Raw genomic sequence first — 72,089 nt, 5'->3', positions numbered from 1 at the left:
GAGCACTGTCAACACAGAGCTGTGCGTTACATTATAATAATAATAATTGCTTACACTTATATAGCGCTTTTCTGGATACTCCACTCAAAGCGCTTTACAGGTAATGGGGACTCCCCTCCACCACCACCAGTGTGCAGCCCCACCTGGATGATGCGACGGCAGCCAAAGTGCTCCAGAACTCTCCCAACACACCGGCTATCAGTGGGGAGGAGAGCAGTGTAATGAAGCCAATTCATAGATTTGCTTCAATACAATTCATTAAATTCATAAGGTATACAATATCAAAAGGTATACAATATACAGATGCATAATGCATTAATTCAGGGAAAATTTATAAAAAAAGATTTATTAATAAAAAAAACACAACAGAATAAATCTTCACTAAACTGTACACCAAAATGCTTTCACACTGTAAGACATCCATAACAAAATATATTCACTGTCAACAAGCCAATATTTAACAATTAATTTTAACAATTAATGAGCAGAAGACATTACACTCTTCCACCATTTACTGTTAATGGAGCATAATTAACAATCTACTAATTAAACTCTTCAAGGGTAGGTCAAACCACTACTAGGCTGAATAAAAGAATAAGAACAAGCTGAACAAAGTAAAGTTTTTTTTGTTCGTTATCAACATGAAGCCCCAAACAATTGTTTGTCTTCCTTCTTCTGTTTACTACACGGTAGACGGGCTTATCTGTCCTCGGGCCTTCCCCTGCTTCACAATTTTAACTACACCTGTCATTTGCGGTCTAGTCATTTTACCTTTCTTTGCTTGTAGGGACTGCTAACTCGGCCGGTCTGTCAGAAAAGTGAGGTGAGGATGGAGAGGAAGTGAGGCAGGGCAGGGGTGGAAGAGGGGGGTTAGCGGAGGGGGAAATGAAGCCAGTGGCAATTCCATCTCCTGTAAGAGACGCGCAAGACGGAGACACAAGGCGGCCTGAATTCACAAGCCTAGTGTTCGGAGAGTGTGGCCACCCATAGCTGGTCTGGAGAACTCCGGACGCAAGCAGTGCCAGTAGTTTCTGGTCCGAGTTACTGCTGTGCATGTGTTACACTGCTGGAGGTGCTTTCTTTGAAACTAACAGGTACATTCAATAAAACTCAGAGATCCTCCATAACTAACGCCGCAATAACAAGGTGGGCTGTGCACCAAAAATCCCTTCTGATGATCTCATAGACCTTTGGCTCTATTTTTATTCAAAGACATTGAGATCAAAGGGTACTCAGAAATGGCTGAAGGTATGTAGACGGACACATGCTGTAGCTGAATGGATAGATGAGGGATCTCTAATCAACAAAACAAAAAAGTGGAACTTTAAAAATGTGCTGGGCTTTGCCGTGCTTTGCCAACCTCGGCACAACGGTTAGCAGGGATCAAATGTTATCGTAAACAGCTCTAAAACAAAAACCTTGCAAGAGGCCCATTTTTAAAGCTTTACAAACAGGGCCCAGTGTAGGATTTTGAAAATAACTGAGGAGGCATTTTTTTTAAAACGCTTGCTTTTCCCTTGAGGTGGGCACTTTGCCACTGTATGTGCTATCCTCAGCATCCTGTTTAAAGAGAGAAATCTCTTAATTATTCCATAATACAACCAACAATAGACTTTTAATTAATCAGGGGAGAAATGACTGTAGATAGACTGATAGATATAGTGTACACACATATATCCAGTGCTGTATATGAAATGCACTGCCCTCAGCTGGTGCTCCACCCTACACACCACTTACACCCTGAGTCCCCTAATGATAAAGAAAGGGACAAATAAAGAGCCGAAATGCAGGCAGCCCCTCTTACTTGAGAATAATATCTCAGTGTTTCTTTATTATTTCATTAAGTGTAAATCCTGTCAGTTGGCTCGCATCCCCAGCCGAGCCTAGCCCCTTTTGCTTCGGAGTCGGCAGGTTAAATTACAATTTAATTACAAGGCCTTAGCTGCATAAGCTGCCTGGGAGCACTCTCCCCCCAGTATAATTTGAAAAGATGGCGTCTCCCCTCATCTGCCTCTGCCTGTTCTGCAGGCCGAGGGCCCCTGGAGGCCCTCCTCAATATCCCAACTAATTATCTCTCTCAAATCAGCCACGTATTAAAGAGAAATATCAGTAATTAAGTTTGAAGAAAAGAAAAATTAAATCTTACAGTGAAATCTATCTATAGCCTTAGTCAAGAGGGGCCTAAAGCCAACCACTGCACCATTTCCAGAATTTTGCTTGCTTAGGCTAGGTAACTCTTATTTTTATTATTTATTGTTGTAGGAAAATCTAAAACATTATATGAATGCCCATTTCTGGCTTCTAATAAAGAACGACTCTCTTGTATTCCTAGAGAGGTGCACTGCAGGATGAACTATAGCAGTAGCTGATATCTGTCTGCATGGGGAGATGGAGAGATTCAGCCAGGGGCTTGAATATTTGCTAGAAAGAAAGAAACTTTAAACAGAATGATAAAATGTTAAGCTATCATTTCTAGATCCTCGCCTCTCCTTACTCCTGTGTGTCCATTTCATGCAATGTTGCTCCTGCCCACAAATTTTATTGGCAACATTTGCCAACAGCTTCCCCTAACGCTCAACCCTGTGAGCGAGGCTTAGAAGCACATTTAAGAAACAAGAATCTTTCTAATTGTACAAAACCAGAAAGAAACATAGTTTCTCTGGTTCTTGTGTGCTAATGTGTGGACAAAACAGTTATCCTTCATTCTCAAAAAGGTTTCCATTATCATTCCACTCAGTATTAAATAACTAACCCTTAATTATTAATATTATTCCTACTCCATTAACATACATTATAGAATTCCACAAGCTTTACATTTATTGTGTAACAGAATTTGGTATTGATTATTTTTTTGTTAAAGCAGGAAGAAAAGATCATTTTTGCGCATGCAGTTTTTTGTGGAAAAACAAAATCCGGAATATGTAAAGAAACGCTTTTTATTACATCTTTCCCCCGACATTATGAAAGACGAGTATGTCTAGTCTTGTAAATCACGTAAGTGTAAGCCAGTACTGGGTTAGTTTGCCTTAAGGACAGCTCATAAGTCATATGAGCCAATCTGGGCAAAACACCAATGAGAATAGGAATGTCTAATATTAAAAAAGGACTGGGCACTAAAGCAAGGACCTTAACAAATTAAGATGTCAGTTTGTGACCTCCTATTAACTACACACACAAGTGTGTTCATAACACTTCTCTCCTGACAGATTTTATCAATTTCTTTAGGACAGGTAACCTGAGACCAATAGTAGCTGCATTTAAGTAGGCCAGAATCATGAAGTGTTAGGCTGTGTTTATAGCAAAGGTGTGTTCAGTTCAATACAATACACTAGATCACAGCCTAATGTGCTGAGCCACTGTGCCAGAGGGTAATGTAAAATGGAGTGCACTATTCTGTCCACTCAGTACAGATGATGTCTATTCCCAGCACAACGATATCAAAGTGACTTGCCTCTAATAAAGGGGGCTGGTCCCTTTAGGAAGCTGTGAGCTACTGGGAGGACAAAGGTTCTTGTCTCAGGTTCCAACACTGTTATACCATCGCCGGAGAAGATGAGGAGAAAAGAAAAAAAGCACAGGAAGGAAAAGGCAGAGCAAAATACTTTGGGTTTTCGACTGCAAGATTCACTACCATAGCTACCTGAAAAACACCACTGCTGAGGAAGACTTTGAGAGATACAGCCACCACAGTGGTGAATTCTGGAGCAATTGCCTTGCAGCTACAGTGCTAAATGATGATGACAAACATTTCCAAAGCAGCAAACCTGATGCCACTGAAAACAACTGGGGAACACTAAGCACGGCACAAATGTATCAATTTACAAGATTATCATGGAGGATTTTTAATGTATTTAGTTACAGATTAAATGAAGTAATTATCATCGTAAACGTAATTATCACTGACCCCGTGAGATCACATTGTTGTGCTTTCTAGTCTGTACATCTTTATATCCCCAAAAATGAATAATTTACCTTTTTGGTATTAGTAAAAGTAAGTGGTGATTTACCAACAGTTTCGAGAATTGTATATACGATTCATTCTAATATTTGACACCCTATTCTCACCTAATAAATGTACAATTTTAACTTCACATATAACCTTTAGCAATGTTCTGATTTCTGATTAGGTACAGCGTGTAAGATAATGGTTCACACTGCACACTGTGGATTATTAGCACTTGTAACCTTAATAAATTACACAGGTGGAGAATATGTGAAGAGATTCATGAGAAAATACACAATCAATGGTAAAGAACAACATGAGAAATCATTTCCTTTATGCCTACATAACTGGTTAACCATGGAATACATATGTCCTAATATGATTTCTTAATTAAACAGCACTACGTACAAAAAAGAACACTCACTGGATCTCTGTGAAATTCAGCTTTACAAAATCACTGATCTAAGTACTCATTTGCTATTCATATCCTCTTCATAACGTAACTGTCCTGCATTAACACACCCATGTCAGTGTGGCTATGGCGGCTGAAAACCCTTCTTCGCATGAAAGGGGGCCTTTAAACACTTAGATTTTTCTTTTTGAGACAAAGATAAGTAAATACACAAGAGATAATGAAACATGGGGAAAATGAGCATTGCTGCTCTGCACTGTTCAATCTCTGGGACAATTGCAGCATTTTGAGTAAAATTGCTTTCAGGCTCTGTGGCCCTCCCCTCTAATCCACGTACACACAGACAGGGTCTTCTCTGTCCATGTAGACCCCCCACTCAGAGAGACCCTAGTGGGGCAAATTAGACCAGGGGGGTGCCTTTTGTTTCGCCAGTCTAGGGGAAAAAAAAATCCAAATTATTTCTCAAGCTGGAGCAATTTGACATGCTGTGATAACTGCTCCGCTAGAAACTTCTTTGACAGCTTTGAAAGAGAAGATTTTCTCCTTTTTTTAGAAAAAAATACCTCCCTCTTTTTTAAAACCCTCTCCTCTTACAAAAGACCTACAAACTCATTAAGCTGTTTAATTATGCCTCTTTCTTTCTCCTTCTCTGTCTATCTCTGATCTCTGTCAAAACAAGAGGGATAAAAAGACTAAAAGACTGCCCCCATTCAGAGTAGTTAGCGCTTTCATTATAACTCTCTCCCCGTTTTTTTCACACTCTTCACTCAGTCTCTATCTCTCATCTTCCTTTCCCTTTTTTCCTCAAAATCACTCCCTTTCGCTCGTTCACCTCCCATTATCCACTATACTGTAGCACAAACCCCATGGAATTTTGCTTCAGTGCAGTAAAGACATTTCACTTGGTCTCACAACTTACTTCCTGACAGTTCTTAATCAGCACTGCATTCTGTTTCCACAGAAATCAAAATACATTTCTGCAAGATCAAACATTACCATCATAATGATAAATTACACACATTGATAAGCTTGCCGTAATTGTCCTAGCTTGCCAGTGGGTTGTGGAGATTCTCCTTTCTTAGAATTTACTGCGGTAAGTAAAGTATTCCAACATACTGTATGCAAAAGTGACTTTAATTATTCACTTCTACTTTTACATGAAATAAGATTTGTACGTACTTGAGTATGGATGATGTTCAGAACATATTGATTGTGCAAAATACTGCAAATTTATCCATACACTTAGATGTGTAGAGTTAGGATAAAAACCATTAGAAGTTCTACAAGTATGAACGCTTTTAAAACTTGCTTTGAAGACCTATCTTTTTTAAAGCATTTAATGTATAATTTAGTTGGACTCTTGGTTTTATTTAGTCAGTTTAATCTGATTTACTCCTGGTATGCATGTCATTGCATACAATGTTTTACAGTGCTTTTAAGTTTTTGAAAAGTGCTTATAAATAATGTTTTATCATCATATTCACCTTCTTATCAGCACATTATTTCTGCTTTCATTGAAAGTCCTCCTTGTTCTGTGTGTACCTTTAAATCCAATATGATACTATCTTATTTAATTTATATGAACAAAAATATTCAAATATACTGAACTATGTTTCATGTTACAGTCTTATACTCCTACTATATGTAGGACAAAAAATAAAGGATCCATTTTTAGATATAAAACCGGAATTTGCTTTTCTTATAAATATGTAAGATGACAGATATGAAAGTTCAAATGTTTTTTTGTTGTTTGCATGTATGTAAATACATGTACAGTATGTAAATCACGATATGGATTCCATTTTCACTTTGATCCACAACAATGAAAGGATTAACATTGCTTGATTTAGGTCACTGTTTACTGAACACAATTTAATTTACACTATTTGATTGTTTTATCTGAACTACTGAAAACATGGGAAAAAATATTCTTGCTTGTCTTGAAAAGTGCATGCATGTCATTGACACTTTTTTTCAGAGCTGAAACATCATGTGTTTGTTTTTTATTTTCAAATACAGCATTCTAACTTCATCTTTAAGACTTGCCATTAATATTTTTTCATGATCTTTCAAGGATCTCAGTGCTTTCTAATTTTGAAAACTGGATTTTAAAAGCTATGTATTTGACTCAAAACTCTTGAAACTATTTTGAAAGGGGAAATATTTTGCCTTTGTTTCTTAATCAGTGCTCAATAGGAGTCGCAAGATCCTGTGACTGGAACACTAGCTTAAAAAAATAATACAATGAAAATCTATACAATATTTCAGCAGTAGCATGCTTTAATTCCACCATTCAAAATATTAAAAAAATGCACATACTGTACAAAGCACACTGTAAGTTACATTTCCTATAATACATTACTTATAATGCCTGGTATGTAGTTATTTAGAACAGCCTTCTGGCTTCTTTTTCTCTCGTATCTAAAAAAAAAAATGAAACGTCTGTGATTTATTGATTTTAACAACAATGATGCAGTAATAATAATTACAATAGCTACAATAATAATTTTTATTATTGAGCTGAGGAATCTCTTTGTCCCCCTCACCCCACCTCCCACTCTCGTCGTCTCTCTAGCCAGCAGCGATGCAGCCTGAGCTCAGCGAGCCGCATACAGGATATTAGCTCTTCTCCCGGCAAATTTGCTTTTTACATCTATTTCTTTCTTTTTTTCCCTTGTTCAAGAAAGGCTTGTTATTGAGCTTAGTGTCCACAAATGCCATTGATCCGGGCAGTGACTCAATCCATACTCTCGCGCTTTGACACCCTCTCAGCGTGTAAGCAATACTAATCCCTCTCAACCTACAGCCCCATTGATTTTATAGATTTCCCCCAAAGTTGCGATAATGATATATCATTGTTAAATTTGGTAGAACAAACTGCTTTGCCGATCTGTCAATGCGAGCATGGAAACCAATTCACAGACGGCTCCGGCTGCCTCTGCCGCTGTTTTCTTCTCTCCCCCTCCCTCCCTGTCTTTTCTGCTCCCTTCTCGGAAGGATGCACAGAGAATTAAGGAGAGGAATCAGGTTTTCCATGGGAGACCGCAGGCAGACAGCAGCAGGAATGGGCAGCCCCCTCCCTGGTACCTGCCTGACCCATCAGGTTAATGTCACACACACAAAATTACTGACATACGGCTATTAAACTTACGAATTCATAACAGTACCAGTGGCATTAATTAGCTCTGGGAATTAGGACAAAAGAATCTTGTCTTCATAATACAACTGGAAGGCAGCGGGGCCTAGGTGTTGCAAATTAGGTATAAGGGAGTTTAGCACACCATAACTCAGGTCATAGAGCTACAGAGCTGGGGCAGGCCGGAGCAGTTCGGGAGTGTTTGAGTGAAGAGACTGTGAAGTGCTTTGATCTGAGGGAAGTCTGGTCAGAAGATCTGAAGGAATCGAAATTGTGTCCCATTTAAGGGGTCCAGAAAGCAACGTACAGTACCTTTGGAGGTGAAATGGATGGAAGTACTGGGTGTAAATTATTTATTCAGAGAAAAATCCGTCAAACCCAGAAAATGCATAAAACAGCGTATACATATTTTTGTGATTTTTTTTTTAAAGAAAAAAAAGTGATTTTCACCTTGGCTGTGAATGTGTGTTGAGGGGTTGGGGCAGAGAGCTGGAAATTAGTCTAAATGCCTCTTGGACACAGAGAGGATGGGGGGGTGGCAGTGGGGAGGCTGAGGGGCAGGCGGGATAATCAGAAAAATATAGAAAAACAGGTGGATGAATGATGGCTGTGATAGCTAATTTACTTTTAATTCACCTTCAATTCCCCCTGTGAGCCTTCATGCAGCCACACAGCCACTTGGTTCAAATGGCCTAGATTTCCACGTGCAATGAGATTCCAGGTGTGTGCACACGGGGAAGTGTGTGTGTGGAAGGGCTTTGGAATTGTGGAGTTCGGAGTGTAATAATAGATAAGGAGCAGAAGCAAGGCACTGTAATCTCACAGGTAGAGCTAAGGGACAGGTAGGCAATGATGTATATTGGTTGGGCTTGGGGGATTAAAAGGCAGTTTAGTTTTACAGAAAGAGCTCAGAGACGGGGAGTCAGTGCAGTCTAATCTCTGAGTGAAAGGAAGGCAGTTTAGTCAAGAGGTTAGCAGTGAAGTACTTGGAGGCTGCCTGGTTTCACAGCTGAAACAAAGGCTGCAGAAAAGAAGACAGAATTTGAACTTGGAGCTAATAAAGTTGAACCTGTGTGCCCCAAACATAAGCACTAAGGGAGAGAAGATTGAACAGCTAGTTAAAGCTACATGTATGGGGGCTGAGTCATAGTTTTTCAACTCTATTTAAGGAATATTCAATGCCTTTTTTTAAGAGTGGTGATTAAAACAAAGAAAAATGAGCAACAAACATCTCCAGCTTCAATTATGCACCCAGGACTCTAATTCAAAAGTAAAAAAACAAACAAACAAATGGAGATCGCAGTGGAAAGTTCAGATTTCTCTTTAAAAGGAAAGCATCAATAACAGGCTAGGGTTCTGTAAAATAACACCCCATTAAAAGGAGAATTTGATGACAGTTGCTCTTTAAACAAGAATAATAGTAGTGAACATGTACTCAGGACGCAGAGCTGAAAGATGAATCGGGGAACAGCAAACAGTACTTCTCCCCTGGTGTGCACAGATCCCACAGGACACCTGCCATTCACCGTGTGTCAAACAAGCTAGATTAAAGAATAGCTGGTAAACAAGGGGGAGAGCCCTCTGTATCGGAGTATAACAATGACGCAGGTCCGAAGACAAGTAAAGAGGCCGTGCAGGCTGAGTGAAGGTATTTACAGCTTATTGACTGATTCATCAGTGTGACTGCGTCAGGGAAAAACATCTTCATCCTATCAAGACACTCTTCTCCATTTACTCAAAACAGGGGTGTGGAAGGCAGTTGCCTTTTTCACAATATCTGGAACCACAGGGTGAACAACATTAAGCCAGCATGGCACAAAAGCTTGTTGAGGTGTCGAGAGGCATTCATTTCTGCCACACCTTGCAGTTCCAGAGGCTGTGGTCCTGTGTGTCGGTCAGCTGACATGAAATGAGTTTGTCAGTTTCAGCCTAAGCTCCCAGAGGACATTAGAGCCACAGAAAAATATGAGCAAAATAAAGGAAATCATCACATTTTTTTTCTTACAGTTCAACACAACTGGCAATCTTGCTTGAGGAAAGGCCAGGACAAAATGTCAGAGGTCAGGAATGAGATGCATTTCCGAAGCATTTAAATGCACTTTGCTGACCATCCTCAATACTAAAACAAGTCATGTGTGCACAATCTACACATAAATGAATAAAGCACAGAAAAGGCTATATTTTTATCCTTGGTCTTGATAGCAAACTTAGTTTTCAAAATGATCCATAATGCAGAAATACTCCAATATACCATGTGGCCTGTGACACAGGCACATAGTGATTTGGCATGCATCAGGAAGTGGAGCTGGCCAAGCGGATATCTTTTGGCCACTTCTGGGAGTTGGTTCTGCACCACCAGGGGCATGTGAGGGGAGCAATTTTCATGTCACCTGTTATCTCCTTAATGTGCAGTTTTCCGTTTATTAATAACACCCTTGCTGTTGCTTTTTCTTACCCATTTCCCTCGCATGCAAGCTCCCTTCTTAAAAGGCACAGAATGGCAATCCAGCAGTGATTCTTCAAGGATTTGACTTGCAAAAAGCACCTCATATATTGTTTATGAAAAAGGCCGCCCCCCCCCCCCGCATGTTAGTTTATTTACTTATTTTTAGACTTATGCACTAGTTAGAGAGACGCGCACTTGTCTGTGTACATCTGCAAAGATGAAGACAGATTGCGTCCTTATCTGTCATTTCTCATAAGCGGAGTCAACACACTTCCATTCAGGTTAAATATTCCTGGGTGACATTTTCAATTGAGTCAACATATTTTTTTAGGAAAGAAAGAAAAAAAAAGGATAATAAAAATGCAGCGTGTGTATAATCGTAATGATAAAACAAAAAATTAGAAAAGAATCTGTCACTGGCATGTCACTTCTTTCCACTCTGCAGAAACTTCCTTTTGTGTGATCCTGTTTTAAAAAAAGGAAAATTACTCCTCGTAATTGGCATGCTGATCAAAGACAGGGGATGGCAGGAGAACAATAAAATCTTTAATTTAACAGAATTCATTATGAGCTGCTGTTGTAATGCCTGAAAATATTAACATAAGTAGCAGAAGAAAGAAACTGAATCAATTGATTTACTGTTGAATGGTTTTGTTGGTTGTTTCTCTGATGCCATGTGCAGTTTAAGGGGGGTTGGGGAGTTCAATAACGTACCTGAGCACAGTTCATCCTAATCACGACCTTGACAGATAAACATGACTTTCGGCAAGAACAATGAATATGTACGCATGTCAGCTTCCTTCCAGGCTGCTGTCTATAAAGGGCGCAGAGACAGCTTTGCTGTAGACAAGTATTTGGGGACTCTGTGTTTTTCATCTTAGGTGTTTCCAAACACAAACTTTTTGATAATGCCTTCTGTGTTCTCATAAGGCCATGGATATATTCCAGTGAACTTGTCAGGTGTGGTATTAAAAATTGATACAGTTTAGATCTGCTGAGTAAGTAGATGGAAACTTGTTTTTATATATATACTGTGACAAAGTGGCAGTCCTGCTTGATACAAAAAACTCCACCTGTCTTGGGAGTTTAGAGACTAATCTTGCTAAAAGAGCACATCTGCTGACATATTAGGCCAGTCACGAATCAGAGAATTTGCTGGTTTGAGTCCCATCCACACCAAGGGGCTGATTTTAGCTTGAGGCCAATAGGCACACAGGGGCCTCTGGAATCCCACAAGCACAAGGAGAGAGAATATTGTCAGGAACTGTCGTGCCTCAGACTTTCATAGCAAGTCTCACTGGACATTCCGTACGTGTCTTTGTGTGCTAATTTCACCTGTGTTAAAAATACACAAATCAGGTTAAAGAAGCAGTCTGCTGTTTTACAATTAATTGACTTACAGAAATGACAGCATAATTTATCATGTGCACACTACATACACAGCTGTAATGGACATATATTCTACAAATGTTAATGCACATTGATCATTATATTTATTTGAAATGAAATAAACAAACACATACACAGATAAACGTTAATTGGCTACATAATTCCTCCCCCACATCCACTGGCAGGCTAGACGGCAGGGGCCAGTTTTTTCATAGACCTCTGAAACTTATGTTGACAAATACATTACTGGATATCAATTAGGCTGATTCTGTGCAAGAGTCCAGAATGCTGACATTAATAAGGAGATGGGGAGAGAGACCCTTAAACCAATTACACTGGTCAGGAAGCTGAAGTGACAGAATAAATCCTACCACTGTTTCTGTTCTCCCACATTCCCCACCCTTACCTCTCCTCGACCTCTCTCCCTTCCTCTGTCACTACAGGTCCAGTGCTATCTGCCAAACTTCAGAGCCTCGGCAATTTGCTGTCCAGCCCTAAGAGCTCAAATGTGATGATTAAATTGCATTTTCCTTTCGAAATCTGCTTATTCATTTCCAGACTCCGACAGGGCTCTCCCAATTGAAATCATAAGACTGCTCTGCACCTGAGTATCTGCAGCTTATATACAGTAGTATGATGTGTTAAAAGAAAGCATGTCACAGTTTCATTGCTAGGAAATCATCAGGCTTTTAAAAAAAAGACTATGGGGCATTTTCAGCAAACTCTTACCACTGCCTTAAGTTACCACCACATTTTAAGTGAAAAAACATTACGGATAAGTCGACAGTGGTCCAGGATGCTAATTAAAAGCCACATTAATATACTGATTTTTTTTTAAATTTTATTTTGTGACATTGGGAATATCTTCCTCCTTTTAAGGTGAAGTCACAAAGATGTAAAGCTTTTACAAATACACATCTATGAAAGCCTCATCAGTATCTTGATTCAGAAAAAGAGATGGCATAATAATACAGTACCAACTACCATACTTGAGTCAATCACACACGGCTTCCTACATTCACCTTCAACGAGCCCTGAATGCTGAAAATACAATAGTATAAAAATACTGTGTACTGTGTCACTGATTGGTTCTCAGAGAACGTGGCATGTGAGCAGTCTAGTTTTATAGCTACACTAATATATGAAGTGAGTACTGCAGTTGAGCAAGGCAGAGACACAACTCACTGTCAAAGACGAGGGTCACGGGGTCAGGGTCAGAGAGATACATTCAGGATAAGCTGCAAATTACATGTGGCTACCTCTTCTGCAAAATCAGTATTGGCAGGATCTCCTCACACTGCTATGGCTGTTCTAACTGTACTGGGCTTTGTGTGTGTGGTGAGTTTTTTTTTCACAAAAAGCACAAGGTGTCACGATCGTCATCCCTCCTCTTAAGGGCACTCTGACCCTTTCGTATTTTAGCTGATTATGTGCACCTGCCCCCCGTTTAGTCTGCCACATCGTAACTATTCCTGGCTCAGCACTGGGAGATGGACGCCCGGAAGCCCACCTGCCAGCAGGTCCAGGAGAGACCCGATGGCATCGGCTTCATCATGGCATCCTGACCATCTGAGTCTGGGGCTTGGCGCGCCTGGCCTCGTTACCCTGGTTTTATCCCCTGTTCCTGTTCCGGATCCCGTTCCGGATTTTAACCTTGTTTGTCTCGTCTCGGATGGATCTCCCGGTTCCTGGACCCTGGACTGCGCCCCGGATTCCTCCTTGGACTGTTTGGACTCGTTTGCCTTCGCTATGCCCCCCGAGCACCGGATCACCGCCGTCACGCCCCACTGTCTGTCAACCCGTCCTAATCCTCTACGTCTCTTCCCTGTTGTCCTTCTCCAATTACACCGTCTGCACAGGGTCCTGAACTACACAGGTCCTCTTCAAATCTTCACCAGGTCAAGAACAAAGAAGCTCTCCGATTCTTCCTTATTTAAATCCATGGAGTGAATTTCTCATACTATTTGTAGTCAGCTTAAATATAGATATTTTATAAATACATTATGAGACACAAAGACTTTAGAAGGGTGTAGTGTGTAGAAGTTTCCCCTCTTGCCTCTTGATAAATAGGCATAATAACCAAACAACAGACGTGAAGCAAGATAAAAACTTTGTGCACTTAATAGCTGTTAAACACATTTTTGATCACAAGATGTAATGAACCGCCAATGTCAAGTACAACGAAGATAGCCAGCGGGTCCAGAGGGCTGTTACAGAGGCTGTGTACGCTTGGCCCCAGGTCACAGGCCAGAGGTCAGCCGGCCCCCTGTGTACTGTGCTGATTTGAGCCTCAAGAGATCAAGCCAGCCCCACTGCACTGCAGCCCTGCCTTGCGGCTACAACTAACACCCACAGTGGGAGACACTGTATTCAAAAGGTACAACCAGAATGGGAGCCAATTATCACTTTTGACTAACCACACCTGATAGCCAGTCTGTAGTTTTCAGGCTCAACATACTCACACAGATCCCTTCTTTCTCCTGACTGCATCCACACCAAACACAGAGCAGAGTCCGACAGGCAGAATTAACCCTCCTTGTCATGATAACAACTTTGCCGCACCTACTGTAGGATTTTGAATGCAAGCCTTTGAAGTAAGAGAGACGTTCCTTGATGATTTAAATAAGGTTTGCTGATGGATAAAAAAGGAAGTTTAGGAATAAAAAACCCTTTATGCTCCTGTCACATTTGTCTGTTTTAATTGCACAGAAAATCACTCTAAGGCCATTCTTGGAGGATTCCTGTACACAACCAGCCTTATCTGTACTTCCATGTGATGAAATATGGTAAATCAGAGCACCTGTCATCTGGACAGATGACAATAACAGAGCTGAACCTGGCGGTTTCAATTTGGCATCAAACTTTCTCAGATGAGGACATTTCTTCAATAAATAGTCCAAGGCGAGGACAGCTGTGTCACATGGAAAACTATACAGTTAGTTTAGTTAGCAATGTTGTTCTTTCAAACCGAATCTTCAAAATGCCTGAGTGATCTCTAGAGCCATAAGATCTGTCCTGCACTTTAGTTATCATTAGCAGAGTTCAGGCCCATTAAAGACTAATGTTAAATTTCAATTTAGAACAATATGGGCCACTGAAAATTGCTATCTGGGATGAAATGGAGAGCAACAATTGGTTCTTCTTTCATAGTTCTGAAACACGCGTGGCAGGAAGGCCTCTACTACAAACAATCTGTCTATCTGGTAGGGCTTGAGTTGCTGAGACCGGCGAACACATTGTTCTGAATGTAAATAAATGAAATTTAGATAGTCAATATTCCACCAGCAAAACAGATGAAAGGTCAAAATTGTAACTTCTCAGTAAATAAGCTTTTTGCAGGAGCATTACAATAGCTGTATCAAGCTTTCAAAGGCCTCAGTAGCACACTCATACTCAATTTTGCAGTTGCTACAGTACTTCCTCACTTCAGTCAAGTATGTTTTCCATTTTTTTATTCTTTGTGGAGGGACTGTCACACCCTGTGTTTTAAATATTAGACCATTTTAGTCTCTCTGAGCTACAAAGATGCCTCTCTTCAGCCCGCAGGCTGGAGTGGAGTATAGGGAAGATGAGAGGATCGTGGGAAAGATAAATCACTAAGTGCCTCACCTTGGGTCACGAATCACACAGGAGGCCACCGGCAATCTCTATTTGAAGCACTACCTTAGCACCTTCAGGGCTCTGATCTCTGGCCCTGCTATAAATCAGAATTGCACTTTTCTCTCTCGCTTTTCTCTCGTCCCTTCTGTCTCACTTGCTGGGTGACACCATTCCATCAGACTGGTAGGAAAGAAAAAAAATGTACACATTTATTTTTGCAACTTCAAATGAAAGCATATGCTATGTTTGATTGTAAATCCTTGCACAGGTCAGTAAATCAAGAACCATATTTCCTTGGGACACGCCTTAGAAACTCACTCTACAAAGAAGTGGATACCTGCAATGTAAGAGGGTGTGGATTTCAGCTGGGATGAAAGTAGTAGGAAGAGCATCTCAATGTGTTAGACTCAGCAGTGAGTGGCAGTGAAATTCAGGTCTGTGATTTGAGAAAAGTACTGATCTGAAGTGGGACAGTTCTTCAATGGAGTTGATCTCTGTGACTGTGATGCTAGTCTGCATTTCAGAATGAGATATAAAACTTTTTGGTGGTTGGGAGACATACAGAGAGGAAGTTTTATGTTGCTTTTTTCATAGAGAAAAAATGTGTTTAAATTTCCAAGCTTAATTAAGTATTCTACACTGGCTGGATAAAAGAAGTGAACCTTTTTGGTCTTGAACAGAGAAGATTACAAGGAGGTGACTCAGTCAACCCAATGTTTGTCTTCTGAATTAACAGTGAAACACAAACCAGAAGACACAAGTGGAAATCACAGGAAATCACATTTAACACTGAGAGTAGTATGCAGTCTTTTGCAAAAAGAGTTGTGGGAGGCTGCAACAAGATACCCAGACATGTTGTCAAAGATCATTCCCTGGTGTCTTACAAGAAATGCCTTTTGGAGATTTTCAGGTTAATTTCCAGCAACCAAATTAACTAGGTGGACCAAACATCCTTTTCACGTCAGAAACCTTTCTAGCAGCTCTCCTGCTTCAGGTGTGGCTACATTGTGACAAAGAGTGGGGTTAACTGTGTGATTTTGAGGAAGCACTGAATTGCCTGAAGGGTTAAAAATGATTTCTCTGTACAGCATGTTCAGCAAAACCCCAGCTCGAACATTAAATGTATCTGCTGCTGATAAGACCAGGGGCCTGCAGACACAAAGAATGCTTGTTTTAAGAATCCTAAAGAATTATTTTTGTGTAGAAGGCCAATTGTAACTACTTGGTTTTAGAAAACACTGATATGGCTCAATTACTTAGACATCTCCTAGTTAAAGTAGAAGTTTGCTTAACCAATAGAAATGAATTGTATTCCTTATCAAGTAAGTGTATAAAAGGTCAGCTGTAACTTTTCTTGTTAGAACCATCTTTCTAATTGCAAGGAGGGTGCTTCTCTTTGGCCAAATATACAATAAACTCCTCTTCTGCTCAACACAAAGGACTCCAGCGGATTTCTCCACTACAGGCCGTGTCAAAGGTAAAATGCCTGAATGTCGTCATCCACAATCAGAATCACATTGCTTTGAGAAAAGAATTGTTTGAATGGAGAAATTGGAAATACGGGGTCCATAACCTCAAGTCTTAATAACTGTTCAATTTCAGTTTAAACTTCGTAATTCCACTATGAAAAAAAGGATCATGCTACTTGATTTTCCAGACATTAGACCGTGATAACCTTGATTTTAGTAAGACTGTCTACAAAGAGGAAGATGTTGGATTTGAGCTGTTCAGTAGTCAGGAATGTCTGCAATCATGGCTTACATATTCCACTAAAAAATAAGGCATTTTAATCCCAGGATACTACTCTGGGTCTGGGACACCCTAAGTGCATTTTTGAATAAGTATAGTATTTCATATCTGTATCCTAGAGTTAAACATCAACATCGAACTGACACACACCGAGTGGGTTGTTAGTTTTTTCCTAGATGATTTTCATGATGTTGCAAATTCCACAATGCCATCTAACCACTAGAAATATTATTATACACATAATGACAATCATTTCACAAAATTATGGAACACGGAGGCAATTACCAAATTATTCCAAACTGTCATGAAAACGACACGTAATTATTTCAAAATTAGTCTTCAATAGCACTAGAGTCATAATTTCCTCTTAAAACATTCTCCAATTCGAAACCACTAAATTTATTTTCCTTTTACTCCATCTTTAATTCAGCCTGGGTAATTCTACACATCTGTAAAAAATTACATTTGTCTGAACCACTTAATTAAACCTCCATGTGTCTTCATTGTTATTTTACAGGAAATCAAGACCTTAAAACTAGGCAGCAAAGAGTAATATGTCTAGGTTTATGGCAAGGATGTCACACTTAAATAGCACAAACACCAAATAACATCATTTAAAGAAACAGACAATTTGAAAGCAAGGATATCAGTAAGCAAAAACAGATTTTTAGTTGCACATGAAGAGCATTCAGGTAGTGCAATAAAAGTACAAGTTCAAAATGCAACACAAGACTGAAAGAGCTTGTCACAAAAAAATCACAATGACTGTGTCATGCTTCAAAAGTCTGTTAAACATTACAAAAATTAATTTATTTACCTCAACAGGAGTAAATACGCCTTCTCTTTGGTAGACCAAGTAGATGTTAATTCCGGGGAAGACTCTTTTTATTTTTTTTAACCATAGTGTTTTTAATAATTACATTTGACAGCGAAGCTTCAACAGAAAAAAACACTACATTATGCCTTAAAAACTAAAAATTCCTTCCCCAAAAATTTTATACCTTGGTTAAACTCACCACATTTATTAAATTCAACAATTTAACAATGTACCCTTATGTATACAAACAGTAAGTGTTCTGCAAATCTTATTGCTGTCTTACCATTCAATTATTCTTAGCATACAAAACCAACCTTATTCTCTTTAATTGTAGTCCTGTTAGAAAGAAGCCAAGCAATCAATCTACGAAAGACATCAGCTTAGTATTTTTGCGCTACTTAAACTTTGAAAATGACATTTACGGGTTTTGTATTTGTTACACCTATTCATATCTTCCAATAATGTATTTTTTTGTTTAGGAAGCTTGTTTTGAAATAGAAAACAAGGCTTTCGCATGCACATGTACATGCCTATAACTTCATCTATTACATGCCCGCATGAAGTATGTCACCACCTTGATTAATATTTTTTTTAGTTTGGAAAAATTGCTTTTGCTAGAAAATTGCTTATCAATCGCTTAATATTATTAATGGCTTATACTTGAACGACTGAGAGATATTGTTGTTCGGCAATGCAAGTGGTTTTAATATTTTAATGATCAGTTTGTATTTTTTTAGAGACTAATAAGATTCTAATACTCCACAGCAGTAGTGCAATTGTAAATTGTCAAAAACACATTGTTCTTCAGGCTGAGGATGAGGGAACGTAGCACATCATACTTGTAATGCCACTCAAACCTATGGTGGCTGCACTCTCAGCTACCCACACGCCTGGAAGAACTATCTGGCAGATGTACAGTACACCATCACTGCCGGGCAATGCCATGAACACTAGTTATTAATCCTTTCTCCTTCCAATAGCCTTTGCAATTGTGAAGGAAGACAAGGAAACTGAAGTGTTGATTCCCTCCGATTTATTTTCTTTCCCCGTTTTTCCTGCAAAGATTTTGCTTACGCTCATTCTATATTACAAAGCACTGCCCAGCCCTGCCTCATGTGTTCAGTGATGTGGAAGCCAACGTGTACTGTGTGCCTTTGTAATACACCATAGTACCACACTTTGGCAAACCCAGCACAGTCCCGCACTCCCCCACCATGTTAGTGGAATGTAAATTCTAATTGTTGGCTTATAGACGCCAGTCTGGAGACGACTACGTAACAAGGGGGAGGCTACAGGTGAAACACAGCTCCTCGGAATGTTTGCTTCTCTGTCACACTGAAAGGGCACGTGAGCGTGTCTGTGCAAGAAGCACAGAGCAACCAGGAGGCAGGGAAGGAAGGGCGAGAGAGACGCTGCCGAAGCCTACTCAGAAATGAACAGCCTATTAAGATTTGAAAAGCTGTCATCGCCATCTGAAAAGGACCTACGTCAGCCACTCAGACTGCATTTTAACAGTCTGTCTGTAAAAAAAAAAGGAAAAATATATAAAAAATCTCTAATAATACTGTCGAATTCTAATGTGAGAGAGAGAGAAAGAAAGAAAGGGAGGGAGAGGGAGAGTAAAGACAATTTTACTTCTTCTATTAACCTGACGCGATTACAATGGCTTGATGGGTTGCCTTATTTCATGGAATATTAAGTTCAAATTCTGCTTACAGCGAGGACAATAAACAGCTTCTGTAAACCCACTGCGCGGCCAATGCTACAGCCGGCACAGTACCTGCTTACTGCTACTTGACCTCCAGTATTGCAAACCAGAAAAATAATCAACCACGTCATGCATCATTCCTTTAATTCTCTGACAGTATATTCCGGCTCTCAGTCTTTCCTTTTTGACATTCTATCACATTGAAAACTGTCGAAAGCATGAAAGGCAAGAGGAAAGCAAGTCCAAAAGCAGAGGATTTCTAATCACAGAGGGATGCATTCAGTAATTTTGACTGCTTCTGGTTAAATTTACTGGACTTAGAACAAGAACTGAATACAATTATGCATCGCAAAACAAAAATGGAGTTTTAGTAAAACATCACAAATGATTCTCAGCGTTCTTATTGGATCCTACTTAAAATGCAAAAAAAGCCTTCACATCAAGAAAGCTATGTTTATGTTGATCTAATTTGACAACACTCCGCCAAAAGAAAACACAATTCTGAATTTTCACACACAAACGCAGTTCTGTGGCCATTTCCTCTTCGGTGAAGCTCCTCTCTGTAGTAAATACCTTCTTAGGACAAGTGTATTTATGTGTGCACTGTACATACCTTTCAGTGCACGTAGCAATTGATTTTCTACTCATAAGGTCACTTTTTATGGAACATTGATCACAAAATTTACTGAAAACAGTTGTTACTACTTTACTGCTGCTCACCCAAACAAGATCACATGGGCCAATGACAGATGTAATGTGAGGCGGCATTTGCTTTATTTTTTCAATACAGTTCGGAAACACGAGGCAGCAATGCGTCTTCCTTCATCACCATTCCAGATTAAATTCTCCTTTAGGCCTTGCCAAACAATGTCAATAAAATTCAAATAAATTGTGCTGTGCTGCCACATCACAATATATGGGACAGAAGGCAGTGCAACAAAATGTGCACTCTAAAACTCAACCTTCATACAAATCTATCACAAAACTCGCATTGTTTCATTGATGGAGTTTGATGTTATAAAACTAGCAACACAGCCAGTTTTCTGTAGCGTTAAACCATTTCGTAATATAGTGTGGAACTTTAATGAATAGGACAGTACTGAAATTTGCAGCATGCATTTTTAAGAAAGGTAATGATTTCCTCATTATACTGTCTAAATATTTTTTGATTAATTTTTGAACATTTACTTGTTTAAATGAAACTAATATGCAATAAACCTCAAATCTCCAAATCCCATTGAATAGGGAAATCACAGACACCCTTTTTTTGTCCATTACTGAATAATTTGCATTTGAGGTGTTAGCAGAAATACAGTATATAAATGGTGAATATTTGCAGGGAAACAAGGAAAATAAAAGCCGCACAGCATTTTTAATAATTGTGCTCGGTCGTGTTGCTGTGAAGTTGCTCTGTGGAGAATGCTGCCTCCATTTGGTCACATCTGTAAAGCTGTTGATCTCTTTCAGAGAAATTATTCATTCATATATGTCTAAGCCGATGGGGTCACAAACCTCTACCGACAGTAATAACAGAAATCAAACATTAAACCTCATAGGAATTAACAATTAATAACTGGTAGTAATGCAAGACTGACTTACTGGTACCTAGCTAATATGCTATTATATAATAAATCAAAATATTTTGTTGAATTATTAAGTGGTGTGTTTTTTCCACACAAGAACTACCTCTCAGACAGTTGTTATTACAGCTATGATATAACCAGTCCTAGCATTGTATGCATCAGAATCAAATTCTTGCAATTCTTTTCTAAAAATACATTTAAATCAGAAAACACAGTAATATCTAACTGCTGTGTATCGTCCAATCTATCTCCTGTCAAGATACACCGCAGACAGAGGAAGTTAGGAAGTTATTTTTTTGTGACTTCTCACCAATACTGCATACCAATAAGGAATTTAAAGGATGACGGTTACTGTGCAGCTTTTTGTCATTTATCCTAAGCGGCACAAGGTTTTGTAATAAACAGAAGAGAAAAAATCAAAACCAGCAGTTCTTCAAAATTCATTGATGGCAGGCAAAGAATTAACAAGATGGAGCTAAATTAGTTACAGAGCAACATCTTTCACTTTTTCCCTTGCTTGTTTTTAGTTGGGGCGACTACAGAAATTGCCATTTGGAGGAAAAGAATCAAGCTCACTAGCCAAGAGGTGCAATAGAAAAGACCAGATGGAGACAGACACCTGGCAGTGTCTCAATGCCTTGTGTGGTGTGCCAAGGAAAGACCTGCTTTCAGCACCTGAAGCATTCAGCACTTATTTAAAACAACTCTTCCCGTCTATTGGAAAAGGTGGAATCTTGATGCCTCATCGAGTTGACTGAGTCAATCTATCATTTGAAAACACTGTATCAGAAGAAAATTGCCTGGGCGTTTTAACATAGGGAAAAAAAAAGTCAGCAAGCACCTTCTAGTCCACCTTGCTTGTGAGGAAGTATACAAAACCTGTTGTTTTTTCCAGCCAGTCATTCACAAAAATAAATGGTAGTTATCACATCAGCATTATTACAAATAACACTTTGTGGACGTTTTGATGACATAGAGAAGACACGTTAATCTCACACTAAATAATTACAAAAGAATGAATTGGTGCATTTCATTTTATATTTTCTTCAGGAAACCTAGTTTATTTTGGGGTCATGACACACACAGACAAAAAAAATAGTTTTGGAATAACAAAGTCTCTATAATATTCTATATAAGACATTTAAGTCTTTAAAATCTGCGACATCTCATTTTGTAATTAGTAGTTCCATGTTCAAAGTTTAAAAGATATTACGCTTTCTTATACATCCAGAAACTGTCAAAAATTATGAAAACAGTGAAGACTGTCTCCCTAGAAGCAAATGGGTTTTTTTACCATAGTTCCATCTGGGATAGAGGTTCAGGTTTTTTTTTTAATTTCCCCTCTGTAAACCACACATGGAAATTTTGTGATACTGAATTTTAAAGAGCACAGAACAAATAAAAAGGTTGCACCTCACGCAAGAAGGAGAACAAAAAGAAGGGAGCATATCTGCTGTTTTTACTCTGAGGTACAGTTGAGGGGCAAAACAGCCTAATTGTTGGTTTTACAGAATCATGTCATTGGCCTCCAGCAACATCCTGTCCCTGAAATCTCCCTGTGAACATCTTTGTCTCCCTGATATTAGTATTAACAGTTTGGTTTTCATTTCTCCAAGCAAGATGCGGGTTGCTCGTTGGTGTAAAGACCGTGACAAACCAGACGTGTAATTTCTGCTCAAAATAAAACCTCAGCAGCCCCATATGTTTGATATTTTATCCTTCACTGTTTGAATTTTAGTGTTCCCACATGAGAATTTTATGTTACTAAAAGTTTCATCCTGTGTGTGGTAAAGTATCAGAAACACACAGACCACATGTTTTTGTCCTTTTTATTCTTTGTTAAAAAGATTTGTAGCAGCTTTGGATGCATGATGCAGTTTTGTTTTCTATCAAAATACAGATTCCACTGCCCTCACTCAAACATCCAGAAATAGAGAGAATGCAGGCACGACCACATACTGAGTGTTTACACAGTTCTCTGGCTTCACAACACATAATTAGCATCCAATTTATAATGCACCTAATTAAGGTTTTATGGTACTCTTTATCCTGCTGAGTGGAGACCACATTCTTCAAGTCACTATGTGTTTGTGGGTTCAGAGCTCTACACATTGAAACTAGCTGCAATTTTCATCCTAAAATTTAGAACAAAGCAAAGTGCTTTTTACCAAAACTGAGCAACAATATGGGATTAATCTCTGAGGCCTCTTGTGTCTCCTTGCAGCATCTAGTGTCACCCAGATCAAGAAGATAAGCATAAGTTTAAATGATTTTAAAGGGATCCCATGTAGTGTGAAATTAATAACAGAAGATTTGCCATGAAGATGGCTAGCTGCTTGAGACATGTAATCTTTGAAGTTATAGACCCATTGGAAACAGTGAGTGGCTGAGCTGCATTTGAAAGAATGAGAAAGATGGCTTTAACATTGCATAATGCAGTGCTAGTACAGAGGCCAAGGAAAAATGTGTTCACCTTGAAGTTGGCAGAGCAAAACACAGAGGCTTCCTTTGGACTCTCTAGCAAAGGTACTGTAGTAATATCAACACAGTCAATACAGCAACAATAAAAGATGTTTTAAGTAAAATAAAAAATCCTTTTGAATGATGCTGAAATATGACCTTTGTCTTCAAGAGTCAATGAAATGCTGTACGTCCAATGCACAATACTAACCTCAATCTTGAGTTCATTCAATTATGGCCACAGCAATAATCAGCACACACTATAAAGGTATGACTAAGTGCGCAATTCTTTTTTGTGTGTGCTGTTTTTCTGTTTTGTTTTCTAAGGAGCATTCATTCCAATGTGTATTGTGTTGAAATTTTCTCTGAACAATACACTGCATCAAAAAAACAACTAAAATATATGATTAAGATAATTGTTTCTTTTGGCATTAGAGGTACCATGAAAAGGATTTTTTGTTTTAATATTTTAGTATGTGCTGATCCCATTTTATTGTAGGTTTTGCTTAACAATCACATTTTTAAGCCTATTCAAGGCAAACAGCTTTGCAATTAAAAATAATCACAGCCTTAATTTGACGTCTATTTAGTAAAACTTCTAAGCCTTTGAATTGCTGTTATAATATGTAATTTCTATTCTCTTTAAAACATACTACTGCTCAGTCAGAGGTGACTGAAAGAGTCTCCTGCAGCATCACCAGTGCGTCCAATACTACCGCACACGGTCCAGGTGCTATACTGTGTATGCGCTGTATTTACACAACAGCCAGAGCAGGCCATTTGGCAGCTATTCTCCAGTGTCGGAGAGCCATGGAACTCTGCTGTGTGGTTAGAGCAATGTAACAGCAAACCTGAAGCCCCTATAATCCAAACCTGTATCAACAACTGTATTGCCACAAATTGTCGCCCAAAGGGAAAACACAGCAAGGCAAAGATTTAGAACGGATTTCACGTAGGGCGGAGTGTAATTTTAAAAGAAATCAGCAGGCGTTACTTCACTGATACCCTCTGCTCATTTTTCGAACTCAGATTTCAGGTTTCAAAATAGGCAGTTGTCCTATCGACACGTATGTAGCTGCTCATGCGCAGGCAGAGCCCATGCAAATCGTTCAGGGTGCTCAAATGCAGCAGTGACATGAGTGGAAATATGGTTCAGAGAGTCCTCCTTACACAGGCCTCGCAGACATTTTAAAGAATGTAATCAGGTTTATGAGAGCTTCTAACAGAATGTGACGTAAAACAGGAAAAGAAGAACAAGAAGATTTTTTAAGTGGTGATAGAGAGTCCACATTATCTGTGTTCTACAGTTAAAATCAGTCGCTGTCTGTGATCCCAGTGTAAGGGTGAAATGATGTTCACATCTCCCCGATCTGCTCGGTGCACTACATTTTGTTATCAGCAGCGATTGGGGAGATTGCTACAGCATGTGTGTGTTTAACTGTAGTCTGTATCTGTTTTTATGACCGACTGGAGGCAGTTCTGTAACAGATCGCAGCCCCCATGCTTTGAATCTTTTTCCTTCTTTTTTTGTGAAGAGCCTAACCTTTGCATTAAATTACAGGTTGTCTCAGAAAAAGACGAAACGCGGGCTGAAACAATCAGAAAATAACACTTTTGTTCATATCATCCTTGTAAACCTAGCAAATTATGAAGTCTATGAGCCCTCAAGTCCGTCACACCAATCTGAATGATTGTCTTGATGTTTGAAAAATATTCTGCATAGGTAAATATCTAAACAAAATGAGAGAAATTAAGACAGCAGCTGATGTCTCATTCATCTAATTTTAAAATGGTACTGACCGGCACCATTCCATTCCATTACCTGTACCATTACAGATTAATTAAAATTCTAAAGTAACTCACCTTTGTGAATATTTTTTTTTTATAAAGCAGCTGGTCTAAATGATTTCTGACACCATAGTATATGAAATGGAAAAGCAGCCGAGGAATTTTATAACACCAGAGTATCGACCAGAGGTGGCTGGTTCTCACCTTGCAAACGTATTCAGACCCTTTCACCATTTTCACAGGTTCTAACCTTGAATTCACGATGCTTTGAACTAGTAATTGATATTTGCTATATACTGTATACAACATCCTCCACACTTTCAAAGCTAAAACAAAAAAGGAAAGGAAGAAACAGATAATTAATATGAAAGAAAAATGGAGACGTCATGATTAAGTATTAACTTCTCAAAGGGGGCTTGTGCAGAACTGAAAAATATATCTCAAATCCCACCTAGGTCTGCAACAAAGCAACTAATGTGATCAACTGATCAACTAATATGATATCAGCTCATGTGATATTGCAAGCATGTGGTTAGAGGTTAGACAAGACACAATAAGAACATTTTGGCCTAAAAGCAAAGTGTCACATCTGATGCAAACCCAATATAGTGCATCACTTGATCAACACCATCCATACTCTCAAGCATAGATGTGGAAGCATTATGTTATAGTTTTGCTTCTCATCAGCAGGGACTAAGAAGCTTGTCCAGTCTAATGAGAACATAAATGGAGCAAAGTGCTAGCAATCCCCCCAAACAACCTGCTTCAGACCTAAATAAATATCAACAGGAAGGTGATCCAAAACACAAAGCCAAAGCTACACTGGAGTGGCTTGTACAGGTTACCCTTAAATCATCAATCTGTAAAGCCTTGGAGCACCAAGTTTTGATCAATTTAGTAAGTTAATTGGTTCGTTTAAGAATTAAATGGTTAACTGTGGTCCTTAGGAGCTGCAGTGTATTGCTATTTTCATTTCCGATCATCTCTAAACAAGTGCCTGTCAAGTGGACTGAAAACATAGATGGATCATCTCCTTACTACTCAAATAATAATAATGCTTCTCTGCTTCTCTGGAAAAAACAAAATTGTTTTAAGCTTCCAATTGTTTCCAAAAGGAAATAATAAGAATGAATGAAAAGATCTATGTAACACTATGTAATAGTCCAACAATTATGTTCTTTAAAACAGTGCAGCCACGTACTGTTCATGCTTCATATTCTATAAAACCTGCTTCCTTTAAATCACGACAACTAGAATTTGATCTGTTAATTTTTCAGCTTTTGTGGCTCTTTGAGAAATGCAGTTTTCAAGGCTCACAGGCCTTTCACAGTACCACTGCGAGCCCGAACACAACCAGGGACAGGTTAAAGCAGGTGATCCGGTGAGGTCCCAGCGGGCTCAATCAGGAAGAGTGTTTGCTCCACGCCAACGTCGGGCTCTGTTTTTGAGTTCAAGCCTGGGTCACGCTCCGGGCCGACTCTGACCAAGATGTCCTAAGCAGTGGTGCACAACAAGCTCAGTGCTGCTGGGAGTGGAGCTGGGAGCTGGGATCAGTCGTCTGGGGCTCTCTCAGCTCCCAACACAACAGTGACCCCTGTGACTCCCAGAGTGCCCGCTGCTTTGCCGTGACATCAGGGAGGAATGTGCTTTTCCTCTAATTGGCACCGAAACTCCACTACATCTCCACTTAGCCTAGAGAGTGATGGGTGGGGCAGAGGAGCCACAGTGTCCATTGCTGTGAGTGAAGATGACTCCCAGTTTGTTGAGTATATACTACAAAAAAATCACTGTATTCCTATGTTTTACGTAAAAACAGCAAACGTATTTCCTAATTACTGGAGAAAAAACACAAAAACACTTACTGCATTATATCACAATGTTTTTTGTGTAAGCCTGGAGTCACCAAAATCAGAACAGTGTTACATCTATAGCAGAATTAAAATTAAAATGGAGCGTACAGTAGCTATCCCTCCCACGATTGCAGGAAAGGGAGTGATATCGCAGCAACAAATCAAAACATGCTTTAAGAAAAAATCTTTTTGTGGAGTTTTGTCGCTAACAAGTGAGCAAGTTTCCTATCTTTGTATTGAATCACTACGCTTGGCTCATTTGAGGAAAACAGGGGGTACCACAATAGTAAAAATTAGAAATATTATCCAGAGTGTTTCCAAGCAATGAGGACCGTTAATATATACAATCCTGCGAACGATTTCCTAATTTCCTTAATGAAAAATAATTAAAAGTTTAAATATTGCAGTAGCCGAATGTTATTTTGAATGCACAATGATAGAGACCATGAAAATAAACAAGGATTTATGCCACAGATTTATTCTGGGACAATTCTGTAAGAATGCAGTTAGTTACTGCTTTGCAGTTTTTAACGGTTTTCAACTACAGTATTAAAATGTTTTGCCGTTAAAAAATTTAATACTATAGTTAGTAAACCTTCTGATTACATAACAAAAAATCATTTTAGAGGCGATAGTAACAGCCATATGCAAATCACCAGTGTTTTTCTTGGGTTTTGATGCCTTCAGATTCAGGAGCAAGTGCTACGGATCTGCATTCCTCCTTCCGTGTTCCCAGAGAGCTCCTGCAGCAGGGCAGACTGTGAGCAGCATGGGGTGTTTGAGGTGCAGGAGAGCCTGCGCAGGCAGCCCATCTGAGAGCAGACGGATGCCTGGGAAGCAAAGATGCTCAAGTCCCTTCAAGTCAACATCCTGCTGTGCTGCAGTGCAGATGTTTCTGTGATTTGAGGAACTCTGTCTCTTTATTTTTTCTTTCTTTTTATCCTGTCAAGCCTTGATCTATCAGAGGCTCCCCTGATCTTCCTTTCACCTTCAAAAACTGAAAACAAAAGGACAACGTGGTGATGGGGGGAGACAGTCTAACATTTTAGACATAGTACAGTCATACAGCAAACACACAAGTATATGTGCTTATGTGTATGAGTAAATGCTTAATTTTGGAACTCTACAGAAGAACTCTTCCACTCCATTTCTTAAATTTTAGATACTACTTGCAAAGTTGAATGAGTATTCAATTACTGCTTGGGAGATAAACGTTCAATTAATGTAGTTCAACAAACAATATTTCTTAAACATTATACTCTAGTGAATGACACAATGCTTTGTCGGTTATGTAGGCCAGTGGTAACTCTTGACCCTTACAGCAACAGTAACTTCGTCTTCAGCAACTCGATGGCTTCGAATAGGGGGTGATGAAGATCAATTAAATCAATCACTGACACAATGACGTCAATCAGGTAGAATGTGAATCAGAGTACCTCATGCATATGTTACATGCCAAACGTCTTTATCCAGCAAAATAAGTATTCTTTTGCATTGAAGACTCTTCAGTAAAACAACAGCATTTATACAGTTTAAAGTTATGAAGAAATGTTGTAACAGTGATTCTTAGCTCTTAAAATGTCTTGTACACAGCTTGTAGGGTGTTGATGTAAGCAAAAATTTCCTCTTTTGAATTTAAGCATTCTGTATAGGCCATTTACATCCAAGTCATTAAAACCACAATGATTATCAATCAGGAAATGGCTTATTAAGTGTTACCATCAAACACTGATGAGAAGTTTTTTTAGAAAGTAATTTGAAATCTTATTTCCATTAAAACAATTATATATTTTATTATAGCTGCCCCACTGCAGAACATTATTACACAATTATTTAAATGTTTTTACCATTGTAAATAACAAAACAACACAAAATTATTTCAAGTCCCATTTAAAATTACTCTGTCTCTTCACTTAATGTAGAAACAACCAGCTTAATTTGTGCATTCTGGATTGAAGCAAACAGCTAACACTGACTCTTCTGTTAGGCTCTGTACAATATGTGCAGACCTATGCTGAAGAAAGTAGATGTATATATGAATACCTACTTGCCACTAATGTACTAACATGCAATCATGGAAGTAATTTGAACAGGATATTAAAACATTTTTCAGAGATCAGCTATTTGAAATTCACCTTTTAACTGTACATTAAATGATACAGCTGTTTCATTATTCATACAGTAAAATCAAAAAGCCTGGGTGTCATTAATACCTTTAGTATGTATAATGGAAAAAAAGGATTTGTTATAGGTCTGAAAATAGGTCTCCTTATTCATGCTTATAATTATATTTAAGAAACAATATTGCCAGTATTGAAAAATGTCCTCTCTTGCATGATTAATCTTAAAACATGTTTAAAATTAGTATTGTCATCTGCATACTGTATATATTCATAGAAAAATAAATTTAGACCCAATTTCAATGATACGTAATTTGGAAGTCCTGGAAGGACATTTTTGCATTTTACCTGAAGCAGAGATCAAAGTTCACAAGCAGGGTCTGTTTCAGACAGAGCATATACTGTAAGAGTTACTATATGGATTCCGGAGTAACTGTATAGGCACTCTACAAGACATTATATGACATTTTCACATTTAATTTTTAGGAGAGGTCAGGGGCCACACTGAATAGTATTTCTGAATATGGCATATATGGTTTATTGTATGTGTTCCATAATATAGTCCTTTATAAGGATTTCTAAAAATATTTTGTATATAACCATTAGAAAAGGTAAGAGGTCTTTGACAAGGTTATGATCTACAGTAGCAAAGCATACAGGTATGTGTTTCATGATGGTATATACTCACTGTGCATTTGACCAGAAGCAAAGGTCCTATACTGTACGAGTGTTGAATCATGTGACCAATCAGCTTTATTCACTTGTGACCTACAGTATGATTTCTATAGTTTGTAATGATTCACAGGCCTAGTACATTTTACAGTAGGTGGTTATCACAACGCATTGTATATATGCTTATTAAATACACCCAAAAATGTGATTGGCTCATTGATGAAGTCATTTGAGTCCTTTTTGACAAAGCATGCAGCCAATTCTTCTGTCGCGTGTATATCATTTACATGAGATAATATGATCTAACATTAAGCACCATGTTTGAGGTCTCCACTACAGATGTTTTCAGAGAACAAATAAATTGGTAAGCCATCTATTTATCTAATTGACCACCTTCAGTGCTGTTGTCAGCACATAATATTTCTAGATTTTTGTTGGTTTGCCAATGGGAGGGTTATTAAAATGTATATTAACTGATAGTTTCAAAAGTATGCAGACTTTTGTTTTGTAAAACATTGCATAGAACAAACCAGAGCACCTTCTTGGCATTTCTTAAATATTCAGCACTATCAGCTTTTAATGTCACATAGCAACAGCTGTATAAACTACAGTACATTAACAATAGATACATCTGAATTATTTAAATTCTAAGTTTAATTTGATAGACTTTCAACTATCTACTTACGCCTTAATGACTGTGAAATGCTACAGAAATGCAATAGATTTTTTTTATTTCAGCTTTACACGCACAGCAGGCAAGACTTGCCATAAAACAGGCCTTATTTCATTTTTAAGCTTTGTGATAATATATTTTTATGTGTGCCTGTTTTTACTAAAGATTAAACAATGGAATTAAGCTTAAAATAACAATATGACAAGCATAGCTTAAAAATACACAGCTTTACTCTATGAACCAAACAAAAGGCAGTGGAGTGAATTTGTCTGTCTCGCAGTATGCAAAACAGCACGCAGCTCTAAATTCAGTGCAGTTGGGGAATTCTGTCCTGCATCGCAAAAAAAACCCAAAGCCTAGGTATGATGCTGGAGTGGAAGAAACATTGTCACCCGTTGAATTGATTATCTATATGATATTGAAATAAGAGGAGTTCACTGTATGTGTGCAATAAGGAGGCAAGCTGTCCAGGCCAGGAGTGAGCTTGAGAAGGGGGGTCGAGCAAGGTATTCTTTGAAGTCTGAATTCCAATTAAACCCCTGACTGAGTTCTAAGCGCACAGGAGAAATGACTGAGGTACATGACATGACTGGGTCCCCAGTCCAGTCAAGCCTTCCATTTTAACCCCTGTGTCTCCCCTCTCCCCGTTCCTAATATTTACGATCACCCCTGCCAGCATCCACCCCCCTCTTCGGCGCTACAGCTCCGCAGAGCACCACAGGACACAACGGTGGCTGACAGAGGCAAAATGCTGCCAAGTGAATCAGGCCATGGTTCTGTCCCCCGTTCAGGAACAGGAAGAATCCTTGAGATTTGTGAGTGGTAAAGATACGTGTTTCAGCTATTCTGTGCCTACGAGTATAAAACATGATATAAGCAATTTCATGACATATTAAAGACACATGAAAAAAACATGAATGCTGTCTGTGAAATTTTATTCATACAGCTATAGATACTGTAGGCAGAATGTTAGGAAGTCCTAATTTATTGACTTATTATAACCTTATAGCCATGCTTTTGAGAGGTTTGCACACCTGTGCCGCAGGGCTCCCTTGCTCTCCTGCTGTAGCAAAGTCTTTGATTTTCATCAGGGATTTTATTAAAACAATGGTTCTTTTTTCTCACCTAATGAACCTCCTCCGTTCTGATTTTCAAAACAGTACACTATAAAAGAAACAACACAGGAGTACTGCAGTTCATTATAAAGGATCCGCAGGAAGCGAATATAGAGCAGTATTGAAGGTTCAACAAAATCACTGATTTTCTGTAGCTTTCAATCGCTGGCATTTTGTATTTATTTTCTATTGTGAGGAAAACAAAGTAAAACAATGCTATACTGATATTCACATAAAAGCCATCCAGCAAAACAACCAACCTGATAAGTTTTTCTGCTCTCATTCTCTTCTAAAGCTGTATTCTGTAATTACAACTGGCATGCAGCAAAAATATTATTGATTAATTTTCAAACTTATATCAATAGTGCAGTCATCTTCCCTAGTTTAGATAAAATTGTACAGTAAATATTTTTTTTACTTAAAGCAAAATATTAAAAGCTTTGGGTAAACAGCTAGGGTTATTTTCCCAGTTCAAATAAAAAAAGAAGATGGATATGTATATATACACTGTAAATTTACGTGCTTGTGGATACTGTACATCAATCCAATACACGCACAGGCATATACTGAATGTATATTTTTTCATAAAATTAAGATGTCATTTTAAAAGCCTTGCACCTCATCCAAAGATTTTGCAAAGTCATAGCACATATACTGGATCAATTTAATTCCCAAATTCATCATAGGAAGCTTCATAATATGAACTTTTTCGTATGTTGACATTGCTTTGTTTTGTCTTCAAAACGAAGAGCCTGCTAACCTTTAATCTGGGAGACAATATCTATTTTACAATTTATTGCTGTACCTTCATTAATTTGGCTGCTTTCTAATTGTTAACTTCAATATGATCCATATATTAACTTACATTCTAGTGGTGTTACAGGGAAACTGGTCTAACATCTGTCCCTTTGTCATTAACCCCTTCCCCTTTTCTAAATAATACTTAACCATACTTTTCTGTGCTTTGCCATTTTTGACAGTGTGGTAACAAGCTTAAACCCACATTTCCCAACAATCTGCAGTTAACCAAACGAATGTCTTGTCACTCTTGCAGTAAAGCATTATCAACAGCAACAAAGGCCAGGTTAAACAACCTGAAACGGTCTACTTCTGTGTAGCTCATGAAAGACAGCCGACTCAACTTTATAAACAAAGCAGTGAAGTCTTTTTCTAAAAAAGACTTATTTCACAACGGCTCTGAAAAAAGTCAAAGTGATGCCTTGAATATTTCTCAAATAAAATAGCAAAAATGACATATTAACCACCGGTTGAGAACTCATCCAATTCCTGTATAGCACTAAGAAGATTCCCTACACCTTGAACAGCACTTTCTTTAAGCATAAATTACAGAAGGTTTTACAAAGAGGTGTGATTTACTTGCTGCTGCTGCTGTAGACACTGCTACACTTAATACAGCCCAACACAGAAGGGGTTAAGAAAGAGATCCAGCAACCTTTTATCACATTTGTGAGAGAGAGGAGAGGCAGAGCAGAGTAAATATTTCATTGTGATAGGTGACATAAACAAAGGTTTACTTTCATTTCCACTTTTTACCTTACAACAACTCTGCTGGCAATTCATTCCTGCAGCCCATCTTAACATACCATTAAACCCTTCTATACAGACCTAACAGTTCAGTAAGGCTCAGAAAGATCTTTCTCATACCCAGTAAAGAAGACTTTCATATCCCTACTTAATAACACTTTTTTTTTTGGGGGGGGACTTTAGTTTTTTTTTCTTTTTGTTGCATTTGTGCAGATTCCATTTCCAATGTTTTTTTTATTTCAATTAAAATGTACATGCTGCCAGAAGACATGCTCATTTAAAAGCAAAAGCAAGGCAAAAGCATCATTGCTACAAAATACACGAAAGTATTGGCAACACAAGCTAAGCCTAGGTTTCCATATCAAGCAGCAGCACAGCTCAGAAACGCAGTATGCCTCTGTTCCACAGCTCCAGTGCCATACTCCCTCTTACTTGTGGCTGTCAGGAAGCCTGTGGGATCCAGATAACCCTTTGATAGAGAGCGTAGTAGTTATTGTTGTCTGTACCCAACACCTTCCCTACAGCAGATATGAAGATTTATAGAGAGAAGAGATATTTAGAGCGAGCAGCAGGGAGGCAGTATTAACATGGCAAGCTTAACTGGCAGCAGGAAGCAGTAATAATAGCCAAATCAGGTAGGAACACAGGGGGAAAAAAAGAAACCATCCATGAGTATGAAAGGGAAATTGAGCCAGGACGCGAGAGCTGGCTATTGTTTGAGCAAAAATATAATTACCGTGGTGCTCTCAAGTCTTTTTTTTTTACATGCTTCTCACAGGGACATAGAGGCACAGAAGCCAAAATTCACAACAAGCTGTTCCTGTTTCGTAACCTAAGACTCAGAAACATATTCAGACAAATATCTGAAAAATAAAAAACTATGTACACTATTTCTGTATATTATTGATACTAGTATGTGTGCATTTAAAGATTCAAATATGATCATATTTTCATGCTCAGAGTAAATCTTCAGTTTATTATATAGACAATGCAAATATACCTCACACTTCATTAACTCTGTAGAATATCACAGTAAACCTTTGTTGCTCTAAAACCCAAAGACAGGCAGTATAGGCTGTATGCTACTATGAATGCTAAATTTCCTGCTTATGTTTTTCCAATTATATATATATTTCATATTCATATATATATAGTCAATTATAGAATACAGCGTGAGGGCACACCTGCCCTCTGAAAACACAAGGTATGTGTTAAATCCTCAGGTGAGGTCGAGTCTTCTGTAGTCTGCAATGTAATGACCCAGATGTTTGCTCGTCCTGCTCCATGAAGTTGCCCACCCGCCCGTCGAACAGCACAAACGACGGAACTCACCGCAATCGTTTGTGCCGGTTTGTGTTGCTGTATATAGCTTTTGTGCAGCTTTTGTTTCCGAGATATAGCGCCTTGTTTTTTCGGGTGACTAATCACGTGACTATCTACAAGGAAGTTTACAGGCGCCAACAAACTCGGTACTTGAACTATGATGAAAACAATGGGGGCAATTTGTTTTCTGAGTCTGGTCGGGTGGGGTGGATGTTTCAATATGTTTCAATATAGCACCTTCTTTTCCTGGCTATGACGTACAAAACAGCAAAGTCACGACCACCAGATCTTTCAGTTCTGATCAGTTGTCCCCAGACTTTGCAGCCTTTACAAGAATAAACACTTACATTTAGGGAGGAGTTACTATGTTAGTTCATTGGGTTAAGTGTTTTCTTTTAATTTTTAACCACGTTCTCGAAAATGTATGGCTTGCGTACTCCTTTCATTCGTGAAGAGAGACCAGTTTCCAAATTACCGCTGGTGCAACACGAGAGCCCATATTCACATTTTTAGGTATTAGCTTCCAGATCGATATAATTTAACAATAACAAAACTGAAAGCACGAGCATAATAATATAAAAGATCAAAGACTTTACATTTCTATTCATTTTTGAAGTACAAAGCAGAAGGTGTTTCACCTATCTTAAAGGTACAATTAAAATTGTTCGTTACAGAAAGCAGCGGAGACAGTTATATTGCAAATAAACAATGTATTTATTTCGAAGAGTACGAGACATTTTGAATCAATAAAGATGTTAAAAAAAATAAGCCGATGTAGTTATTTTGCAAGTAAGTAAAGCATTTTAAAAGTAGATTCTCATTGACAGAAAACAAGCCGATCCACCTGGCGCTGCTGGCTTGAACAGCTCTCAGACCTGTGATTGGCTAAACCCCCGAACAGCTCGGGCCGCGATTGGGTGAAGAGTGAGAATCGACACTCTGATTGGGTAAAGCGCCACAGCGGAAGTTCTGAGAACATGTAGATACACAGGTGATGGATGATTTTCCTGGTCCAAATACTGTAGCCCCGGTTAACCGTGTGTGCTGTATGAGCACGCTGGATATACAGTAACACATCCACTGGTTTCCAATTACTGATCAATCTAAGAGAAGTCGCACTGAGATCAAAACTAAATAGCAGATAAAAAACGTCATGGCGTCCACAGCGCATTAACGTCTCCGATAGCATGTCACGATAGGAGTGCGCGTATCGCGATCACATTGTGATACCCATTGCGATTAGTGCATCACTTTCATGGTGCCACTGTCGTGACATTGAGTCCATATATCGCGATATGACATACCCCGACAAAACGCCCCCACACCCCATGTCGTGACATGATGTCCATATATCGCAATATGACAAAAAGGGCCCCGCCCATGTCGCGACATGAAGCCAGTATATCGCGATATTACATGCCCAGCCAAAACGCCAAGCCCCCCATGTCGCGACATGATGTCCATATATCGCGATATGACAAAAAAAGGCCCATGTCACGACATGAAGCCTGTATACCGCGATATGGCATACCCCAACAAAATGTCTTGCCCCCATGTCGTGAGATTGATTCCATATGTTGCAATAGGACATAGCCTGACAGGATATGCTGACCCTTTGTCGCACACAAAGTCCATATATCGCGACACATCCTATCTGGGTATATCATGTCCTGATATGAGACCTTTGTTGCGACAGAGGTGCCAGGGTGGCATGAAAGCAAGGCGCCAGTCATGATATACACTGCCGCGATATACATGTGATATACAGGGGGTCCCTAACATGACATGCTGCGGAGGTCTTGTCGTGATGCTATCCCACAGATACGCGTTTGGCAGCTGCGTGTCATGGGAGGGAAGGGAAAGGAAAACGTGGCTTAGAAAATAAAAACCAAAGATCTTACAATCACTGTGATTTTACATACATTACAACCACAGGTTTATGCCATAGGTGGTTAACTTGTTGGCTTGCGTCATGTCTTAGTATTATTCACATCTAAGAAGGCTCATATGTTTATGGATATTGTCTTTAAAATGTTAAGGGTACGAGCTAAATTGTCTATTTGCTGCCTGTGTGTTGTAAAGATCACCTTAACTATTTAAAGACTGACGTTTTACAACATATCCAGTAAACTGTGTGTATTGCTATAAAATCCAAAGCAAAATGTTTTCTTACAATGCTTATTAAGTTATACCGTCACAAAACAGAGTATATTAAAAAAGTAAAGAGTTTAGGTACGTTCGCTCCCGAAATACTGCGCCTTGTTTATCGCGTGATCACGTGACCATGCACGGTGACTTTGACCTCCAGTGACCCCGTCTGCCGAGTTCAAGCGCTCTGTTACCGGTGCGAGAGCAAGAGTTCTGCAATTGTGTTCCTCTGTTTGCCCGGGTGGGGAGAGTTGCGTTGGTGTGAGCAGGAAAACTAAATTTGTCACGAATATCACATACCCTAATCAGAAGAGTTGCGGGTGTAGTCTCAAAAAGCGAACACTAGCAAACAATTGCATATTCTTACCAAGAGGCTTTAACGAGCACGTCTTAATACTTCCTAGCGGTGTGCTTAAATAAACACGCGCACCAAGGGACGTGTAAAGATTCGACTCGTCAGTCGAGCCACGAGTTCAAAAAGGCTTGAATCTGCAACTTTATGAACAAGACCACTGTTGCACATTTTATGCAAAACATATTCGTTAACGTGAATAAGAACCAGGGTGTTTTTTAAGGGGCACTACAGTACGAACAAGATTGTTGTAAATAACACATCCGAGAAGCAACACTCTAAAGTCCACTGTCTCACACCTGCGGACTGCGGTTATATTGGAAACATATTTTTTATTTTCACATAACGGAAGTGAACATATATCTGAATTCTTTCATTATAATTATATATTTTCACATATATATAGCATATATATAATTTTTTCAAAGTTCCTTTTTTCTAATGAAAACCTACACCTAATTCAATGCTATGGTCAGCTTTGCACATGCATTACAATTATTACATACATTCAGTTGTAAATCTGATCCAAGGATACCTCGTTAAAACAAACAGTTTCTAGCAGGTTTTTTAGAGCTGATTAATGTTTCCTCACTAAAGTGTAAAACGGTAGGATAAAAAACTAACATCTAGACACAGATCCTAAACATGACTGTCAATCTGAAGGTGGCGGCAGATTTGAAACCCATTCCTGTTCTGAGAGCAGTTAAACAGTTAAAAAGCACTTAGCTTCCTGAACAAAAAAACACCTTATTAAAAATAACGCTGAATAAAATGTCACATTTTATGACAAACTGTGATAATACTTGCTTTGATCTCTTGAAACAATTGCCAGGAAATTGTTTGCATTAGTCCTTGAGGTGAGTAAGTATACAGGTACTGTACCCAGTTATTGGTGCACGTTTGTATTTTCTGATGCAGCACAGACTGGTTAATGTGTAAATTGTCTCCTGTCCATCCAGACCTTGAGTACAGTGAATGTGGGCTGTGCTGAGGGGACTGTCAATGAGAAGGCTCATCAGATTTCTGCAGAAAAACCAAGTCAGGGGGATTTATTACAATTACAATACAATATTTATACACATGTGCTGTACCTGCTAGTCTTCACGGTCACCTCTTTTTCTCTTTAAATACCAGGGTTCTTCTTTCGATATTTAGCTTGCATTAATGACCTCTGTGGAATTAAAATATCTACACCACCACATTATAAACAAGATTCAGATTCTGTTTCACCTACAGTATCTACAACTGGCTAATCAGAATCACAACACAGGAAAAAAACAACAACTTTGGAATATGTTAAAAAGTCCCGCCAAAATTATTTTTGTAAAACTTCAACACACAATCATATCAGTCATCCAGAACCTCCATCTGCTTCACAGCACTCGGTACATCATATACAGTAATAGGTAGTTCATTAATCTGATATAGAATCCCAATGGTACATTGCAGTAGCAAACCAATAAACAACACTGCACAACCTGTGATCTTTCGCAGCTTCAGAAGAAAAATATATCTGAAGTACTGATGACAGATCATGTAGTTTCCAATTAATTGTAAAATTAAACAGTCCCACTAAATTGGGTTTTTAAGTCTTAGCTGGAAATACAGCATAAGGTGGTTAACGTCAGAAAATACCCAGTTGAAGTGAAACAGAGCTTTTCCAAATCCAGGTTATTACACAACCCTCAGCAATACTTCTTTCTACTTTGACTAATTTGTACCATCTGTAACAGAGAATGCGGATTTTAATCAGACTATCTGCACGTACAACTGCTATAACATCCTACTGTAAACATTTCTGTTCTTCTTTTACTGTTTTTGCATTAAAAATCATAGAGAATTGGCAAATATCCTTACAAAACAAGATGATAAATTTCATGTAAATTTACAGCATAAGTATTTTCAATTGCATCAGGAAATTGAAAGCAGCCTACTGTTTTATGTCTGTGTACATTATATAAAGGTGGTTTTACTTCTGCATCTGATAGTGCCCTCTTCTGCACACACACTGCATGCTGTCTTTCTCCAGTCTCCATACTCACATGAGGCTTAACATTTAATAATTGCCAAACAATTATTTTTTGTTCATCATTTAAAAACCATGCGCAACATCACCAGATTCATTGCCTTTTCATAACACTGAAAGAAGGTGCTCTGCAAAATTTAAGGCTTTAATATTTACAATTTCCACTTAAGGGATTTCACACCTATAGGAAAAAACAATTTCCCCTAGAGGGAATATACAGTAGGTACTTTAAAAACCTTGAAATTCAAAATGTTTTGCACATGTTTTATACAAATTTGAAGATATTTCATATCTACTGTAAATAAGAATGAGTAACATGCAAAGAAATACGAAGTAGAAAAACCTTATCTCATAGAAGAAAAGCTGAATTCACGCCTGTCATTTTCAAACAACAACAATAATAATGATTTTGCAGGATAGGGACTGATGCCATGGTACTGGGCACATATTAAATACAGTGTAGACAAGACACACAGACAGATAATAAAAGTGCTGACAGGACTTCAACAGCATCAATCCTGCCAGAAATCCGCAGTCATTCTATCAACGTCACTCAGACAGACCCAGCATACTGTCGAACTGAACAGAACACGATGCTTAGAAGAGAGCACTCAGTAGCCTCTCGAGCAGGCTCAGCCAGTTCTCAATACAGGAAATTTCATAAAAAGATCTCTGGAAATAGCAAAAATGCTCCCCTCCCCACTGATAGCTTCCCAGATCACAGACCTCTTCCTGTTACACACCATGCACACCATGTGCAAAGATGACCAATCCTTTTTCACCATCAGATTGTGAAATACATCAGCTGCATTTACACTGTCCAGGCCTTCTTTAACAGCTCATCTTTTACCCTTACTAATACATCTGTACCCACAGAAGCAGATTCTGTAGTTACCCTTCTCTAGGGTCAGTCCTGCAATTACTTTTTTTGCGTTGTTAATTTTTTGTAAAGTTAATCTGAATGAGTATAAACAGCCACAATCACTTGTAGTTTCTTTTACAACTTTTGATTTCTAGGATACAACCTGCTAAACAAGACAGTAATAAAACATAGTAGCCACTGACTCAGGCTTCATGTAACTTATATACATCAATTATAAAAAATGATCATCTGCAATAGTTTTTTTTTGTGCTGCAGTTGATAATGTAAGAAAAAAATCCCAATAAGTTTGCTTCCAGAAAATTACATTATTGTAGCCATTACGTTACTTTAACATTTTAGAAAAATGTCATTGCATTTTTGTTTTATTTTCTGGTGTTTAAACCAGCCTTTAAATTATTATTATTTTTTATAGAAGAATGCCAGTTCTCCAAACGGAGCCTAAATTTGTTCAAATTAATTAAAATGATGCAATAAATATGCAAGGAGAAAGAAGTTTTTCGTATCACGGTGGGTTAAGTCGTGTGCGTGTGTTTGTGTACGTGTGTGTATGCATTCCTTGCAGCAGCTGACATGCACACTTGCACACAAAACACACTCTCAGCTGGAGAGATCACTGAGGATGTGAAATGATGACCTATTTTTTAAACCCATATTTGATTACCTGGTTTTATTAAAATTGGATCCAAAGAGGCCAGTTTCCCATTTTATTTTAATGAAGGCTGCGTGGCTGACAGGAGACTTTTGATTTATACACTGTTATTAAGCCCTGTGAGCAAGGCAGCCACAGGCAGCAGACAGAGGCCTTCGACTGAGCTCTTTCCCCCTGCTTCCTCCAACTTTAGTTTTTACGATGATGTTATCTTCTGCCTATCATTTTCCCAGCACGATTAATACAAAGCTTTTCTTGAAAACGACAGAAAATAGTATCACGTATGTAAGACATCTCTCCTGTGCTACTGCTCTTCTGAAGAGGGCATGATTTAACATTATTTTCCCCCCCTTTTTATTGCATTTGAATTTGGGGATCATTATAAAAATGTATTTAAAAAATAGGAGCAAATAAAAACTGCGACTATCACATTAATTAAACCATAGAATTAATAATTATGCATGTTTCTTACATTTTAATTAAACACAATCAATACATTTTTACATGCCTTCCAGCTAATGTTTTCAATGAATTCAAAATAAAAAATATATTTACAAAGAATTTCTTTGGTGTTCTAGCAGTCCACACGCAGGCTTTCTTCAACAATTCCAAAGAAAATACTACACAAAACCGTTCCTCTCAATCACAGCACAACCTGCTCAAATCTGACTAGTGCACTTCGCAATACTTATTCTACCACTGCTATGATAGATGTAGATTAACATATCTTTAATCTGAGATTAACCTGTCATTCACACCCACAGCTCCAATAAAAGAAATATCAGCATTTAAAATCGGTTATTTTCAATGGATATTTAACATGTAACATCATGTCTCAATATTTTATAACGAATGCACTGCATTGCTTAACTGTTTTACAACTAAGTGAACAGATAAATCTACTGTTCTGCCGTAAATGGAAGGGTTTTCTGCAAAAACTGCACCTTGGGAATCTAAGTGAAATTTGCTCATCACGACTGACTCTCCCAAAGCCAGGCAATCAAACAAGGGGAAAACAATCTGCAATATAGAGGAAGGACATAAAGAATGAATGGAATGGAAGGATGAAAGAGAAAAAATAAAAAAACCTTATATATTAAACATTTCTATATATGGAATATTTTCTATATTATGGAATATATATGGAATATTTTCTGCAGAAGCATGCATGTATTTCTCTCATTGTCCATTTTACAAAACTGTATGCAGTTCCTAATATTATTTAAATGCATTTCTATTTATTTCCTTAATTTTCAATTAAATGACTTGTAATTGATACATTTACTTGTGGATTTATTTCTCATTGTTACGTGTTTATTAACTAACCCTTCGGTTGCACAGAAGCATAAGTGAAATAAAATTGCCCCACAGAAAGCCGGAATTGTAATTTTTCTTTTTTCCTGTTTTTAATGTTTAGCTCAAACAGAGCAGTGCTGTCAGGCCCAATTTTTTCTGTGTGTCAGACAAAAAAAAAAGAGGAGAAATAGGAAGGGAGGGGTGCAGGGAGAGAGATTGAGAGAGATGGAGGGGTGCTGACATGCTCTTGTCTCCAATCTCTTCGAATACATTTCACAATTCATCTGCTTTGTCTCTACTGCCATGGCTGAGGACAATCAGACCAGACACCCATTAGATTCTTCATCGTTTTTTTTTTCATATGACACGCTGGTTGGACGGAAGGCAAAGCGCTTCTGAATCCACACCAAATGTCAGGAAAGGAACAGACATCAAAACTATGTTGTCATGGAGATCCAGTACAGACCAGATATTACACATATATAAATACGTCCGCACAAGGCACACATACATTTTACAATTCATAACATGTATTAAAATTTTAATCCAGCAATATATTTACAATTCAATATTTGATTAAATATCTTCCAACAGACTGACACTGGTATGCAACATATTTAAAATCCAGTATGTCTGCAAATCAATATTTTTTTATCATAGATAAGAGGTGCATCTTAGATTTTTGCTCATAATCTGTCAACATGTTTTTGCCATCTTTTGAAAACATAGCACATGGATATGCATTTTTAGTAAGAGAATACACAAACCGAAAGACTGGAAAAATTGGCAAACATTGTAGAAGGCATATATTTATATTTTTGGAAAATGTTTACATTTTGATGATAAAAATGAATTGATAAAGGTCTGCATTCACAAAGTAAAATAATTGTGTGTGTATTTATTTCAATTAATAGTAAAATCATATTTGAATGAATGACTTTTGAATTATTTCTAATTGTGTACATTTTATAATACAATAAATTAAATTCTGTTTATGAATAATGGGATGAAAACTATGATGGCAAAACAAAATGAGAGGCTTAATTGAGTTCCAGTCTCCCCACCTATGAGTGTGTTCATGAAATTATAAAAATATTTTGTTTTTAATAAACTGGTACATAAGGTGGAACGCAATCTAAGGATTGTTTTTTTCCAGGAAATTAAGATGTTTCTGAAAAAGACCATGTACAGTATTCTGCTGAAAAGAGAAATGTGCGTCCTGGGCACCTGTATACTGTATTTCTTCACCTGAATATCATATTTATCGTCTAATAATGTGTAGGAACTCAAAATATATTTATGCCAAGCAAAAAAAAAAATGCGTCAATGACTATCCTGCTACAAAACTCTTTAATTCTTCAATAAAAAAAACGTTTAAATGATATTATCTGCGGATCTCGAATGCTTTTATAGCGTGGGTGCCAGAGTGCTGTCATGTGATGAGTTTGCCCATCTCCAGAAGTCAGTCTACAGCCAATAGTGTTGTCAGAGACACAACGAGGCAGAAACGCTTGACATTTTTGAGATTTTCTCTACAAGGGGGGAAAAACCTAGTCTCCCTTCTTCTCGTTTTCGCTGCCGGTGCCTCAGAAGCCAAAGGCCGACTCTTCCTTTTGTTTTAATTCAGTAGGAGAAATGTTATGGTCCTGGTGGGACTTCTCATTCAAGCTGAACGTAATAAAAACATTCGCAACCTCGTGCTGACTTCAGACATCAAGCATATTTCACGTCGGGGTCAATTTAGAGTAGTTATTCTGGTCCCCTTGTATAAGAAAAGAGATTGAGAGATTAATCATAACCGAGTATAGTTACTGTTCTAAACCCCGTTTCCTTTTCTCCTTTTTTCTCTTTGTCCAGAGGTGCAGAGGGTGTAGGTTATTAGTACAGCCCAAATTATGACAAAAAATACAAACCAGGGAAAGGTGGTGTGCACCCACCGAACAGCAGACTATCGCTATAATTAAAACACCCCAAAGCTCGGCGTGCGCTACATCCATCTCTTCGTTTCTGTCTGCCTCAACCTCAGACACTCAGATTGTAATGATGAGACTCGCCATACCCTCCAACTGAAAACTGTAACCTACATATATCGTGGAGAAAAAAAAATGCTTAGTGCTCTCTGTTGCTGTGGGCTATTTTATTAGCTTTTTTTGTTTTATATTTTTAGATTTCAGGGATTTGAAATGACCCCCTATTTTTAACTCAAATTAAACACGAGAATGTCTGCATCGATTGTTACAGTATATCCGTACACACAACTTCATACATATATATTTATGTGCTTGTCCATATTCACAATGTCATATTAAAATTTTAAAATTATTTCACAGTTTTTAAAAACCCATAATGTACACATTAAGCATGTGTTAGGACAGCATTGCGTCAGATTTAGATACACAGGAACAAGATATGAATATGAATACGTATAGAAAAGTATAAATATGGTGGCTAATTCTAAAGGCAATGTTCACTTTTGTACTATTATTTCGATCTGTACCCCTCTGTCTCTCCACCGCCAGTGTTGTACACAGTACTGTAGAGCAGAATTATAATTTGAAATCAACTGCAATATAGACAGCTGGCATGCCCCTCACTGCATTCAGCTTCTTGTTCATGTAACCATGGAGAATTGGTGTGAACATAAAGGATAAAAAACCTGGAGAATGTGTGCGACTGAAATAACAAAGAGTAATATTTAAAAATGTACAGTACTCAAACAATGCCTCCCTCCTGTACTGGTGACTGGCGACAATTCACAGGCTCACTGCGGACCACAGCGCCCTCTACTGTACACTACAAAACAACAGGCAGGTGTGCGCCTGAGACCGGACACAAATGATTCAAGATCGAGCTGGCTGGCAAATGGCCCGTCATTTCAAAAATCATAACAGTGTACTAATATAACGAGGAAATCAAAAGTGCTTTATAGCTGCAAATTCCATACATCGAATTAAAATATATAGTTTTCAGCATATAAAGGTTAAGGTACTGGATATTTCAATTCACTTGCATAAACACTTTTATAACCCCAGGTAAAAACGTGTAAATCTAAAAAAAATACCTCTTTTGTGCTTCTGAAATATTACCTAAATAGGAATTAAAGAGATCTCATTTTGCTTTTGCTTTGAAGTGCTCTTTTTAAAGTCACACATGCTCTCTTGATTCTTTCTCTGTCCTGCTGTCCCCAATGCTATTTGAGTGGTATTATTATTACTACTATGTTAACGAACGAAGCCCAGATCTACAGTAGTTTCCATCTATCCATAAATACTCAGAGGCATGAATCTACAAAGAGAGAAAATAAGTGTGGACAAGAGAAATAAATGTGTATATCTGGACTTGAACAGTTCTGAAGTTTGGTGAATAATATTTTTTTGTAGATAGAACAAACAGTGAAGAAAATGTCAGGTGAAAATGATTTGAATGTCATCCTAAAGGCCTCCTAAAGAAGTAGACAGTAGTGTACAAAGAAGAAGAGTTTAGACGCAATTGTCTATTATGGGTAAACCACTAAAGCCAAATGAGTTTCAAGTGTAAATAGAAACACACGTCACTAAAAAGTTTAGAGACTTACCTCTGAAGAAAGGCAGAAACAGAAGAAAGGGCTAACAAGTCTCTTTGTTAGGGCTTATTTATTAGAATCTTCCAAACCTCACTAATGAGAGCTTTGGAAACCAAGTTGCACATTTCTTATAGAGCAGAAATGTCTCAAAGGACCAACTTACTAGCATCTCCGTGGTGCTACGTACACTCTTTGCTTTTTCTCCAGCGCAGTCAGCAAACTCACAAGTATTAACAAACTTGGAAGTGGAGGCACTTTCTCTAGTTTGAAGTGAAATGTATGCAGATTAGTCCTGTTCTGTGTGCCACAACTTCTGGAAGAGAAATCCCTTCTCTGCCTTCTCCCTGAAGACTGTAGTTCACTCTTAGCGGTCAGCATTAACCAACAGTAGAAGCTCAGAGGTCAAAGCAACATGCAGAAACAACACCTACAGAAGCCATTTAGCTCGAGCCAATCTGTAACTGTAGAGATTGAGGTACTGTAATTACAGTGGTTTGTTTTGCTCTAGAGGACACTAATTTCTCCAGCAGAAAGAGTTCTGTTTTGTTTTTGACTAGCTATGCTGCTGTCGAATTACTCAATTAATGCTCCCTTAACTTAACAAGTTATGATGTCAGCTTTTCAATGGCTACTATAGTATAATTGCCCAAGCTTCATCAAGCCCTTATTCCGACAGAGCTGGAAGGATACAGGAGCCTGCATTCTGCATGAAATTGTGTACGTTGTTAAGTGTGGACCTTCAACTGGATATTCTTATGAATAAACAAATGCTGTTATACTGGTAACATTTTTGTGTGAAAATGGCAAATACAGGAAAACAACCATATTTTGAAAGAGGGTTTCAGTAGCTTTCAATGTAGTGCAAGAGGACGATATATTCAGAAATCTAAAAAATCTTAATTGAAGATAAGATGTTCAAATGGGACATAAAGCATATGCATCTATCATGGGCACTGAATTATTCTGGAAACAAATATAAAAGCTGTTTCTTTAACCAAATATAAAGTTTTAGATAAAGGTTCTGGAGAAGGTCAAAGCTTAATCTCGGCCACGTCCGTCTACCTATGCAGAAACACAATTAGAACTTACACTTCTTGCTGACTTGACGTTTCGTTCTTGCTCCTCTCTCTACGTCTTTACAGCTATTCCCTGGTTCCCTTATTGGTGAAGCTTCCCACTCGAATCATGCCTCTTCTCCATCTTAAGTAAGGTTTGACCAAACTAAGGACCATATACAGTATGACCATCGTATATGACCTGATTCATGAACTAACACATGAAGGTGCAGTAGTTTAAACCCCAACAATGGAGTTTTTCTGGCAAAGTCACACGCAACTAAAAAGAAAAATGTAAGGTTGCTCAAATGAGTGTAGCAGTTGCTCAAATGTAATTGAAATCCGTCCATTAATTTTAACCAAGCCTAAGACATGCATGTAATGATGACATTTCCTCACAGAATAAAACTAAATCCATAATTAAACCAAAATGGCAAACAATACAGCTACTGTAGCTAAGGTGCCTTCCATGATAAAATGCTTACTTATGTAATCGCACCCAAAACAAAATACAAAACGAAGCAACAGTATTACAAATCTTGGTAAGCTCAACGAACGCAATGCTAAGAGCAGAGCAGTATATGTTCACTAAGACGCATTAATAATCTACTGAGGTTGTGTTTTAATCGCAGCGGTGACACAGGCTCTGACATAATGTCAAAACAGAGAACTCGGAGTGGCATTTTGGTCCTGCTTGTTGCCCGATAAGTGCCCGTCTCTCTAAGCTCCGAGTGCCAGCTCACTGTCTCACACACTGCGTGGCAGAGAGGGCATCTGTCACATGCTGAAATAAATCGGGCTTATTCCTAAGAACACCCAGCTTACTGAGATAAGCAGTAGAGGCCGGATAAGCTACAGTGCTGTATTCAATTAGACATGTAATTACGACCTGGTAAATAATACAGCTACATGTGCACCAGGTGATGGGGCTAGATCACAGCTATTACAGTATGCTTCCACCTTACTGTAACCAACAGAAATGAGCAAGCTGTCTCAGTGACCTGCTCAAATGTACAAAGTCCCGCTTTTCTATATGACGGGTTTTCCCCGCACATATTATCCAAGATAATGTGCGTGAAAAACACCACACACAAAATGAAGCACGTTCATCAGCGTCTGATAGCTTGCCCTTGTCTACAAAGCAGGGCCAGACACAGACACTGCAGGACTGTAATTTGTCTGCATCGTTGATCCACGCTCGTCTCTCATTTCTCCATATTAGAGCACTTCCACCGAATTCAATCGGAACCAAACTTGATGTACAGACAGCATCTCCCAGTGTTGAACTCTCCTGCGTACGCTAGGTTACCATACTGTCATCTGACCAGGGTCTCTTGCAGACCAAGTGCCTAACCTGTCTTTCGAAACACCATCTTTGTGAATTCCTTGTCACTGTTGCCTCAGCTTAACAAAAAAAGCAAATGGAAAATCTAGTGAGATGAACTGCTAAACTTTTTTTGGCAATGGCTCAAAGCATCATTTTTAGAGAGAAAGACATAACAGGGCCGTGCGATGGATTGGCCTTCTTTCTAGTGTGTAACCTCACCTTGCTCACTATTCTTCCCGAACTGCAACCCCTAAGCAGGAATAAGCAGCTTTCTGATACTGAACAGGTATTGTAGAGTACAAAAACCCTGTAGAGGGCTAACACAGAGTTACCGTTCCTTTATATCTGGTAATATCCTTGGTCATGCTGGAAAAGTGTCGTAGGTGCCACAGTGACTTCAACAGAGCGCTCAAAATGTGAAACCGTGTTTCTCAAAAGCAGCAGTGGACCCCACACCCCACACTTAACCCATGAGGCTGGAAACGTGGTTCTATAACTCTCAATTCAACCCTGTCCCAAGGTTCATATACAGATTGCAAACATTTTGGACATACAGACATGCTACCATTCCATCATATTTGATAACCAATTTTGTTAAGGTGTTAAATTGAGATTTTTATTTAATACAGAAAACTTAGCTGTCCCTGGTTTTCCCTTATTTAGTACTGTGCATGTGTTACTGTGCAATGCCATGTCTGAGTTCTTGCGATATTGGTATGCATTGATGTGGATGTATGAGCATGTTCTTCTATTATCTTATTCTAATGCTTGCATTATCACTTGAGGCCAAAACAACTTGAGTACAGAATCTAATTGCTATTCATACCAAAAACAGGTAGAGAACATTTTTATTTTGTCTTTACTTTTGTTCTGTGAAGAGTGCCTGTGGCTCACTGACATCTAATGGGATTTAGACGTAATCTCCCCTAGAAAGATGGCATTGTAAGCGCTGTGGTTTCAGTATGCTTTTTAATGTGTACATGTGCAAGTGGGGAAGTGGTCTGGGCATATTTGTTTAACCAAACTTCTGGACATCCGAATCACACAAGTGTGTGTTTGTGTATGTGTAAGTGTGTTACACAGCAGGGCAGAGATCAGTCTCACTCCGGCAGTGCTAAAGGCAGGGTCTATTTGAGCAGACACCCAGAGACTGGGTTCTCTAATAGGGACAAATTGACAATGTCTGTGCTGCCTGGTACTGTGTGCTACGAGTTGTGGATTGATAGTGATGGCTAATGATCCCCATGGGTAGATCAATACCAATAATCCTCTTTCCTGCCTATCCTCGTTATTGGCAATACAGACCCAGGGAGAGCAGAGGGAAAACTACACTGTGGACTGGGAGCACACCAGGCCAGTTCTCACACATGCATAGACTGGAACAGAGAACCATTATACAGTATACACTGACAAGCAAGTGTATGTTCATACAATCTCTGCCCTGCAAAGAGTGGAATGGAATCAAACACTCTAGCCATAAGCCCAAAATGAACAACAGATCTTTTTACTAACCTGATGCTTATTTTTAATTTACATCCATCCATTCTCTAACTGCTTTGTCCAGTACAGGGTCACGGGGAACCGGAGCCTATCCTAGCAAGCAATGGGTACAAGTTGGAATATGCCCTGGATGGGACACCACTCCATTACAAGGCACACAAAGACACAAATACGCATGGACTCATACCAGAGACAATTTTTACAGCCTACAAGTATGTCTTTGGACTGTGGGAGACCACGGCACCCCAAGGACACCCACAAGAATACACAAGCCCCACGCAGACAGTACCCTAGGAATTGAATTTAAGGCCCCAGCACTGCAAGGCCGCAATGCTTACCAATTACTACACCATCGTGTGACCCTTATCTTTAACTTCAGGAGCATAATATATCACAACTTTTCTAAATAGACTACATAAAAAACACATCCATGTCACTGCCAATCATTGGCATCAGATATCAGTACAGAACACAGAGAGAGGCATTTTCTTATTTTTGGTAAGCTGCATCTCAGCTCTTGGGTTCTAGGTTCATTTCCAAAGTCTGCATATTCCTCTCTCATTTGTGGCAGTTTTCTCTGAGTCTCTAGTTTTATCCCACTTCCCAAAGACAAGTTGGCCGGTGTTGAGTGGTTAACCTACATGGTCCTACTCCCTGTGACCCCGCGATGGGCTAGTGTCCTGTCCGAGGCAAGGGCAGTCTTGTGTTCTCAGGCCCATTTGAGTCCTGTGCCTCCCGGGCATATTCTGGGCTGCCCCTGTGCTCACCAGGGCAAGCAGCACCACTGGTCAGGGGATCAATCACTTAGAAAAACAGCAAACCTGGCAGAAGACATTTTCAGCAATATCCTTCTACAGGTACAGAAGTGAACACTTTGCAGCACCTAATATAATCCCAAAAGCGATACATTCGTTATTAAAATAAGAAAGAATATGAAAAAATATAGATGTGTTTTGTTCTTTATTATTCATCATATTACATCACATTTTTCACCAGAAGCACTTAACGTAAAACAATTTGGATTTTTGGCCTTCCATATGAAATATTTTTATATTTATGCAAGAAATATTCATTTCTGGGGCCTCTGTGTTGCACAAAACATGCATTGATCAGTAGGCTAGAGTTTTGAGTAACTGCATTTATTTTAAAAATCCACGTTATGAAAACAAACAAAAGAAGGAGCCTTTACAGTAGTTAGAGTGCTGGTTGTTTCTGGCACTAGCTGCTGAAATAGACGATGTCCAGCAGTAATTTTGCATACAGTTGTGTCTGGGAGAGTAAGGTTATACTAGTGGTTGCTGAGATCCCAAATGACAGCAAGTTTGGGTGAAGGAGTCAGAGACCATCACTGCAACACTCACACCAGTACCACGCAACCCACAAACAATCCCACACCAGCTCATTACCACCACGAACCTAAGTGACACACTTTAGTCAGCCGTCACAACAGATACTCATTATTCTCAAAAGGCACCACAAATTCATCCTCTGTAGTGCTGTGTTCTCAACAGCTTTTGTGCGACACTGGACACCCCAACTTTTATCGGTTTATAAAAGAGTAATCATGGAGGAAACCCGTGCCAAGTTAACCAATCGTTCCCTTTATCATGTATTGTTCAAGCATCCATTTAGAAAAAATCCATATAATCCATAGAAAAAATGTTCTAACAGCACAGAAATCTATAACAAACATCTTTCGTTCACTTATTAATATCAGCTGTTGTTCTTTCCTATCTAAGCCTACTGAAATGTGCTGATGTTCTGCAGTCAGGCATTATAGTTTAAAAACCCTTAATGGCACACAGCACACCTATCAAGAGGTGTTTAAGAACCTTCCATTAGAATGTAAAACCATATTAAAATGTTGGAATTTTCTAAAGTGGGTTTTATCTTTTATGATTGATAAAAAGCCCTTTTTTCTTGGACATAATTTTTTGATTCTACATTTCTTCCCCTGCAGTAAGTAGCTTATTCAAACATGAAAACTAATGCTTATTAAAATACATCATGAAGGTAAAAAGAGAACTGTTGGACAGTTCCTAAAGTAGGAGCCAGTTTAAAATACTGGAATACTGGAATTTAAATGAATGCAAAGTCACAAAACAGGATTTTTTTTTTATTGAACTGCTTCTGCCTGGGTCTGTTTATACTCTGTTTATAAAAACTCTTTTTTGTTTTCAGTATTTGATTTTTTCATAATCTTCTACATAAAAGGGTCAGCTGTTCTCACCGGAGTAAAACGAGTGACAAAGATATTGCAGCCTGTCAAACACTTGAAGCATCATCTTGGTGACATGGTCCATTCCTGTCAGAAAGAGAGATTTACATACTGCAGAGAGACTCACTTGGGTGAGTGAAGTTGTACACAATGTAGCTGCATTGCTGCTCTGTATTCTCAGTGTTTTAAGAGCCTAAGAAAATTCTGGAACTTACTCAGTATATTAATCCACAGATATGAACTATCCTACAACAAGAAGAATTTAAAGCAACAACAAACAACAGTGTAGCTGAATAAAATCTTAAAGGTTTCTATTGGTGAGGTGAAAATCTTAAAAACAATTCATATATAACGACTGAGATTTGGTACATGCCCAATACACTACACCACATGAGAAGATATTCAGTCATATGGTACTGTATACAGTACTTCTATCATTTTCCATCTGAAGAACAAACAGTGTAGTATTTTACCTCTCCAAAACAAAATGTCTTCCAATTTGTAAGCAGCCCAGCTGGTACAGAAGTAGTGTATAAACCGCCTTCCAGATCAGCGTGAAAATTGTGAAGCTGTGGGTAAATCTGAAGGGAGCAAACGAGTTCTGTGCTGTGGTGAGCTTCCTGGCCTCACACAGCAACACTGGAAGAATTACAACGGATTTCATTCCTTTCTGATGGTCTTAGAAGAGCTCTTCAAATAGACAGGATTCAAAATAGACTCATACTCCTAAGAGGGGCAGCTAAGCAGGTTTTTATTAATTTTTTTTATTGAAATTGAAATGTAGCTTGCTCCATTTTTATTAATATACTTATTGAGAGTAAGCCAAGCTTACACACTCCCAACAGTGAATTAGCCATTGCAGTGTGACAAAAGTCTCCTTCATTTCAACCTTGAATATAAATGAAAACCCCGATACTCTGAGGGTGCAAATGCAGGCACGCTTACACAGAAATCCTTCCCTCAACAGGAGGATGTGTATTTTTGTAAATATATTGGATAAATGATGGTGTACTGGATCGTATTGGTAGATTGTACTGTACGTGCTATAACAAAACTGCCGAACAAGTTTGAATGAAGCCAAGCTCCGAATGAAAGACTGTACTTTACAATTTAGAAATGTAATTAAGCGGTGTTTATGGTGGGGAGGGCAATCAAATGTGAGCTGAGTTTCCCCAAGGAATACTGAGCCGATGGCTCAGCACAACTTCAAACCGGAGACCCGAACTATGTCCCTGCGAAGCCTGTCCTTTCCAATTCTCCACCCCTGCTCCATTAAATAACTTTGCTCCCCAGAAAGGTGGTGGACAAAGAAAAAAAACTTCTCTCAGCAGCCCCAGCTCCAGCAAAGCCCTCCTGGCCTTTTCGGCATTTTTCTCGCTCCATTCCCCCCTCTTTCTCTCTCCCTTCTCCATTACCCCCACTCCCTCTCCCACTCACAGCTTCGCATAAACGGGTGCGTTTAATTCATTACATCATTATGTCATCTCCATACTAATCTGCGCAGCGCTTCCATTGCTTTGACATGCAAATCAGCTAGAAAAAAGCCATGGCGCATTAAGGGGGGTGGTGGGGGAACAGCAATCATCATGTCATGTCACTGCTGCAAAAGCCCTGGAGCCCCGCATTTTCCCTTCTTTACTGTATCTCCCTATCTATTATTCCCTCCCTCTCTCTCCCCACCACCACCACCACCTCCCCTCCTGTCTGCGCCCCCGAAGACAGCGCTGCCGATCACACCAAACAACAGCAATCTGTTGAGGATCAGACACCCTATAGAGAGCATGAGCCCACATAAACATGGCGCGTGGCGCTCGCAGAAGAGCCCCAGCGCCGCACGCGCCCTCATCTGCATATTCACAACAAGGCTGCCGCGCGCTAGCAGCTGCCGCGCGAGTTCACCACCCAGCGGCCGTCCCAGGCCCTCCTCATCAGCCCTCGCGCTAACGAAAGGCAGAGCGCAGCCACCAGCCGCCGTCAGGGGCTGGAAACAACTGGAGTGGGAGCTGGGAGCTACACTGATGTGCCTCACTAGTTGTCTTCAACCTCTCCCCCCCCATCATTCTCTCCTCATCAACCACCTCAGTGACAAGCCGCTCCGTAATAACCTGCAGCAGCTAACCAATCAATCAGCAGCCTCTGTAATCAGCAGGAAAAAGAATCACAACTTACCCAGAGTTGGCTTCAGTCTTCTTGCTTTGTTTTTGTTTGTTTTAACATTTTTTAGACCAAGTGTACCAGTACCAAACCAATGATTCAACTGAATTAGGGTCGTTTTTTTTTTTAAAACAAATGTGTATGTATGTTTTTGTAAAATGATACGTTCCACAATTTAGGCAGTATCTCTCTCCCTCCCTCTCCCTCTCTAAGTCTTTTTCCTTGCCTTGCCTGTTGCGACCGTGTGGGTACACACACACTATACAGTAGATATATATAAAAAAGCACACAACTACTGTACTAGATATAAAAAGCTGGCGGGTACGATATCCTGCAGATCTGTAGGACTGGGGGGGCTCAGGGGGTGTACAGTAGGGGTGGGAGGGAGTAAAAGCGAGGGAGGGTCAAAGCTAAACGTTCTACAAAGAACAGGGGGACCTAAAGGACTTTGCTTTTTTTTTTCTTTAAATAAAAACACCCGAACACTCCCTCCCTCTCCTACTCCTCTCTCTCCCCGTCTCCCTCTCTCTCTTTCTCTCTGTGCTCATAGGCATTACTGCTCCAGACTTCAGCTGCCTTGGAGAAGGTTAGCTGGCTGTAAGAAGGAAGAAGGCATACCGCCTCATGCATTACGCCCTGGGGTGAGAGAACTGGAAAGCATTTCGGTATCATAGGTTTTTGAGGGAAATGCAGGAGAGACCAGAACACGCACAAGACTCTTCAGAAACAACAACAAAAAATCCGATGTGGGTTTTAAAGCGCAGGCTGCCACAAAATTCAATTGGCGATCTGAACTACCCTGTCCAGAATGTTCATTTTTCCAAAATGTAGCAAATAGCCAAGCACGTTTCTGTTTGCTCTCTTCTATGACACCACTGTATTCTCCTGTCAGCTCACACAAAGCAAAGAAATAAATCCACACACAGATCTAGGTGCTGCCGAATATGAGGAACAGTACACTTAGGCCTTTCTTGAATTCATATAAAAAGCTCCAATTTATGCAAAACCACAAAGATTTGGGTTGTAATAACAGTTCTTTTTCATTCAAAGTTAGCGTATATTAACGAATGCTTTCATAGAGGGGGATATTTTCAAGTTAGTTGGTTAAGGAGCAGGTTTTGTATTTACAGAAACCTACTGCAGGGTAGTCTTCAATAAATCATCCATCATACATTAATAAAGGTTTACTTCGGGACTAAAAGGAAACTCCCCAGTTTATTATTGTCAGAAACTCCCTTTGTGCTTACCGAAAAAGCAAGTTTAAACAGAATAAAATGAACACTTTTTGAATTGCCAAAAGCTGGTCGGGCAAACCAATTATGCCGCAAGCTCAGAAGTCTCTTAAATCCCCCCCTCCACGTCAAAGCATACCCTGAAAAACAAAGGATAAAATGAAACTGGAATTCCAACTGCAAAGCCAATAGGCTCCAGTGTTCGTGGTGAGCTCAGAACCTAGCAGCACTTGGAGGCAGGAGCCATCGGGTGCTGTCTGCCGGTTCATACAGACTGCTGCAAATTTAAAAGTCCATTCACTTTCTCTCTGTTGTTTTATTAATCTAGTGTATTTCGCCTGCCTACAAGCCCTAGACCAAGGGAGTCTCTACGGATCCCTGACCCCTAACCCAGAGTTAAAATAAACACTGTCAGCTGGCTAAGCTGGTAAACATGCTCACTCTTACTCCTCTTCAGCATGTGGAAGAACACTATGCCATTTAACTTGCTCCTGCACTCATCTCACGGAAGGCCGCATACCTACAGTAAACCACATTCCCTCCTGGCCACCAGACTGCTCTTAAGTATTTTTCTTTTCTGGGAGAGAAGTCTGTCTGCTTCCAACAAAAAAACAAACGCTCTCTAAACTTCTGTTAAGAATGCTCCCGATAAGACTGCTGATTTTTTTTTTTAAAGTGTTTTAAAATGCTTCATCTTTAACAAGGCTTTTCAGGAATAGGATGCTGCCATCTACAGAACACGGCAGGGCTGTACTCTATCTCCCTCTCCCTGTTCCACATGCTGCCCTGTCACTTCTCCTGTTCGTGGGGAGACGTGAAATCCAGTACCAGCAGCTTGTTGTCTTAGGGCTAGGAGTGTGTGTGTGCTGCTGGGGGGAGATCAGTTGGATGTCTGGTGTCTCCGCAGCACCCTTATTAAGTGGGGGGTGGGGTGACCATTCTTCTTCAGCTGCCATGAATATATAAAAAATAGATCCATCTTCCCAGAATACAATTTCACAGGTGGAGGTATGGATGGAAACAAGAGGGACAAGCAGAGAGAAAGCTGTTTATTGTCCATCAAAGGCTAAACATCTTACAGTGCGAAGAGGCAGAATTTGACTAAAATTATATCTTAATTGACTGATGTCTTACAAATCAATGAATGGCAACCACTTGCTCAAGCAGATGAGAAAAGACAGCTTTCGCATATCGCATTCACCACACTCAGAATGATAAAGTCATTCACTCAATCATCTGTCACTGATGCGGCTTTTAAAGGAGGGTTACTTTAAAACCCTAGGTAAAAAAACCTGCAATTTACTGTATAGTTTTTCTTAATTGCATCTTAATACAACACCCTAACCTATGAAACCCAATCTCTCAGCAATATAAAATGTTCACATTTCACTATGTTTGTCAAAGATGTTGTAATTATTATTGGTAGTATATTATTTCAACATCTATTGGGCAGTTAAGCAGATTTCCTATAGTTCAATGTGTTAAACAAGCCTTCCTCAAATTGGTATGTCTTTAATCAATAGGCAAAATAATGAATTGTGGTTGCAGCTCAGAATTAATCCAGCTTCATAAAGCAATTCAATTCACTAGTAGTATTATGTAAAAAATAAATAAAACAGCAATAATGTGTCCCTTTACTTAATACTACATTAATTAAACATTAACATGAATGTAAGATTAAAATTCTGACATTCTATCACATCATTTTTGTCATTTCTGGATAGTATGGGGAATTAGGAATGAGAAAGGGAGAGATACTAGTCTGGTCCTGTTGAACTTCCTAATCTCACAGACACTCTTGCCCACACACAACAATCATTGTAACCCTGGGGACTAAACAGTGTCACATATTCAAGAGAGAGCTTGGGTTTGCTTAAAATGACGGTCTTGTTGGGTCATTTGAAATACAGTACATGGAGTACTGTATATTACAGGCATGAACATGTTTTTATATGCTAGAAAGCTAAAAGGAAATGTAAAGCAACATCTTCATGTTTGGAAAAGATGAGAAAAAATAAGTAACAAAAAGCCACAATAAAAAACTACTGAACAGAAATATTGATCAATGGCACAATTACATTGTTAAAAAAAATCTGTGCAAAGGAAAGAGATGAATGTCAGAAAAACTGTCTAGAAGCTAATATCACCAGAAGCACCAGATACCACCAAAATATCAGAAGCAATATCACAATTCCAATCTATAAGTTCACTTTTCGAGTGGCTAATTACAAATTTTCTTAACAAATTTATTTTAAAACAGTGTGTATTATACATATATACTGAATAACAATTAAGAGTTATGTTTTTCCAATATTAACTTGTCTAATTAAGATGTAACACATTTGTAGGAAAAGTAGCTCTTTTGCTTCTCTGTGAAGCACTTTTGAATGTTAATTACACGTGGGAATTTTAACAATGATACTTGGAATAGCATTAAGTAATTATAATAAAAGTTTACAGAAGGTAATATTTTATGACAGTTCTAAAATGATCACTGATTATAATAAATATTCAAATTGTGAAGTACTAGGGAAACTGGAAATCAGTGTAAATGAATAATCTTCTGTTGCTCTTTTAGGTAAAATGTTCTTTTATGAACTAAAGTCTTTTTTATATTTATTGAAAAAAACAGGATTAAACGAAGTAGTACTTCACTATACTATAATGTTTATATTCAGTTCCAAAATCAAAATAAATCTAAATATCAGCATTGTCAGATTAAATTCTTTTAACTCCAAAGGCAAGCACAGAAGTAACATTTAGATATATTTCATTGACCAGGTTCAGGGAATAAGGAACTTAGAAGGTATAACAATCGCAACAAGGCATTGCATTTCAAACTTCAAGTTCTCAAATGAAATATCGCAGATTTTGTTTGTACGAAATGAAGAAGTGACATTTGATGCATTTCAGTTCTAAAGAGAAGACTGCAGTTTTTTTTTCCATATTGAATTTTGGTCATTTTGGTCACACACCTCTGGCTCGGTTAAGGTGAGTTTTTGACATCAGAAAGACATCCTGCCGATTGCGATGGGTTCATTCTCACATATTAAATAAACAAAAAACACACACAAAGTTTTGGATTAAAACTCAGGGCCCAACAGGGACGCAGAGGGCTGCGCCCAACAGCCACATGGAGTTAACTAGCCCTCTCTGGAGCCGAATGACCAGGTTTGATGAGAAACATGAGTGACAAGATTCATGGCTATCAGAGCAGCAGATGAAATGGAAGGGCGAGGGGACAGAAACGAGGCTGTTCTCTCTGTTCATTATTATACAGAGAAGAAGAAGATGAAGAACGCAGATCTGTCATGAGATAAAAAAATAATGGCAACTGCACCCCTTTCCCACAAACACACTTAGCAAACAACGAAAAGGAGGCTGCATTCCTCCGACAGACATACAGTAGGTTCCTTGTGATGACTTTTAAAAATTAAAAATATTTTTATATATGGAAAAAATGAAATATCATTGACTATACGTATATAGGTTCCCTTACTTGTAATGGAAATATAAATGTATAAAGAAGCAATGATTGTAATCTGTAAATATCAGAAATATATAAACATATAAAAGCACATAACACACGCTACAGTATGTATGTATGGAATTGCTGCCTGTGGTTACATCCATACTAAAAACACATTTTATCAGACATAGTTTGCCTGATAAAATAGAGAAAATAAAACACCTTGAAAAGACATTTCTGGAATCTGTATTTTCATCTTAATTCAGGTTAGTTATATTATCCAAGTTCAACAGAAATGTTCTGTTTTCATGTCTACATATACTGTACATCCAAGAAGGATTATTTTTCAGTGTAATGCCCTGTTTACAGTGATAATCTTATCACTAAAAGGTGATTTCAAGACATGTTTGAGCTTTAGGTGGAATAGCAGGATTTTACTAGTGCCAGGCTTAACTTTCACCACTGTAATACTATATAGAGGTCTTTTTATATTTTTGGTGACATAGTTAATTCCCATAGGAAAATAAGGTAATGTTACAAATGGACAGTTTTATGTGGGAGTTTTTTTAGTTTAGTTATTAAAAATATTCTATAATGATTCTATGTTTAAATAAATCTGCAAAAATAATGGCATGTGGCATTAAATAATTTTTTGCTCACTCTTCAGATGCAAACATTTGGAGGGCTTTTTAAGGATACAAAAAAAAACGAATGAAACTGAAATATCCTTTCAGAATTCCAGATTTTATTTAATTGTATTTTATCTTGATGTTAATCAATCAGCCTTCTAACATTATAAATAAAAATAGAAAAATTAATTAGATGTAATCATATATGTAAATTATTTTTAATGTCATGTAATTCACCAACTATTTATGCACTATACACAATCCTATCAGATGGAATATAATGAAACAGCTTTATAAAGCAAATGGTATAATAATAATAATTTAAATTTTCATAATTACAGTTTATTTTATTCAAACTGAATGTGAAAGATGCTTAAATGATGTAGACAAAATAGTAAACAAATGTAATTACTTAAATATTATATCTGCTTTTCAATTAAAAGCCAATTACCTGTAATAGAGTATATATACATACACATTATAATTTAGACTTTTTTTAATGTCACAAAACAAAGTATTTTCCCTTTAGGAATAAACTAAATCAAAGAGGGAAGAGAAAGGTTTTTTTAGAAAAGGTAAACTATATACAGGTGCAATACATAACTTTAGCGTTTGCTCTGTTCAAGAAACACTGTTTACCATGTAAACCAATTATTTTTAATTACTGTGTCACTAAAATGTTAAAATTTGAAAAAATGTAAAAATAACCAAAGTTAATTTTTGCCCTAGTTATCACACTAGCTTTTGGCTTATTTTCCAAAGCAGATAAAAATGAGATTAAATAACAAAGATCTTTATTCTGAGCAACTGAGCTTCATTATCTGCAAGGCTAGGAAAGTGCCAGCAAAAGTCAACTGCTCCCTTTTTCACATGTGCAATGTAGTTATTTGTGGTGTTCAAATAACACAGGAAAACAGACCAATAAATACCACCAAACATTTAGATTTAATAAAAGCAGCAGAGAATAACACCATGTCCTCCAGATCATTTTTAGATTAAATTAGTCAGAACAGAAAAAAACAATGACAAAACCTCAGAAAGACTGAGCTTGGTTTAGCTGTAAGACTGCAACAGAAAAGGGAATTGTTTCAGTATTTGTTTGCAGAAGGGTTACTGGGGGCAGGTCTGATCTGCGGTGCCCCAGAATTTAATATTTTTCTGTTGTGTGTTTACTTAGGCACTGAGGAACGGTATGCTTTTATTCCATTTTTCAATACGAAAGGAAAACAGATTCAGTCATCTGTTATAAAAGATATTTACAAATGTATTCATAAGTAATTTAAAATATAAATCCAATACACATAAAAGTATAACTCATATATAAGTAATATTATAAAATTCACTGCAAATACATTGTGCATATATATTATAGTAATGTTAATATAAAAATCCTTCTATTGTACATGGATGGTGGAAAGTGCTATGCAGTGTATGCAGTGTTTATTCAGAAATTCACAATTTGACTCTGTTCCTGAGCTCACAGATGTGCACAAATTATTAAATTAAAAATGCATTTCTTGTTTTGAAGTTCAGGACATCTTAGCTGAAAAATTAATCTACTATTTGTTGTCCGTCCAAGTCCTACTCTTGTGAAAGAGGTGAACCGCCGACAAACTGCATGCCTACAGAAGATAAAAATCTAAAGACGCTCAAGATGACCGTAAGGGCAACAGAGGAAAATAACTCCAGACAAAAGAAAAGCTTACTCTGATTACCACTATGGTGAAACACATGGCTAAATATGATTTCACTAACAGACAAATCAGAATACTGGCACCCTTCACATACTTGGAGATCAGTCATTCATTTCCCACTACAAGATTACTGGCACTTTATTAATGTAGCAGGTTGGATGATAGAAAATCAATCTAGAACCACAAAATAACAATCAACATGTAAAAAGGATAGTCTAGACTGAAGACAGCCTAGAGTATGCCTGGGAACAACAAGTTTTAGGTATAATACTGTGCGGTGTGATTTCAAGAGAACTACAGCAGGTTATTTGTTATGAGATCTGAAACAATGTTCTGCAGCTACATTTTTTAAGATCTTCCAGCAGAGGCTTTTTGCGAGGCACATTAACACACTTCACCAGGTGAACGTGTACAGTATGAGAATCAGTGACCGATGTAAAGCAAAGCTGGAAAATTGTTATCAAAGTGCCTCATCCTTAAACCATGACAAGACAGCCCTAGACCTCAGCAGTGCACACAAAAAGGGGAAGATCTTCAACAGCTTATGAAATTTGCAAAGTTTACATTTTTCAAAAAGATCTGTAAATTAAAACAGAGATCTATCAATATGCATTGCTATCTGTACCACCTAAAAAAATCCTTAATCAATAACGAATTGTATGTACAGTAATACACTTTTCTACTATTTTAGCAAAAGTAAAAAGCTGATCAAGGCTATAAGGTCTATACAGTAATATGTTTGTTAAATTTCTGACAGCATTACTGATGCTTCATCAGGCATTCAGAAACAGGAGAAGAAGGTGTCATTACCTTTTAAAGAGCGAGCAGGTCTTTCACAGCCTATTTTTTTCAGGAAAGGATCATCTTGTGCTAGCGTGCCAGTGGGCCTGGTATGAAGCCATGTGAAGGCAGACATTGTTTAAGCTTACTGAGGCTGCAAAAACAACAGCAAAAAAGATTCGTCATGTTTCCGTTTTTTATGCTGCGCAAATTAATATAGGAGATATCAGGGAGATATAACAGAGTGATGTGAGCAGCATAAATACATACGAAAAACAAAAACAAATCAGACAAGAAAGTTATAAAATGCAACATTACCATATAAAATTGCAGTGAGAAATTAACATAACCAGTGGTTTCCCTCCTTTTCTGGAAAAACAAAGTGCATTTCCTCAACCGGCTGTATGTGTAACCACGGTTAAAATCCCTACTTGTTTTTCATGACCATCACAGTTTTCTGGGTTTAGGAAAAAAAAGCTAGACACTATGTGGGTGTGTGTGGTGGTGTGTGTGTCTCAGTGCGTCCATGTGTATGCTGACAGGTGACAGACTAGGAGACCCCTATTCGCAGGGACAGTGGATGAACCAACCATCCACCTCCCCAGACAGCTACTGACCCAAGTGAATGGACAGCCTGTTTCTGGGGCAACCCCAAACCACAGGATCTGAAGACACTGAGGGAGGGCATAAGGAGAGACATGGGTTTAAGGTGTGAAGACAGAGGAGCAGAGGCGTTCAAGAAATCAGAAAAAAAAGTGGAGAAAGCTGGATTGAGAAAAAGAGTAACATGTGTGGGAGAGGGCACATGGCATGGGGGACATCTTTTTTGTGCAATACACCTGCTGCTATGTTAAATAATCATGACTGTGTTCTCAGAAGTCTGCTCAGAGCAGTCAGTCCAGGTTACTAGGCCAGTCCCTATACTGATCTTTCAACTGAAGGCACAGGTATTTCTGGATAATTGATTCAAAAGATTCTATGTGAAACACACCTGACCACAGAACCGATAACATTATTACAGAATTACTGTAGTTATAATAATGAATCTGGGTTAACCGAAACCTTCCAATAAATTATGGAATAATAACAGTAATAACAGCTCTAGTGATAATAGTAATTTACTACAGAGCTGAAAAATGGTAAAATAAGTATTTTCAAAAGTAATTATTGTTATTAATATTATTCATTTTTGTAATAGGTTATCCTTGGGCTTGTCATTTCAGACAAGACCGTTTCATTTCATATTCAGGCAAATTTAAGTTCATTGCAGGTGGCTCATCTCTCCACTGATCTCCCTCCTCTATTTTCTTTTTCATTTTGCTCATTTCAGCTCTTCAATTACACAAGCTTGTTTGAAGTGCCATCGCTATGTCTGTGCCTCCTGGAAAGGGAGCTGAGAGAGCAGACAGCAGTCTGGTTTGGGCTTGGAGGGATTGGTACTAAAAGCCATGGGTGACTGAGCAAGGCCTCCAGGAGCTCCATAGAAACCTGAACAAACATCGCCATCTACTGTTGAAGTGCCAGAAGTACCACGAATTGTCTAGCCAATTGGGGAGAACCCCTAAGCAAGGGCTAAAAAGACATCCTTTCAAAAACAGGGCATAGCTGGGATAAAGTAACTGTTCCGTGAGCTATTGTCTGATAGAAAGGAGTAAAAACACGAGAAGAAATATCTTTTTCCCCATTTCAACTTAAATAGTACAGTAGAGCCTTTATTAATTGTCCGGTTCTTAAAACTGCTTCAATTTCTGTGATTGATTCAATGCTCCCTTTTACATTAATACTTTTGTTTTGCCAAAGTTGTAGATTAGTTCAATGTCCATGAGAATTTTGGTTTACTGAATATGTTTTGAATCTTGATATGGGTTCCTTTCAAGAGCCTTGACTATACAAGCCAAAAAAAACGTGATTATCTTGGGTGATTACTGCATTTTAGAAGATGTATACAAAACAGTATTTCCATGATACTTTGCAATCTGCATGAATTAATCTGACATAAATACAATCTTAACATTTTACACACACAAGAATAAAGTACTGCTCCCTCATACAAGGGTTTACGGTAAGTTTCCACATTTTAACAGGGAAGTTTAATTTGCGCTTTATTAAATTTTTATTTCATGCTGATTGTTTTATTATTTTTTTGCAAGGGAATGAACTGCGGATAACATACCATGCCAAAATCTGGACTTAAGAGGACTGGCGCTTCCTTCTGTGAGCTGTAGTGGTGATGAAAGACAGACGAGGAATGAAAGCAGTAACATTTCCTTTGGAAGGTTTTGAAATCTAATTGCAAAGCAAATTGTTTAAAAAAATGAATACCTTAAAAGAGCAAACATGGGTGAAATTCTAGAAGTACTTGCTTCTTTTTTTATTGTTTTTGACAAGGTGCAAAAATGATCCTTTTGGGGTCAAAGGTACAAGAGACATAACTGCCTCAATTACCCATAATCACTCACATATGTTCAGTGGTCTCCATTTTGTTAAAATTAATTTTAGATTTTACAATCCTTAGTTATACAGAGCAGGATTGCAGGTTAACCCTATGTTGCATGCTCTTAACAATAAGAGCAAAAAGGAAACATCCGAATTAGTATAATCCAACAGATGTATTTCAAGGTCATTTTCGTTCTTTAAATGGGAAAGTCTGGAAAAGACCAGACAAAAGCATGAATTTATAATACAGTGGAAAACGCAGCATGCAATACATTGATGAAGAGCTAACTTTTGGCGTCTGATTAAATGTCCAGACGCGGTGCAACCTTGGGTTTAGACGATGATAAGGGACCAGGGGAGAGCAGATAAAAATCAGGAGGGCGAGCCACAGAGATAGACAGACAGAGAGGGATGGAACAGGAAAGCGCAATGTTATTCACAAATCATTTTCATCTTCGTCCCACTGAATCAAAAAAAAAACACCACGACACCACCACCACTCCACCCCCATGAAAGAATAAATCTAATTTTCCCATCCCCGACACAGAGCAACATTTTCCTGCTGTCTGCCCCCCCCTCTACAACCCCTGTATCCCCTCCCAATCTCTCTGTATTACAGATGCACTCTCTTCCAAGCTAGGCTCCATTTTGTAATAAGTTCCGATCACTCTTTCTTTCAATTTGCATGCTGCTCCCGAGAAAATGGAGGCACAGACTTGATGGAGAGAAAATGGAAGGAGATAGTGAGGAAAAAAGCGAGAAAATAAAAATGTAAACAATCAAGTACTATATTAGATTGGATGTGTGTGCATGGGGCTTTGGGGGGGGGGCAGACAGGAGGCGTGTGCTTGTGTGTACGTACATGGGTGTGTGAAAGGAGGGAGGTAGTGTCAAAGGAGCCTCATCTTGCCATTTGCTTATTTAAATTCAATCACACAACCTTGCTGAGCGGTGAAATAGATGGGCTGCAATATGAATTTCTGATCAGCCGGCTGATAGGTTATGAGGTAGGACAGTAATCCCATTTCAGCAGCTGCCTGCCTGCCTATGAGAACTGAAACAGCGGGAAGAGGCTGGGAGAAACTGTCATCCTTTTAAACCACAGGCTCTTCAGACCCGAAACCTTCCCAAATCTCTACATCCTTTCCAACTCAGCCATAACATGTAAAGGTAGTAAGATATTTCAACCAAAAAAAAAAGCTCTTTCATGTACCACTGAATTATCTTCCCATTTCCCTACATAGATTATATGTTGGAACTTCTTAGAAACACATACTGTTATGGGATTCTGCACAGGGTGCTGCTTCCCCGCCATTGGGAAATTTTATTTTTACAGACACATACTGCACAAGGGGATGAACGGACTTCCAGGATTACATCATAGGGCTGCAATAAAGAGGAACAATGCTCATTATCACAAATCTCCCCTTTGTCATAATCATATGTATAATGGATTTCATTAGACCAAATAGCAGTGTAACAAAGCCTCTCTAGCTCCAGCCTTTAAGAGCTTTTTTCAGGAAAAGATACCAGGTTTGTCAACCTTTTTTCAATATGCATTTTCCTCTCCAATTTGACATCTTAAAATGTACAGGTGGACATTGCATTACAGTGTATGCCGCAAACAATAGCTACTGAGCTTTCCTACTTTTAAGGCTCACTGTTGCTTAGCCTGTTACACTACAGACTAACTAAAATAGGGAACAGCTGACTCAGTGGGTTGAGCACTATGATACAGTATCAAAAGGCTTAAAGCAGTAGCAGGAGAGAGCATACAATGTGATCAATACTGGACTTCAGAAACACAGCACACGCCAAATGTAGAGCTGCTGTTCTAAACTGCAGAAGTTAGAGCTTTGGTCTACAATGCACAATGCAGAGGCTTTGAGTTGCTCCATTTGTGGAGTTGCTGGGCTGAGAACTAAAAGTTACTGAAGTTGAGAAGCTGAGAAGATTTTGGCAGCATGCTAATCGTTGGTTAAGAAGGGTTCAGGATTTGGAGATAGCAAAGTTAATTACAGCTTTGGTGGAACGACTTTCCTATTTATACATAAAATACGTTTTTTCATTAATGATGCTCAGAAGATCAGCACTTATCAGTACCTCCGGAGGGACGATGTAGAAAACAATCACGGATTCTTTCAGAAAATTTCTCGATCTAATTTCCGACTATGCATTTTGGAATGAAATTAATTTCCTCAGCTATCTAATAAATCAGAAACAAGTGATTGCTGTTGGTGACAATCAGTCAGGCACAATGAGATCTTTTTATACACAATAAATCGTGGCTCATGGTGAAACCTGCCATGTTTCACACGGTATAGGCTTTAAGCCCACAAGAAATCCCACAAAGATGATTGCTGGATGCTCACTCTCTGTTACACTGCCTACAGAAAACATTTTCCGCCACAACAGTCTCAACATACAGTATTGCTACATTTTTTGGACCAATACTATTCTCCTTATATATGTTACCAATAGACCAGATTGTTCATGATGTGCTGTTGACAAACAGCTGTATTTTCCTGGGAATGTGATGAAACTTCTTCCAGTGTATCTAACTTCATAAAAATCATGTTGCCAGCATCAAATTAAGGATGTTTGAAAATTGCTTGTAATTGACAAAAATGGGATGTTGACAAGCAGTGGTTTGACTGGACTGGATTAGATCTGAATGTCTTAACTATTAAGGTGAAGCCTAAAAAACATAAGCATCATCTTTGATAAGCAAATAAGATTTGACTCACTTCATGAACATCTCTTTACCAGTGTCACCTGTTCATGCGGAGAAACCAGTGTGTGCTTTTGCGATGCAATTTGTCTTAACAAGCTCTGTCTCAGCTTCAGCTTATGCAAAATGTATCTGCTGGAGTCCTTACAAAGATAAAACTAAGATCTCATTTCACTCCCCTCCTTCTTCCCTGTACTGGCTAACATTCAGGACTGAGCTTTAAATTTGATGAATCCCTTATAAAGCATTAAACACAGTGGCACCAGAGTACAGAGCTACTTTACCCCTGTAATCTGTAGCACAACTTGATGAGGTCAGATGACGCTGCACTCCTCCACATTTCAAAGGAGAAACCAATGAGGAAGGGAGAAGCAGTCTTTAGCATGTGTAGCATGACTAGCCAACTTTCTTTCTGCTCCTGTGAGGGACTCTCTCATGAGAGTGAGACTCACTTACTCTTTTTAAGTCTAAACTGAAAGCACACTTTTAAAACTTAACATAATGCAATTCTGTTTTACCATCATCATCTACTCCAGTAATCTTTTTTTATTTTACTGTTATTTTGGTGTGTCCTACACAGCAGCCCCTAAAAGTACAAAGGAGCTTTACAAACACTCAAATTAAAGACTTGATTTTGCTACCTTTCTCAGGGGGTCTGTGAAAAATATTCTTTATATTTTAAGCAAGTCCCCAAAACCTGCACTTATCAACTGCTGTAACAGCTCAGCTCGTCATACAACACAATAGTAAAACAACCCTACACATATGGGGCCATGCAACAGAATGAAGTTATCGTTCAAACGATAGATCCAGCCGATACAATGAAGAAACGATACTTTGTGAAGTTTTCTTTGACTTTACAGACACACAAACTACTTATAATGTGTTATGCAAGGCCACATACATTTTGATGGTGCAACCAAAAGTCATTCTGCATGGTACTTCAATACTGAAGCTACCCCAGGCAAGTACAAGGTCCAGGGGGTTGGAACTTTCTGGAATACAGTCAAGTGAAGAGATACAGTTCACAAAGACTCATTTTACTGATCATGACACTCTCCCTGCCTACATGGCTGTTCCACAGCACTCAAGACCCCATGATCTGTCTTCCAAGTAAGAATGACAGCCGAGGAGAGCAGCACTGTAAGGGTTAAATGGTGCTGTTGTAAAACATTGATCTGCAACAGATAAAGCTGTAGATATCCTAGGCCTTGTCCCCTGCCATTACAGAATTACCCTAACTGCAGCATCTCTGGCTGAGCAAAAACACTCCACTGAATTCTTTTAAATGGTCTCATTGATTTAAACGCCCAAAGACAGTTTGTTCAGAAGGGCAATAAATTGTAGGTAATTTTACGCTGAATTATACCCACATTGAAAAGTTTACAGGGAGTTGGGTGGCTGTCTGAGAGATCCGTTTAAAAAAAGGCAAGCAGCCTGGATTCCCCTGATGCTTAAGAAACTGGGCAAATAACTCTTGTGCAATATACCAGAAAAAGGGGTTTACATGTAAGGATGTGAAAGCGAAATTGACAATTAGTCAACAAATGGTGCAGACCCCGTACTGGCTCTTCATCTGGTTTCTCCAGGAACACATGGCTACTGAGGCTTCTTGAAAAGGCACACTGTCTCTATACCTCTACCAGGATCAACAACATCTAATTCACTGCATATTTGATTCCAAGGCATGAGTGAGCCCTTTGCTGGAGGAAATATGACCTTAACAGGTGATGTGGCCTACAGAACACTATCACTCAATAACAGACTAAGCAAACAAACAATATTGCACATATCATACATGTGTATAGTTCTTAAAAAAAGTAAAGTATAAATAATTTCTATAAAAAGTCTTTTTCCTTCATTTTACAAATATTTTCATTTTCAAATGATCATATCAGTCCACGGTTCTCCAAAAGATATGTTCAGCTACATAAACTAGACTTCTGACTCTGACCACACTTATAGTACCCCATTTTTATTGTATTTCTGCTTTTCATATTTGGTCCTTTTTTCTACCACAAAGGAGGTAACCTTTCTGGTCCTATACATCAATCATCATACTTACAGCAGTGTATATCACATCAAAGTGAACGTCTCTTAACAGAGAAGGTGGAGGAGTGAGTGTAGATGCCGGCAGACATGGTGATCCCCTCAGTGTCCTGGATCTGTATTTTTGGGAAACAGTTTTGGTTCTCACTTAACAAAAACAGAGTCACATACAGATCAAGTTAATCTCCTCCACACCACAAAATCTCCAGATCAGCAATACTCCCTCCCCTGAGTTTCCCACCAAATGACTCCAGAAGTGAAGCAAAGTTTCTGAAACACAGCATAGTATACATACTGTGTGTATCAGCATGTAGTCTTTCAGCACCTTCCCTTATTTCTCTCTAAAAAGCAGCAACAGGTTGACAAGATATGCTAAAAGTCCCTCTGTAGTTTGGCTCACTGTCATTAAAATCTGTTTATCTGGTGCATCTGATGATCAGAAACCGTATACACATTTCATTGCATTCCTCCTGTAGCTTTGCTCTTTCCTTGTGAACTAATTTACTTCACTGTCAGTGCCTGACCCCACCATAGCCTGAGAAACATAAAAGGCTCTTCATCTGTTCCAGGTGTGAGCTGCGCCTTTCTGTATGCTCTGCTACATTTGTGAGGAATTATTTGAGCAAATGCCCTCAAATAAATAATAGGAACAGGTGTGTCAAAGACCAGTGAGGTAGACCTAGCAAGAGAAATTACATTTTATAAACCAAATGGCATTTTTTTAAAAATCTAAAAGTGCCCAAACTTTTCATCCTGGGCTCATTTTTGTTGTGTGGAGTTTCATTTGAGAGGATTTTTGTAACACTAAAGTAAAATAGAATGAGTGTCAATGTGAGGTTTCCAGAAATGCAATACAAACATACTGTAGAGTAAATGGGAGAATCTCCCCACAAAAAAGTTTTTATGTGTCCAGTATCATAGGTTCATGCATATTATGATTATTTCTCCTCTATTTTATATCTTACTGATTTTACTTTCCCTTCTGGTGCTTTTTTTAACATAGTGCCCTTAAACAATACTTATTTTGAATAGGTCTCTGCACCCAGACTGTATGTCTAAGAACCAGTAATTAAAAATGAGAGAAAGATTTGTCTAGTTGCATTAAAGAGAAGGTCTGTATCCTTTCAGCTGTGTCTTTACCTGTTTATTCCCATAAATGCCTACTAAATTTGAAAACAAACTGACACAGTTTCCCACAGCTTCCCCTACTTTTAAGGTAATTTCTCATTGTTGTCACACCGTTTTACTGCACTGCTCTGGGGCTTGCTTTTTTGCCAAGTTTTGCTTGAGAACGAGGAGCCCAGAGCATCAGAGTGTCTGTGAATGTCTATAATGCATGTGTGCGTACGTGCATTTAGATTTACAGCCCACGGGTTCACTTTCTTTCCCTTAAGGCCTCACTTGGAGAAATCCTATTCCCTGGACAGCGGTTTATGATTGTTTTCAAATGCACACATACAGCTACACACATACACACATTATATATATATACGCACACAGAGCAAAACGCTGAGTTCTGGAGAAGTTGCGAGTCTCATTTGTATCTGTCAGGAAGGCTGACCACTGTGGCAACCAAAAGACTGCCTCCCATTTTCTCTGATAACCACGCTGCCTGGGTGGCAGCATGTTGGGTCCTGCCTCAGGCTGGCCTCAGATACTTGACCTTTCAGATCCGTTTCCCATCCTGCCAGAGAATACAGACTCCTCCAACCCAAACTGAACGAGGACGTGCTTTGAGCAGACTCGCCTTTGCAATCCACAGAGTACCAACCAAGATAAATGTGCAGAACCAAGAAAATAGTTAGGGCTGGGTGGAAAACTGCCATTTCTAGGACGCATATCACAACAGGGCTGGATATTTCTGAAAGCAGAACAGAAAGCAAGGTGGAAAAATAAAAGCGCTACCACTTTGTGGGTGGCTAGAACATTTCAGATCATCTTTATATGCATGGGCTAGATTAGAAAAAATAATTAATTGAAGTTGAAAGACGTGTTGAGGAGGAGTGTTTGGCTATTGATTTTTTTTATACATTCTTCAAGGCTGGTGAAATCAAATGTGGAATTCAGTTCTCCACTCAATAATGTCACCCTGAAATGGAGAGACATTCTGACACACAGGAGCCACTCTGCACCCCCAGAGCAGCGGGTGGAGACTAAAACCGACCCTAGATCCAAGAAACACAGGACCGCCATCTGGGAAGGTTACAGTTTGGCCGGTTATTTGGAAAAGGACATCCATACGTATTGACTTCTGAACACAGCAATCTATATAACAAAGCATCAGTTCACAGAATTCATCTTTTATGATAAAATCTCACCACGTAAAATGAGAAAAGGAAGGAAACGTCAAGATGTTCCGGAAGGAAAGCAAACGAAATCAACGGGGTTTAGCTTATGAAACATACGCAGTGACACAAAGAAACAAATGCACAGTGCCTCCATTTGTGAGAATTCAAGTCGCTGTTGCCGGTTTTGGAGAAAATTAAAAAGAAAAAAAAGAACTGAACCCCCCTCCCCCACAACCCCCCCGCCCCATGTTTCTTTTCTCTACAACCAGTGTCACAAGAAGCAAAGAGGAGCGGTTTGTGAGCAACACTTATCTAACACAGCGGCAGAGCCCAGTTCTTACAGCCTTTATCTCTCCAGGAGATGGAATTCAATATACAAAAACTCCATCATGCAGCAATATCATGCCTGCGTCTGGGATAAGGGCAGGGCTGCGAGGTAATTGGTTGGCAGTGGACGAACACAAGGTTTGAGGCTACCCGTGGTGCTGTGGAGAAGGTGGTGGGGGGGGGGGGGCTCCATAATCATTTTCTTCTCTCAGAAAATCCCCCAACCCCCAATATGCACCACACACTGTACACATCCGAGGCCCTAACAGCATAATTCCAATACAGTTTTAAATAACACGCCAGTCACGATCGCTTTTTTGTACTTTCTCAACTCAACTGCAAGGTTTATTGGACCCTTAACATTTAAATTAAAAGCACTGCTGCTAATGTCATAACAAAAGCTAAACACAATTAAAGAGCCGAGTGATTTTTCTCAATGATAAATCCAAAGGCGCCGGTTATTTTTCTCTGCAGAAGTGGCTAGCCCATAGAAGGCAGTTACACAGTCACTGACACACATACACATCAACATGCGCCATTTCCTATTTTAATATTGCTTATTCTGCCCTGGAAAGGGAAAAGAGGTGGGGGGGGGGGGAGGGGAGAAAAAAAGTAATTTCTCTGATTTATTTATGATGCAATGAAGGTATGCTGAACGCATCAGAATAGGCAGCAGTGGTCAGACTGTCAGGGAAGATGAAGTGTCTTCATAGTCGAGTGAGCGAGCAGCTCTGCAGCAGTGGGGTGTTAACCATCTCCTCTCCGCGGAGCCACAGACACAACGCAAAATGTCGACAAATTCACTCCCTGCCAGACAGCCAGATCTGACACAGCGAACGCTGCTGCCTGGACTGCCAGCCTTTCCTGTTATAGTTTATGGTTAGTTTCATTTGGACAAATGAGCACTATTTTGAGCGCTGAGTCATCAATAAAAATTCTAATAATAAATGTTCAT

The sequence above is a fragment of the Lepisosteus oculatus genome, chromosome 20, assembly GCF_040954835.1.
Source record: "Lepisosteus oculatus isolate fLepOcu1 chromosome 20, fLepOcu1.hap2, whole genome shotgun sequence".
Lineage (NCBI taxonomy): Eukaryota > Metazoa > Chordata > Actinopteri > Semionotiformes > Lepisosteidae > Lepisosteus > Lepisosteus oculatus.
Note: the sequence above shows the minus strand (reverse complement) of the source record.